Source organism: Crotalus tigris, unplaced genomic scaffold (assembly GCF_016545835.1).
Source record: "Crotalus tigris isolate CLP2741 ecotype Arizona unplaced genomic scaffold, ASM1654583v1 scf7180000018544.1747854, whole genome shotgun sequence".
Classification (NCBI taxonomy): Eukaryota; Metazoa; Chordata; class Lepidosauria; order Squamata; family Viperidae; genus Crotalus; species Crotalus tigris.
In genome coordinates this window covers 628,989-691,685 of record NW_024097068.1, presented here as the reverse complement: position 1 = coordinate 691,685, position 62,697 = coordinate 628,989, and the positions used below count along the sequence as shown (strand labels likewise).

The 62,697-nt window shown below is 37.7% G+C and overlaps 1 protein-coding gene across 1 annotated transcript; it reads left to right on the top strand.

Annotated features, from left to right (window-relative positions):
- The first annotated feature begins 11,349 nt into the window (after positions 1–11,349).
- Positions 11,350–59,316, top strand: SMARCE1 (SWI/SNF related, matrix associated, actin dependent regulator of chromatin, subfamily e, member 1). The gene is made up of 11 exons (XM_039353993.1): positions 11,350–11,455; positions 14,632–14,675; positions 16,821–16,864; positions 26,958–27,062; positions 32,043–32,123; positions 33,141–33,272; positions 33,920–34,091; positions 49,291–49,463; positions 51,279–51,380; positions 54,543–54,753; positions 57,755–59,316. The coding sequence occupies exons 2-11, from the start codon at positions 14,669–14,671 to the stop codon at positions 57,964–57,966; spliced, it is 1,239 nt and encodes a 412-aa protein (XP_039209927.1). The 5' UTR covers positions 11,350–11,455; positions 14,632–14,668; the 3' UTR covers positions 57,967–59,316.
- Positions 59,317–62,697: the final 3,381 nt, after the last annotated feature.

Here is a 62,697-nt window from a genome sequence, read left to right as displayed (position 1 = left end):
ATTTTTTATTTCAAAAATAATGAATCTGTTCCTAAACTGAAATTAATTCATATTATAACAATAAGAACATGTTACGGAAGAACAACATCACAAATAAAAACAATTTCATTGCTCTTAATTAAAGTATGTACAGTGGATTTGGCAAACCAAACAAATAGCTTACATTCAAGGAAAATGAATGCATAAACCCCATAATAAAATAGTTTATTTAGCTATATAAATCTCAAGTATGTATTTCATATTTTTCTTTCTTCAAGCCAAATATGTCAAAGAATGGCAACAGATTCTGTTCATCTGACTACATTTGTTCAAAGCTCCAATTGGTTCAAAATGCAGTGGCCCAAATGGTTTTGTTCAGACACAGGTGTGCACATGTGTCACTTCTCCTGCAGAAACTGCATTAGCTGCCAATTTGCTTCCAGGTGCAATTCAAGATGCAGCTCTACATGGCTTGGCACCAGGTTATCCGAAGGACCATCTCTCCTTGATTACATCCACCCACCCAGTAGATCAGGGAGGCAGGGAATGTTGCAAGTCCTGTCTCCTAGGGAAGTACATCTGACAGGATCCAGAAGGTCCTTCTCCGTGGTAGCTTCCACCCTTTGGAACACCATTCCCAAAGATTAGACTGGCCCCCACTTCGACAGTTTTTTGCAAGGCCCTGAAGATCTAGTTCTACCAATAGGCCTGCTGATCCCCAAATGGGATAGAGCCTATCGTGTGGCTAATCTGATTGCTTGTTCTCACCAAGGGGATATTGTTTTGCTCTTTTTATATTGATTGTTTTATTGTTTGTAGGCCACCCAGAATCACTGAATAAATAAACACAAATAATATAAAGCACCCAAGAAAACAGAAGCCTATTTGGTGTAGGGTTAAAGCATTAGGCTAGACCAGTGGTTATCAACCTGTGGGTCCCGACCCCATTTGGGGTTGAACGACCATTTCACGGGGGTCGCCAAACAATGCAGTCTGCCATTTTCCCCCCCTTTTCCTTAGCTGTGCTACTCCCTTTTATTCTATTGGCTTTGGAAAGCCAATAGAATAGACTCTCTTGAATAGAGTCTAATTCTATTGGCTTTCAAAAGCCAATAGGAATTGTCCAGGCTGTCTCTGCCTGCTGAGCCCGCCAAAAGTCCCATTCTGCAAACGGTGCTGCAAGTTGTCTGCAGCAAAGGCGAGCTGTCTGGAAGCTTCCACCCCTCCCTGCTGAGCAACTACTAAAAATGTAAGTAAAAGAGGGCCAGGGGTGGGAGGTGGGAGGCCGGCGGCTGCAGGGAGGGTTGCTGGTGCACGTGGGGCCTGGCGGGTGCCTTACCTCTCTTGGGCTGGGCCAGCTGGTGGCCCAGTCAGTGGTCGGCCTGCTCCGTCTCTGCCGATTGCCAGCTACGCCTCGGCCGGCACAGGGGGCGGCACCACGCATGCGCGGCACTCCCAGGCAGGGAAAGTCCTTGACTTACGACCGGTTGGATAGTCGTCGACTTACGACTGGTTGGGGGTCGCAGCATTAAAAAGGTTGAGAACCACTGGGCTAGAAAATGGGAATGCTGAGTTCTAGTTCAACTTTAGATACAGTGCCAGCTGCATGAACATTCTCAGCCTCAAGAAGGAGAAAATGGCAAACCATTTCACAAAAAAACTTACCAAGAAAACTGCAGAGACCAGTCCAGGCAGCATCAGGAATCAAGAACTGATTCTTGATTCACACACACATAAACACCAGGGAAAAGTCATCTTTTTATGGGCATGATAGACTTAAACACACTCTTACTCCCTATTTAAAATATTTTATATTTTTTTCTAAGACATTCATAATACGGGTAATCCTCATAACAACAATAATTGGGATTAGAATTTCCATCATTAACTAATGTCACATGACTACATAAGTTAGCAGCAGCAATCCCAGGAGTCCCCTTGCTGTCATGAACCAAAGATCGTGGGGTTTTAAGCAGGGACTCTATGTGACCAAAATTTGTGATATCCACCTGGCTTCCCACAAGCAAAACAAAGTACTACAGTATGAGGTGGTGTGGGGATGCTGCAGCAAGAGTGAATGAACTGGGGAGGCTTGCAATGGTACCATGGTGCGTGGGCTGGAAAAGTGTTGCTGCTATGCTGCATAAATGCAGGCAGGCAGGGGAGAGATGTTACAATACTATAGGAGTGCAGTTGGGAAGGAGGAGGTGCTGCAGCCACACATGTATGACTGGAGGGAAGGGGATGCTGTGAATCCTCAGGACAAAAGTGGCAGGAGTGATATGCAACCTTCCTGCCAATTTTCCCATTTTGCTTGTGGGAAGTTGGAAGAAAAGGTTGCAAATGGCAATCAGATGAGTGCAGGATGCTGCAATCTCCATAAGAGTGAACCAATTGCCAGGTGCCCAGATCACAAATCACGTGACCGTGGGGATGCTGTAATGGCTGCAAGTTCAAAGTACCATTTATTCAATGTCATTGCAGCTTGTAACCTAGATGATATAGCTTAGCATTGTATGTGAACTAAGGAAGTTATATTTTTTTCTACAACCCGTTGCTCAGTAGGATAAATAAAACCATAGTATGGCACAAAACCCAATGTTAACCATGATTCACTGAATATATCACGTTTGGCTAAAATTGCATAACACAGTAAACAATAGTTTGCAAAAAAAATCATCCACAACATACTGAACTAAAATGAAGCAAGCACATTTGATAAAATATGTGAATACAGCTTCTGCTCCTTAATAAAGACAACACTATCTTACACTTAAACATGTTGCTTTTGTATCCTGAAATTAGAATTCATCTTCTCCAACTATATTTTATGTTACATTTTCCTTCATTCCTTGTCCTCCCATCACCACTATTAGATTTATGAAAATGTTTTGTGTTATTTTGTTTTCTTAAATTAGCCTAAGCCTGACCCTCCATGACTCCATGGACCACAGCACGCTAAGCCCCCCTCCCCCGTCCTCCACTGTCTCCCAAATCCATGTCCATCAGGTTGATGACAGCATCTAATCATCTCATCCCCTGCTGTCCCCTTCTCCTTTTGCCTTCAATCTATCCCAACATCAGGTCTTTCTAATGAGCCCTCTCTTCTCACCTGGTGGCCAAAGTATTTGAGCTTCAGCTTTATTATCTGCCTTTCCAAACATCAGTCAGGGTTGATTTCATTTAAGATTGACTGATTTGATCTTCATGCAGTCTAAGAGACTCTCAAGAGTCTTCTCCAACACTAAAATTCAAAAGCATCAATTCTTCAGCACTCAGCCTTATGATCCAACTCTCACGTCCATATATCAAACCATAGTTTTGACCATACAGATCTTTGTCGGCAAGGTGATGTCTCTGCTCTTTAATATGCTGTCTAGGTTAGCCATAGCTTTCCTCCCTAGTAGCTAGCTTACTTTAATTTCATGGTGGCAGTCGCTATCTGCAGTATTTTTGGAGCCCAAGAAAATAAAGCTGTCATTGCTTCCATTTTTATTTGTCATGAAGTGATGGAATCGGATACCATGATCTTAAGTTTTTTAAATACTGAGTTTCAAACCAACTTTTGCACTCTCCTCTTTCACTCTGATCAAGAGGCTCCTGCTAGCTCCTCTACACTTTCTGCCATTAGAGTGGTATGATCTGAATATCTGAGGTTGTTGATATTTCTCCTGGCAAGCTTGTGATTCATCCAGCCTGGCATTTTGCATGATATTCTTGTGGAAAAATAAAGCCTTAAAAAAATAAGGGCTTTTACGAAATTCCGAAGGTGAAAGAGAGATTTTTATTTTTGCGCAAAAAGGTTCAGAAGTGACTTAACAATCAGCAAATTTCTGAACAAGGGGGAGGGTCTAAACTAAAGCTTTATAGGTTTCTTTTTCTCAGGAACAAAGGAAGCATAGATGGAATCTTACATTGTATGTGGAATCTACTTTGTGTAACATTCAGATAGTTTCTCACACGTTAGGTCCATTTCTCATGGGAATACAATGAAGGCAGTTTTTACTTTTATACAATGTTTCTAAATATGCATTAGGTCATTCACGTACTGTTAATACAGCTTTTGGCTAACACAGCTTTCTTTTCAGAGATTATGCAGATACATGATTTTTGCTTTTAGTGATTTTTCATTATTATTATTTTACTTTATTCTTCTTTATTCTATGTTATTCTATTTCTTTCCCACATTACTCCCCCCTTTTGGAAGTTTTCCAGCTTAAACTTCCATTATTCTACCTCTGATTCCGGATCTCCTGAAGGTACCATTTTATATTCCCATAAGGCTAACATTGTTTCATGTTTTGCTGTTAATTGGGCTGTACTTTCTGAGATTCTCCGAATCATGGCTATAAGACAGGGGATCAAGCAAGGAATTAAAATACACCCTAGAATTAACAAAACTTGCAGGCCTACAAACCTTCATAGTCATAGCAGCCTTGTTAATTCCAGGATCCATAGCAGTGGTCTCATTGGTTCCAGACCACCATTTACCATTTTCCCATGTCCCTGTGCATAGGAGGTCACCTACTGCTACACAAGATTCTGTTTTGTTTCTTGAGTAACATACATGTCCTACCAAGTTGGAAGTGAGACCCCAATCACCATCTTTCCCACTTGTATAGGTTAAATTATTATTTTTAATACCATTATGGGCTATACCTTGGCATGCGATAGAGGGGATAAAAAGAGGTGTCAAAATGGATATGGTGTCTTATACACAGTTACTTAGATGGGATGGACGAAATTGGCAGTTAAAATTATTGGAAGAGCTAGCACATGAAAATATCATTTATTCTTGGTTTCAATATAGGCAATTAGTAGACAGATGGAAGATGGATCGTAAGGTGGGTTTTCTCAGAGAAGATGAAAATTTTATTAAGCAAGTGAAGGATCAAAGACAAACTCATATTAAGAGAATTTATGGGGTTCTAGTGGAATTGGATTCAGAAACAGAATTAATTAAGGATTGTATGATTAAATGGGCGCAGAATTTTGGTGAACCAGTTCTACTGGATACCTGGGAAACTATCTGGGTGAGAAATGTTAAATTTACACAAGCACAGAATTTAAGGGAGAATTTTTATAAAATGTTTTATAGATGGCACCTTGATCCACAAAAATTGTCTTTTATGTACCCTGACCTACAGCCTAAATGTTGGAGATGTGGTTGTTTGGATGCCACCTATTATCATATCTGGTGGTCGTGCAGAAATATAAAAGCTTTTTGGATTAAGATATGGTGGAATATTCAGAGAATTTTTAGAAGGAGGGTAAAATTTACTCCACAATTATTTTTATTAGGTATAGTTACTGATTGTGATACAAAGGAGGTTATATTTATGTTGAACTTGATCATAGCCGCAAGGCTGTTAGTAGGACAATATTGGAAGAAGGAATCTTTGCCTACTTTGCAGGAATGGTTTCTTAAAGTGTCTTATTTGGCGGAAATGGCAAAGATTTTGGCTTTCTTAAAAGAACAATCGCAAGAGAAATTTCTTGCTGTTTGGGATAAATGGATAAAGTTTATACAATTTAAATTGGATATAAAAAAATATCATCTAGCTTTTTTATAACTTTTATTTTTATATATATACATATATTTTAGTGTTATATTCTTTTTTTTTCATATAATTTTTTTAACTTTTTTTAATTAAACCTATATTCTGCTCTGGGAAGCTCCGGGGGGGGAGGGAGTGGGGGTTTTGGGGAGGGTTGGGGAAGGGTTGTTTTGTTTTGTTTTGCTTTGTTTTGTTTTGCTTTGTTTTTGTATTGTATTGTTTTTTTTTGTCTTTTTGTAAAAATTTATAAAAATTTTTAATAAAAAAAATATATATTATTTTTAGACATTTCCAGTACCTTGGTATAATTTAACTCTTGTGCTTGCCACGGCCACCTTTCTCCCATGTTTGTTCCACCACACACAAAACAGTTAGACACGCCTAAAGTATGGGCAATGTCTTCTGCTAACTTAACAAAGGTATTGGTTACATGTCTAGATACTTCAGGAATATATAGGTTCTCCATTTCCTCATAATATGACCAAAATAATGATTTTTGTTCTGGTCTTTTGGTTGCAGTTATAATTTTGACTTCTATTTCTGACATTGGGTCATAGCCATTTCTATCTATTCCTATCCCAAACATCCATTTCTTACCTTCCCATCTATTTTGTTCTAGGAACCAACTGCCATTCTTGACTGTGAGAGTCACCAAATTACAGTTATCCATTCCACAAACAATTTGCTTTTGTTTCCTTCTTTTCAAACAAGATGTGGTCTATCTCTTTTGGGTCTTGGGTATGCCACTTAATACATGACCACCACTTACATTTGACCACACATCCATCTGGTGGGCACAAGTACTTATGTTTTGGGATAAAGTTGTGAATATTACCAATCCCTCCGCAACCATATGTTGGAGTCCAATAATTAGCTGATTTGCAAACATCAAAGGTGACGCTAAAACTGGAGTGTGGATTGGATTTCCATTGGGAGATCCCTAAGAGTGCCTGGTCCTTATAGCTAGTTCTTGTTCTATGTGTTTTGATTTGTAAGGCCCAACGATCAGGATCAGACTTCGGGTTATAACACTGATATTGGACACCTTTTCTACAAAATTTATATGTAGTTCTATTGTATGTACAAGAGTCAGGAGAACTATCTTGACATCCTTCTGGTTTAACTGTATGGTAAATCAAAGTCTTGGTTATCTGGTTTCGTTGTTTTGTAGTTTTGATACAGTTTTGACAACCTTGGTTTCCCTGTGTTTCTGCTCTTTCTTGGTGTGTGCTACTCAATAATTCTTTATTAGAGGGTTTCTGCATTATGACCTCTCGTGTAGCCATTGTACTGATTTGTGTAGGAATGTGTGTGCATATTAAATAATTAACAAATATTATGAGCTGTAGAATCCTCATATCTTCCACCGTGCATAGAGAGACAGCTTCCTGGGGTGTCTCAGCAAGGTTGTTGATCACACCATGTCTTGGGAACCCGTTGCTGTATTTCTTGTAAATTTCAACACCAAAGGCTTGTCAGTCTTGTCCACCTTGTAGGTCACCGGATCTGCAGGTGCAGCTGCTTTCACTCTACTCCAATGGATCCAAGATTTTCCTTCCAGGGTTTTCACTGCCAAAGGAGAACACATGACAACAGTATACGGTCCTTTCCATCTTGGGCTCAAGGGATCTGATTTCCAGTGCTTTACCCACACTCTATCTCCTGGCTTGACTAGGCAACTGTGCTGACTCAACAGTAGAAGTTTGAGAAACTATTGCGTAACCAGAGTATCTACATCCTTTATCCATAAAGCTAGAACCATCAGTAAACCATTGATAGTCTGGATTATGCAAGGGTTGGTCTGTAAGGTCAGGTCTGCAAGAATATTGTAGTTCTATTGTTTGCATGCAGTCATGAACAGGTTTGGTTGAATCAGGAATTGGCATTAGAGTTGCTGGGTTTAAAGTTGAGCATTGTTGCAGTGTAACTTGTGGATTTTCTAATAAAAGAGCCTGTATTTTATGCATTCGTTGATTACTTATCCATAAATGTCCTTTATTGTCAATGATTGTCTGCAAGGCATGACTAGTATAAACAGTCACTGGAGCTGAAAAGGTTAACTTGTTTGCCTCCTGCAGTAATAGCATAACTGCTGCTAGAATTTTTAAACATTGGGGCCAGCCTTGTGAAGAAATGTCCAGGTGTTTTGACAGATAAGCGACAGGGCGGTTCCAACTTCCCTGTTTTTGGGTAAGGACCCCTAAAGCTACATTTTGTCTTACATCCACATAAAGTGAAAATGGCTTAGATATATCAGGTAGTCCTAGGGCAGGGGCTGTGGTGAGAGCCTGTTGCAATTGTCTCATTGCTTGGGTTTGTTCCTCTTGCCACAACAGAGGTTCTTTTTCTGGTCCCCTTAAAGCTTGGTACAATGGTTTAGCTGTGAGAGCGAAGTTAGGAATCCAAATTCTACAGAAGCCTGTAATTCCCAAAAAGGCTCTAACTTCCTGTTTTGTTTCTGGGATGGGAATCTGTAACACAGCTTGCTTTCTCTGGGGGCCCAAAGTTCTTTGTCCTTGTGAAAGTTCATAGCCTAAATACATTACAGTCTCTTGAACTAATTGTGCTTTCTTTTTGGATGCGCTATAACCACAGTCTTGTAACAATTGGAGCAGTCTGGACGTGTTTTCAAAGCAATCCTCCCTGCTTTGGCCAGTTACTAAGACATCATCGACATATTGAAGGCAACAATCCTCTTGTCTGAATAACTTCAGATAAGCAAGATCTTGGGCTAGGGCTTGACTAAAGCACATTGGCGAATTTTTAAATATACGGCTACCACAAGGATTTGATTGCTTGCCAATAGATTTATTTAGGACAGATCTGGTGGCTCCCGTGTCAACTAGCATCGGGACAACCTGTCCTCCCACCCGTATTTTAACAATGGGCTCTGGGGGTGGGGCGATAGAACCCTGTCCTCTTCAGTCTTCCCATTCCATGTCAGCTAAGCCGATCATGTTTTCTTCTCTTTCCTCTGTCTGATTGGGATAAACTGGATGCCCTCTTCCTTTGAAGCTCTTTCTGAAGCCTCTCTGGAAAGTCCCTCTAAATCCTCTTCCTCTTCCTCTTCCATACTGGCGAGATTGTCCCCTGGGTTGGCCATTCCTCTGGGGGCACTCCCTTTGCCAGTGTCCTTCTTGTTTACAGATGGCACACTGATTGGGTCCTAGGCATGTTCCTCCCAATGCCACGGCTAACATTTCAACTTTCTTTTTTTCTTTTTGATCTGATTTGCATTCCTCCTCCCTGTCACGGTTACAGAACATATTGTAGCATTGAAATATTAGTGTTATCTGGTCCAGGAACCAACACCTCTCTTAGAGGGGCTATATTTTCTTCTGTTTTTATTTCTAATTTGCTCCTGGTGCGGCTAGAAACTGAGGTTTCACTTTCAAAGTTATTCAAGCTTTTATCTGTTTCTTGAAGGGATCCAGCTGTTGCTAATTTTCCTTCCTCACCGGCTTCTGGCTGAAATTGGGCTTCTCTTTCAGGCAGAGGGAGTGGAATTTGCTGATTTATTCTCCCTTCTTCTCTTCTAGGAATGTAGGGGGGTGGTCTGGCAATTTCCTCCCTATCTTCCTGGCTGAAAATCTTAGCTTTTGTTTGAGGCTTGGCTTTTTGGCTTGCCAAATATATCTTTGCATACTCTATCTGACATTTTGCTAACCATCTCGGTTTTTCTGCAATGTTGATTTTCCATTGGTCAATATAGGGATACTGGTCCCAATAACCATTTCCAGTCACAATTTGATGAACCCGTGCAATGAGTTCGGGATTCGCCGATCCCATTTTTGGCCACCCTACGCCCAGGGCAGTCCACTCAGATTCACAGAATCTTTTTAACATGGCTGGATTTGGTTTTGGATTTCCATAATCCCTAGAAAAACCCTTTTTGACATTCTTTAATATGCACTGGAGTGGCGTCTGGTCAACGCTCTCCTTTGACTTTTTCCCACCCATCTCTCTAATACACTACCATTGATCACTCAGCATGAGCTACAATGGTTTAACCTCCCACACAATCCTGCCTATTGAAGGCTTAAGGACGCCACCTTTGCCTTCTAGGGGGTGATCAGTCCCCTCTTCCGATCCAAAAGGGATCAGGTTTCCCCTGTTTTTACAATACTTGCCTGCAGTGTTTTCCAGACTCCTTTGTTGATTTAAGATCTGTCTGTCACCCTCATGGATCCTCAGACTGGAATGCTTCCTGATGGGTTAATTCCCTTTCCTCCCGTCAAAGTCTCCTCATAGTCAAGAGCTACAAAGCCAGCTTTGGAGCTGTCGTCGTTTAGGAGAGGGGGGGGCCCACCAGGGCAATCCGTCTTGGAAGGTTAAATCCTTTTTCTTAAAAGCCCTTAAAAATGTCCCGGCGGAGAAGTCGCCATAAATCTTGTGGAAAAATAAAGCCTTAAAAAAATAAAGGGCTTTTACGAAATTCCGAAGGTGAAAGAGAGATTTTATTTTTGCGCAAAAAGGTTCAGAAGTGACTTAACAATCAGCAAATTTCTGAACAAGGGGGAGGGTCTAAACTAAAGCTTTATAGGTTTCTTTTTCTCAGGAACAAAGGAAGCATAGATGGAATCTTACATTGTATATGGAATCTACTTTGTGTAACATTCAGATAGTTTCTCACACGTTAGGTCCATTTCTCATGGGAATACAATGAAGGCAGTTTTTACTTTTATACAATGTTTCTAAATATGCATTAGGTCATTCACGTACTGTTAATACAGCTTTTGGCTAACACAGCTTTCTTTTCAGAGATTATGCAGACACATGATTTTTGCTTTTAGTGATTTTTCATTATTATTATTATTTTACTTTATTCTTCTTTATTCTGTTATTCTATTTCTTTCCCACATTACTATGTTAAGGAAGGTGACAATATATAATCTTGTAGTACTCCTTTTCCTATTTTGAACCAATCAATTGTTCCACGTCTAGTTCTAACTGTTGCTTCTTGACCCATATATAAGTTTCTCAGGAGATGGGTAAGGTGTGTGGTATTCCCATCTCTTCAAGAACTTGTCAGTTTGTTGTGATCCACACAATCAAAAGCTTTAGCATAAACAATGGAGCAGAAGTAGATCTATTTTGGAACTTCCCTTGAATTCTCCATAATCCAGCAAATGTTGGCAATTTGATCTGTAGTTCCTCTGCTTCTTTGAAATCCAGGTTACTTATTGTAAATATTGCAAACCAGAAAGGGAACTAGGACTAAACTAGGACAAAACTTTCCATATCCAGTCCAGAAAAACTAATTCTGCTTCATGGAGGGGGCAGGTATTTTACAGATGCTGTTCTTCATGGATGCATCCACAATGTGAAACAGGCTACTCCGCATATTGAGATTACTTCTGTAACCTTCTGTGACCTTCTTACCATTTTTAAGATTTATGCTATAAATGTTGTATTGTATCTTTGCGGTAACTTAGTTTTTGTTGATTACTGTATAGCCGCCCTTAACTATGGAGAATCTGGGTAACAATAGATATAAATCAAATAAACAGACTTCCGGAGGTTTAAATTTTTCATAAACGTCTTCTCGCATCCACGTGAACTAACGCGCAAACGCATTCCCTGTCCCACCCCCCTTTTTTTTCCAGCAAAGACGTTCCTGCCTTGCAGAGAGAGATGTCATATGAATTCGCAGTTTCGCAACAATCGAACCCAGACCCTTTAAGGGGAGAAAAGGGGAGGGAGGAAAATTACATAAAAAATCCAATTCTTTTTACCGGGACGGAAAAAGAACACATTTTTTAAAAAAATTAGTTTGAAGGTTTGTTGCAATCTGCAAATTTGAAGAATTGTTTGGAATATGCCGAAGCGGAAACGGAAGCTACGATCTGTATCTACCTGGTTCCTTTCGGGTCTGAGAGAAAGGAGACAGAGAGGCCTGGGGGTCTGATGCGAAGCTGGTGAGTCCGCGGAGCCCGGACCTGATCTCTCTTAAAGAGACGGTGTGAGACGGAAATCTTCCCACTTACGGCGGGCTTTCCCACCGCAGTAATTGTTGGAAGATTTTTCTTCTTACTTTTTAACTTCCTTCTGTCAGCCGAGATGAAGAACAAATGCAAGGCCCGCGGAGCGGGGGGAGGGGTGGATTTTGTTGTTTTCTGTAAAAGCGATGGGTAGAGCTGTTAACTTCAGAGTACTTGCTTTTAAAGATTGAGATATAAGCTTAATACTTTTTGCCCTACCTTTTGTTTTTGCTTCTTACGGAATTGATTCAGATCAGATGTCATAAGCGGGTAGTGGACTGTGAACGATTCTCTCTCGTTCCTGGTTGACAGTATAATGTTTTAGTTATAGGTATTGTAAAGATTACTAGTAAAATGAAGCAAATGTATCTTGGGTACTTTTAAGTCCTTTTAAAAAGCTGAGAATTACTTGTTTTATCCTATGCCAGAAAGCCAAAGAAATTGGGATACACATGGAAGTTTCAGCTAGTAGCATCTATGAAGAATAAAAACACTGAAAATGAAATGCACTGAAGTCCATCAAATCTTATTTCTGCTACTTACCTTTTACTTTTGATGGTACTTTAAACTATAAAGTTTATAAAAATATATGATGTATCACCTAAGTCAAAATGTAGTTGGCTTGGTTGTGATCTAATGTAGTCTGTGTCTAGATATTACAATGTGTAAATATAGGTACGTTTATTCAGTGGCATATTTTTAAAAAAGGAGGTTTGGTGTATCACATTAATGAAGTTTTTGTGTCATCCAAGTGTATTATGACTTGTGAAATATAAAAGGCCAGATCCTTGTCATGAGAAGCATGTAAATATCAAAAAAGCAGAGAAGAAAGTAAAAAAAGCAATGAATAAGCATTTATGCTAGTCTTAAGACTAACCATGGAATTGGAGGGAAATACTATATACCCAAATCATGCCGTTTCTTTCAGCCAAAACAGCATTATGCAAAAAGCAGAAAAAATGTTAAAATAATAAACTGAAAATGAAACATTGCTAAAACTAGTTTACATTAACCATCTCCTATTCCACTATGCCAGTATATACAACTTTATGCACAATCTTTTGTTTTTCAAGCTTATCACTTCCCTCTCTTTGAAAATCTTATCAAGTTCAATCACAACTTTCCTGATCTTCCCTTTCCTCATGACATATTTACTCTGCTTTCTTTTGTTTGTGTGTGTATGTTATTTTTTTCTAAAGAACGAAACCATCTTATATACTCTTTCTACCTGTCATTCACAGCCCTCCTTCATTCAGCACTCATGCATTCCTTATATCAGGGGTCTTCAAACTTGGCCCTTTTATGACTTGTGGACTTTAACTCCCAGAATTCCTCAGCCAGTGTGCCTGGCTGAGGAATTCTGGGACTTGAAGTCCACAAGTCATAAAAGGGCCAAGGTTGAAGACCCCTGCCTTATATTATGTCCTCTTCCTCTATCTTAAGTACCCCACATTTCCACTGTACTTAATTTCTCCTTATATGTCTAACTCTCACTTCTGTAAAACAAAAAGAGTAAAAGCACAGTCATATACACAACCATAACATGTATTACTCTCCATGTTTCTATATTTTGCACATCTTAAAATTTCTCCCTGCATTTTCCCATCTTTAGAAAATATTGAAAATATACAAATGCATCTAGATTTTTACCATTTACATATAACTTGCAGTTGTTCACTTCGTTTTCCTGGTTAAACGCAACATTGTTTTGCCTTTGATAGATTAACTAGACAATCCGTGGCAGATGACAACGACAAAACTTTTAATAGATTTCTTTCAGTGGAAAAGTTGGAATACATCCAGAGATACATCTGCCATAAAAATAGTCCATGTTGAACTGTATAGCACAGTAAATATTTTATGACACGTTATGTCATATGTTTTATGATAATTTTCATGTCATAAAAGTTTCACAAAATTTGCCAAATTTTAATTCTATGGGAATCATAGGTTCCACATTTTGGACATTTTCTGTTATTAGTTCATTTAAAATATCTAGATTCAAAAATTGTTGGCTATGCTGTACTGTTTTGCCAGTTAAGATAAGAGCAAGAGTTTTAGTAGAATATAGATTTTCATACTTGTGTTCCTTAAATTTTTTTGCTGCAGTTTATAGAAAAGTATATACACATTTGTGCTTATGTCCAATAGAGTTGGTTAGAATTGGGCAGCATTCAAATTAAATAAATAATAAAACTTCTAATATCATCATAAGCATTATTATATCCATAAACATATTAAACAAGCAAGAAGACATCACAAATCCTTTCTCTCTGTTTAGTGTTGTACAATTTGCTATCCATTTCTGTCACATTCAACAACCAACCTTCAAATCTATTAATGAAAACTGGACATTATTCCATAATTCAAATGTATTTACTTTATCATATACTTTTTTAAAAAAATTGCAAGCATATGCTCCTTTCTGACATTGATACCTGCTGTCACCAAATGTCACCAAATGAATTCTGACAATCTACCCAGGCATATTCATCAAAGTATTAACATTAGATTTCATATTTATTCTTGTTATCATTTCATTCTTCCCATAATCAGATATTAATGCAGTCTTTACAAAGTTTCTAAAGAAGTTGCACAAGTATGAAGTATGGATAATTATAACTGTAAAATATAACAATTGATTTTGCCCCTTGTTGCTACTTGTATATTTTCATATCTCCATCTCTTGATATATACAAAATGACTAAAAATACCTAATAGAATAATACTTCTGTGGTCCAAATAGGTCATATCACACTAGTAATAAAAAAATTGAATTGTAGACTACAAGCAGGACTTGAACATCAATAATAGTGTCTCACCATATTAATTTTTATAAGATGCTTCTAATTTTTCTAAGAAATAGGATTTTTATATATTTCTTTAATAATAACTCTTGGTTGTAAATTATTCATATACTTCAGAGCTCAGGAACTACAAATAAGTTTATCATTGTTTAAAAATATAACTCACTAAGGAGTATTTGTGTCTTTATATATTCTCTTCCATTTGTATGTTTTAACTATAGGAGTTATTAATGAACTGCACTGGACCAGCCAGTATAACAGACGAAGATAGACTTTATTTTACAGCATTTTGTTATTGTTTTTCAGATCTAATTTCCTCTGGTTGAAACTTTTATCTATCAAAATGTCAAGTAAGTTAAGTTGTATTTTGTTCTTAATTTAATCTACATAGAAGTTATTATTTGGTAGGTCAGCATAGGTCAGGGGTATCAAACTGCCGGCCTGCGGGCCAGATGCATCATAGCGAAACTGCACCTACCCCATTGCCATCAATGGCAAAAAAGTCATGATACGTCACAACACATCACTTGACATTGCAAGTTTGACACCCCTAGCATAGCTTATACCTGTGGACAAACTTGGTTGAGAACAAGCTCCATTTAACACATATGTGTTCAAATATCACAATACACTGTAATATGGCTTCTTTGGTTTTGTATTAGTAAAGGTAATTCTTAACTTACAACCATTCATTTAGTGACTGTTCAAAGTTAACAACAGCACTGAAAAAAGCAATTTATGATCATTTTTCACATGACCATTGCAGCATTCCCATGGTCATGTGATAAAAATTCAAACATTTGGCAACTAGTGTATATTTATCATGGTAGCAGTGTTCTGGGATCACAAGATTCCCTTCTGACTAGTCAAGTCAATGGGGAAGCCAGATTCATTTAACAACTGCAATGATTTACTTAACTTTGGCAAGAAAGGTCATAAAATGGGGCAAAATCCACTTAACAATTGTATTATTTAACAATGGAATTTTTGGGTTTAATTATGGTTGAAAGTCAAGGACTACCTATATATTCTGGGACATCAAGAATTATATTTTGGGACTATTTTTATTTTTATCGAACTTGTATGCCACCCATCTTGCCAATGGTAATTAGTATTGAAATTATTTTTTATGGACTATTCAGCAAACCAAGTTTCAATAAGCCATTGTTTAAGGCTATACAAGTAGTCGTCAACTTATAATAGTTCATTTAGTGACTTTTCAAAGTTACAACTGAACTGAAAAAAAATGAATTAGGAGCATTTTTCACACTGATGATCATTGCAGCATCCCCATGGTCATGTGGTCAAAATTTGGATGCTTGGCAACAGTTCATATTTATGATAGTTGCTATGTCTCAGGCTCATGTGATCACCTTTTACAACCTTTCACAAGCAAAGTCAATGGGGAAGCCAGGTTTACATAACAACTGGGTTACTAATTTAACAACTGTGGCAAGAAAAGTCACAAAATGGGTGGGGCAAAACTCACTTAATAAATGTTTCACTTAACAACATAAATTTTGGACTCAGTCATGGTCATAAGTTGAGGACTACCTGAACCTATTATTTCTAAATAAGATAAATGTATGTAGTTCAATCTTATATGTCAGATACAGAGTTCACTTTGTAATTCTCCACATGGATAAGGAAGGTCATAATGCTGATGGCAAGTTTAGTAACTTTAAGAAAGTACAAAAAAATGAGCTGATTAATAATAATAAGTAACAGCAGTAAATAACTGTTAAGAAATCAAACATAAAATAATTATTTCAATCATTAATTTTCATTTGCTCTATTGTATGCATATTAAAGTCTGGATTCAACCCATTACAATGAGTTGACTCTTGACATTAAAATAGATCTCAGATTTAGTCATCTCTAAACATTGTTACATCCATGCTATCCTTTCTCTGCAATCCCTATATTGTATCAGGATCCCTTTATATGGACCTTGATGTTGACCACCATTGAATTAATCCTAGAATACTATGAGTACTTTTGCAAAATAAAAGTTCGGGCATTACTTTGGTTGCCGGGGATCGGCACTTATGCAAAAATCTTTTCACATTAAAATTTTGTTACCTGTTAAATGAAGAATAAGAATAGAGATTTAGAACTATTCTGTCTCATATGCATAGAATGTCCTTTACCAGGCAAAGCAAAATAATCATACCCCATGTCCAATTACTGAGAAAAGGAACAAGCGGATAAGTCTAGGGTCTAGCTAGGAGACTAATAGGACATAGAATAAGGGTCCTGTATTTTTTTTATATTCTTGAACTTGTTTATTTCATTCACTTCTCTTAACTTTCAAGAATTGTATATGAACTTGAAATCCACAGCTTGGGCATTCCTGTAACGTGTGAACTATGTTGTAGAGTTGCATAGTTTTTTTTTAATTCATTCATATTTTGATTTGCTGTTCAAAATTTAATTTGAAGTCCCTGTTTTACAGTACCTCTACATAGCCATTTTCCCCCTTCTTTTTAAAACAGAAAGGCCATCTTATGCTCCACCACCCACCCCAGCCCCCACAACCGTAAGTATGGAAGTATTTTTTTTTTTAATTTTGCAAACTTTGATCCCTGATTTCATTTTAGCCCCACAGAGACAATGCAAGGGACAAGTTTTATGTATCCTGTCACCCAGTAAACTCTGCCTGAAATCAACACCAAGATGTTTTTGGAATCCTGTCATTTGCAGGATTTATTTAAAAAATAAAGTTTTGAAGTTTCCATCTGTACAGAATTCAGTCTCTATCTTATGACATCATTCTATTTGATCTGACGATTAAAGTTTAATTTTAGAAATATTTTTATTTTTAGTGTTTACAAAGGTTACATTTCTAATTTATGTGAATTCAGTGTTAATATATCTCTAAAAAAAACCTTATATCTAAATATATTGTAAAAGGCTATGGCTACACATCATTAGAAACCAGAAAGCAGATATTGTCTTTATAATATTTTAAGCCAGCCATGTCAGGCTGCCGGCTCACGGGCCGGATGCATCATACCGAAACCGCGCTCACCCCATTGCCGACAATGGGGAAGAAGTTGCAATACATCGCACAACATCACGTGATGTCACAAGTTTGACATGCCTGTGCTAAGCGAAAACGTGTATTGTTAATAATGGGGTAGTTTTTTCTAATATGTTATTTTCATCTTGTATTTATTTTTAAAGGCTGAGAAGTAGAGGCTTTGTAAAGAAAAAATTGTTTTGTAACTATGAGATAAAAGCAAAAAAACCTGTACAAAATGGTATATAAAGTTTTCATCCTTAGTGAAATGTGACAGTTCTGTTCTAAACAATATAAGATAAAATTTTTGAGTAAAAATATTGAGATTTGTGGCGTACAGACTGAAGAATAAATGTTAAAAAAAATAACCTGGAAAATAAAAAGCTACAATTAAATCTAGGCTTTATTGTTCGTAACTATCTTTGGGATGGAGTAATTGTGAGATATATGTAAATGATGTTTGCAGATTTGATTTTCACCTGTATTTCTAAAGCAGTCTTGAGTAATGATTTATGCATTTGTCACATGATTGTTTTTCTGCATCATTATAGAATGGTTTAAAAAAACTCACTAGAACAGAAGCATATACTTGATACCAGATATTAGGACAAGAATCTTAAATTTGCCCATTTAAAAATATTTCACTTTGTCTTTACCCAAGAAATTTGTTTTTGAAATTAATGAAATTTGAAATATATTGAGATAAGATATATATCACTTCCCCATACTATAGATTATTTTTAAATTGTCAGTGATAATAATATTTTATGCAATGTATTCTTTCTGCTGCTTTGTTAAAACTATAGTTCATCTAAGTACAGGTAGTCCTCAACTCATAACAGTTCACTTAGTGATCATTTGAAGTCACAAAGGCACTGAAAAAAATGACATGCCCATTTTTCACCCTTACAACTATTGCATCATCCCCATGGTCACTTGATCAAAATTCAGATGCTTGGCATCTGACAGTGGCAATTCACTCATATTTATGACAGTGCCCCAGGGTCATGTGATCCCATTTTGTGACCTTTTACAAGCAAACTCAATGGGGAAGCCAGATTTACTTAACAACCGTGTTACTAATTTAGCAACTGCAGTGATTCACTTAACAACTTTGGCAAGAAAGGTCGTAAAATGGAGCAAAATTCACTTAACAAATGTCTCACTTAGCAGTATAAATTTTGGGCTCAATTGTGGTCATGAATTGAGGACTACCTGTATCATTTTACTAGTGCTGCAACCCCAGAAAATTTAGCATCTTGCTAATGGTTTATTATTCAAAATTTTCTATTGCTTGCATGATTCCATGCTTTGGATCAAGAATAGTGACCCAGTAGTCGAAATATTCTAATGCTGAAGATTCTAATCCTGTAACATTTGCAGACTTTAAGAATATCTCAGAAAAAGATCTCTGTGATCTTCCTCTTTCACTTTCTGTTTGGTTTTTTGAGAAGCACCCAGATTGATCTCTTTGATGGTCTTGAATTGTACAGGCACTCATGTAAAAGAGAGATTTTGATTTTATTTATTTTTAATAAGAAAATCTGCAGGTCCCATGTGATCTATCTGTCTCTAGAGATAAATTATCATAGAATTTTTTATTGGCCAAGTGTGATTGGACACAAGGAATTTGTCTCTGGTGCATAAGCTCACAGTCTACATATAAATAGCAAATAATAGGTCGTAGATCATAATAAACAACAATTGATTAGTCATAAGAAACCAGTGGGAGAGATATTATTTAAGAGGTATTAAAATATATAATTATTGCTGCCCCTATTGAATAGTTTAACAAACTAACCCACACAATATTTTTTTCTGGATATAGATTCTATTAGCTTGCTGTCTATTTGAGTTCTTACCATACTACTGTTACAAAAGTAGTAAGTTTTCTTTACAGATTCTTTACAGAATCTTTCCCAGATAAGCTTAACTAAATACTTTAGAGATTTTTACCAGCAAATAAATAAAATTAATTCTCCTTTGCCTTTTGCCTTATTTTGTTGCTCAGCTCAAATATTTTTCTATGCTGTGGGATTTTAATTTGGTTTCCACCCCAAATATAGAGAGACAATTGGAGGAGGAGGAGGAGGAGCTAAGATGGCGGAGAGGCAGCAACCCCTGTAAATAGCTCCTCCGGAAAAGTATTTCTTTATCACCGTATTTTTATTTCTTATCACTCTGTTTCATTTTATCATGGTATTTTAAAACTATTGTTTTAAATACCATCTTCCGTTGCCTTATTGGAAGCCTCAGAACTTAGAAAGAGCTGAGAAAGCTCCAGGACATTCCTAACCATCATGGGGAAAAGTAAGAAGAAACATCCTACACAAGCTGCGTACAAGCACAAAAAACAGAAAGCCAAAAAGAAAAGGAAGCCAACTCGTGTAAGTATTCTTACTCCCTCAAACCCCTCCATTGGATATGATGTTTTAGAGTGGGATTTACAAGCAGAGTTCGAAAGTCAACAGCTTAAAGATCTCTCCTCCTCAATGGAAATGAACTCTCCCCCCTCTGAACACATGCTGCAATCTGCTGTGCAGCTGCAGTTATTACAGGATGAGGGTGTGAATATTAACCTGATAAACTTAAATAATGAAAGGGTAATTAACTTTCTAAACAGAGAAAACAGTGCTTTCTGTCTCTGACTTGTTGCTCACAGTTAAAATCAAAGTGGACTCCTTAAAAGACATCTTTGTAAAACAACCCTGTTAAAGCACAGATTTTTCAGTCTCACTTGTGCCAAAAAGCAGCCAGCAGGGAAAACATGGGCAACCTTACTCCTACACCAAGGAAAAGAAAAAACAACTATCAGAGAGCTGATTACTCCTGTGGGAAAGAGTGAGAAACAAGTCTCCTGTGGGCATATAACTAAAAGAAAAATTTAAATTGTAATACCACCACAGCCTAAACAAATCACCTTACAAATATTAAATAATACAATAAAAAGTTTGATGGGGAACAAAGAGAGTAATTATCTTATCTTTAAGCCAGTTACATGCTGCGAAAAATAACTGATTGATTTATAGCAGGCTGAGGGGTTTCCATCTAGCAGAAGCTGAGAGCAAATTTTACTTACTTTTAAGCCAGTCACAATTTCCAATATGTTGTTTAAAATGAGGCCCTTTCTTCATGCTTTTTCAGTCTTTCTAAAACACGTGTTGTGCTCAAAGGAACCTGGCCACTCCTGAACCAATCTGTCTGAGGGAGTATTGCCACTTTAAAGAATAAATGCGACAACTCCACTTCAGATAACCTCAAGGACACTTTACCAGCTCTTCCCCCTCCTCTCCAAAAGAGATTACTCTATTCTACCTACAGCAAGACAGTGCGCAGATTATATTTGGGGGGGGGGGAATCTAATTAACTCTTTCACTTCTCTGACAAATTCAGAACAAGCTGATATTATTGAAGACTGGACAATTTGAGAGAACCTCTAGTAGCAACACATAAAATAACCAGATCTCTAATTGATTTTGTTCGGTCAGTAAATGATCTCTTTATTTGTGATATAAATCATTATCCCTCTCAGCAGTTCCTAGCATTGGTTGAGGGAGACATCATGTTGGCATGAACATCTATATTTCAACCACTCCAAATGCTAGGATTATGTCAATAGACCTATCTTACAACCGTATTCTTACAACAAACAACTATTCTCAACTTTACTGAAGAGAAATTGCTTCTCATTTTAACTTCTATATATTTCCCAACATCCCTTGATCATGCATTTTTGAAATTTGGGGAAAAGTGGAAAATTACAATAGGGATATTCAATTACACTTTTCCACTGCCCATATCATCATTTCAGAGGACTTCAATGACAGACTAGGCCCAAATGACAATTATTTGTTTGCCAAATTCTCCTAAATTCCACTTAATTTCCAGATCACCTCCCCCCCCCAGTCTAATTAAAGAATCCAAAAATTACAGCAAAGACTTCAGGGGTTTCCAGATACTGTAGACATTTTATAAGCTGTACCTGCAAATTTTGAATAGCGCTGTTACTGACTACTGGCAGAGCGCTTGCATTGGCAGGAACAAAGCCCTTGTTTGATTAAACTAATATCAAGAAATTGATCTTCCTCAATTCTCTTATTTCATATTGACAGCTGTCCTGAGTGAACATTGTCCCAGTATGTTGCTTCTAAAGCTCTTCGTTGCCCTCTTTCTGAATACTTATCCTATTCCGTCCAAAGATATCCCCAAAAGACAAAAGAAATTATTATTTGATCAATCTGATTTTATTTCCTTGATCTCAGCCATGTTCTGGTCTATAGTCTGCACAGTATCCATAGTATTAACTCTAACCCTTTTAAGATACTTTAAAATAAATATATTTTTCTTTTTATCATAATTGTAACTCTTGTGTTTTATTTGCAGGTCTATTACTGAATAAAGATTTGACTTTGTTGCTGTATTTTGTGTTTTAAAAAGGATAATATATGTCCTCAAAAGTTTGTTTAAAAGCATAAAATAGATATCAAACATGAAAAGTTGAAGAAATAAAATGAAAAATTCTTTGTGCTTAACCTCTTTATTTCTCATGACATATCACATTTTTAAATATGAGAACGCTCTCTGAGCATTTCAATCCTTTAGGTATGTGGATATGTGCTGTAGGGACTCTTGTACAGGAGTTCCTAGAAGTTACATTATAGATTTGAAATATATGGATCAAAGATTAAGTTTCATGATTTTCAAGTGTATTGAAAACATTTTCATTTGGATTAGCTGAAGATCTTCTAGGAGTTTAATAGATATGGCTTTAAGATTAGAGTAATAATTTTAATGTATTATATTACTAAATGTAAAATTTTCCACTCAGCCAGAGAGAAGGGCAGCCATTAGAGTAGTTGCTCATGAAACTTTATATGACCTAACACATTATTTGACTTACAGACAAAGTAATTTGGTATTCTTTGTTCCTTGGTATATTTCCTCCTATTCAATTGGGAGGAAAAAAATTTGTCCAAACCCGTGGGCTGTAAATCCAGCCTGTAGAAGGAAATTGTAGACACAAGAAAAAGCAGGTGATTCCAAGGTTATTAACTTATTTACCATAAAAACTGTTAGCTAACCACGCATTCATCTTTCCTGCAATGTTGTACTATGTACTGTATTGTTTTGTATTGTATTGTAAAGAAAACAAGCTATATTTGACCTGTATTTGAAACTGCCCCTACCTTCTGTCCTTTAGCTATTTTCATACATACATGCATGCATGCATGCATGCATGTATGTATATGTATACAAATATACACACACCTGCAAAATTCAGTATTTTTACTACATTGTATGTTTAATATCTACAAATTATTTCCATTTTTAACGAACATTGGATGTTACAGTATGATATAGCAATTAATATTTTAAATATAGGTGTATTTTATAGAGGGTTTTCTTTTTAATGTAGATATTCTTGAATTAGTTGAACTTTCTAAACCGGATAGCATGTTACACAGAGATCTGACCTGAACATAATATTGAACTATATCTTAGATCTGTGTGCTTCTACTGATTCCCTAGCCTGATCTTTGGAGAAAATCGAAGGTTTTTATTTTGACATTAATTAAATCTGAAACCAAACTAATCTTGGTTAGTCCTAACTGCTTATGAACAAATTAGCTTTAAATTGTCTTCCTTTTTTAAAGAAACTATTTATTTAGATTCAGTTATAGTAATAAATTATTAATTATTAAAAGCAAAGAGGAGAGAATGTTTATTGCCAAGACTCATTTTCGTGACCCCAAAACATAGATTAGTATTCTAAACCAAAATCTTCTTGATTTTGTCCTCTGTTTGACTCAGCTCTATTTTGTATAATTCCTATTTCCCATGCTTCTTTTTTTTTTTAATAAATATTGAGTTACGAGGCTTCAAATAACTTAGCTCAATAATGTGTTAACGAATTAGGTGGCCCTGAGAAAAAGCTCAGTATCAACGATTCTTTTTATAAATATTTTTCTCCTTGATCCAGTGAATCTTCATTCTCCTCTCTTTCTTTGCTCACATATCAGTACCATATTTGTATCAACTGATTGCTCTATTGTTAACAGTTTGCTATCCACATAGCATATGGGACTATTTACCCTTATTTGCGAATTCATAGCTTCTTTCATAGTTTTTACATATCTGGTTTAGGGCAAGGCAGGGTGGCATATATAAGGATAAAAAGCTGTAGCAGAATAGGAAATAATAAGAGGTGAAACTAAATATTTAGGTACGGAAACAAGCCTTAACCATAACTGCAGATTTTGGAACATTCAGTATTATGCTGATCACTACAAATATAAAATATAACCATTACAAAATAAAGGGAACAGGTAAAATACTCATGGCATAACTTTCAGTAATTATTTGTATTTTTTGGTAAATTTAAAAATGTGGCCTTTTTGATCTTGGTAATAATTGTGTTGTTCATATTTGTGGAATACAATACGGATGCCACAGGCTATATAGAAAGTCAAAAGGTCTGACTAAATGCAAAACAAATGGATTCAGTTTAAATAAACATAAATGCTAGGATGATTACAGAGATGTTTTGTCACCTGTGTTAGCAAAAAAATTGTTAAAAGTAGCTATATTTTTGCACTGTTCACATAGCTGCTTTGAAAGCTGTTCCTGGTTTTCTGTGCATGTTTTCTGTACATAGACAACATGCCCACTGGCACCATCAACAAAACAAAGTACCAGACATCTAGAATCAGGAGAATAAGTTTGATTATTCCATTTAATATATAATTAAATGAAGCTAAGTTCAAGAGGAGCCAGCCTCATATTTGTATGGCACCTTCATAGAATTCAAGAACAGAAATAATAGCCTTTTGCAGTGGAAATATTGATTCCTTGGACTATCATGGCCAAATGGTCTCAAAGTAAGCTACCACGTATACCAAATGGAAGATTCCTAGTTTTCAACAGTCAAAGATGATTGCTCAGCATCCCCATCTATAAATCCTAACATAAGGATTAGTAGAGCAGAAGAAACTGTTCAGGTTTGAGAGAGAGAGAGAGAGAGAGAGAGAGAGAGAGAGAGAGAGAGATCTTCCCAATTATATTTGACTAAAGCAAAAAAGACAGATATGTCTTTTTTGCTTTAGTCAAATATCAATTGGGAAGAATTTTTCATTAAGTATATATTAAATATTAAAGTTCATTGCTGAAATTTCCTTAACATAACAGAAAGAATCAGTGTGACATAGTGGTTAAGCTGCAGTGATGGTGAACCTTTTAGAGACCGAGTGCCCAAACTGCAACCCAAAACCCACTTATGTATTGTTGGGTGCCGGGTGGGCGTGGCCCATTGAGTGGGTGTGGCCCATTGGGTGGGTGTGGCTTTGGTGGTAATGGCAGACTGGATGGGACTAAAAAGTTCAATCAATCAATTCCAACTTTGTGAGATCTTTTTTTTTTCCCATGAGAAGTTGAAATTAATTGATTGAACCGTTGTTGTTTTTTTGCACACGGCGGTGGAGGCCTAAAGCGAAAAGGTTTTATAAAACCCAGCTAAAGGCTTAGAACTGGGGCGACGGCGCACGTGCCCACAGAGAGGGCTCTGTGTGACACCTGTGGCACGCGTGCCATAGGTTCGCCACCATGGGGTTAAGGTGTTGAACTGGTACTGGGGAGACCTGGTTTAAAGTCTACTCTCAACCATGGACATCACTCGTTGTTTATGGGGATTCTCAGTCATCTAAGTCATCCAGGTGCTTTTTTCAAATGGCAGCTGGATTTGTTTTTCCTTGAAGATATTTCACTTCTCATTCAAGAATCTTCTTCAGTTCTGAAGAACAGAACTGAAGAAGCTTCTTAGATCAGTGTTTCTCAACCTTGACAATTTTAAGGCATGTGGACTTCAACTCCCATAATTCCACAGCCAGAAATGCTGGCTGTGGAATTCTGGGAGTTGAAGTCCACATGCCTTGTCTTAGATGAAAAGTGAAATGTCTTCAAGGAAGAACAAAGTCCATTTGCTTTTTGAAAAAAAACACCTTTGCATTTCATCACTCATTGATTGGATCAGTCCCTCTCTCTCAGCCCAATCTACCTTACAGAGCTGTTGTGGGGAAAATAGGAGGAGAATGGAATGCAAATTAAGTGAGACATAATTCCTGTTATGAATATGAACCATTGAAAAGAACTATGTATGTTTTATGAAGGACATCTTTGAGAGGGGGAATACAACTGTGAAAATGGAGTGCATAACTAAGCAATCAAAGCCCCATTTTCACAGTTTACTCAGTTTAAAGGTTGTAGGCATTAAATTTTATAATGATGCTGAGTGTCCCATTACATATTCATCAATTCACAAGCTCCACTTTTATCTTTATTCCATTTTAAGGCTACAGGTTAATTTATAAATTTTGCCAACATTCGTAAAGAAGATATTTTTTAAAAAAATGTACCTCTGATGTTGTGATCTCCAGAGGTGTTCTACAAAACATGGGCACAAAGGTCCTGTGGGATGGGTGGTAAGTGGGAGAATTATAGTAAAGTTTTAAAGTCATCTTTGCCTACTTTCCTCTCTTGTAATGGCAAAAAGTATTGCCATTTAAGCATCTTTAATTTTGTTTTTCAGAATAAATGGGATTGCCGTTATTACAGTACGTGATAGGAAATTCCTTTCATTTAAGTTCTGAGAGTTTAGGATATTAAGAGACAATGCAATGTAGTCATGAACTTTTGAAATAGTAGAAACTGTAGACATACTTTTAGTTGTTAATGGGACTGGAACAATCCCTACTGTCATGAGCCTGATACACATGTAAATACCAATTTGGGCACAGATTCTCCATGAATGATCCACAAAACTTTACATTTCAAATTGACATTAATTTCCCATTGACAAAACTAGAACCCTGGTTAATTTTTTTTCTGAACATAGTCTTTGAAACTCCCTCATTGGACAGTTTTCTAACCCTGAGGCCAGTATCAAATATTGTTCTACATTGGCTTTTAGATGCAAGGGAAACTGAAATATTTACCTGCCTGTGTGCTATGTGATATTTGGTGGCACAGTATACTGCCTTAGAGATTTCATATACTAATTAATGTGTCTGTTGAAGTCATTGTCTGATTGATTATTCTATGTTAGATCTCTCCCTTTTTGAGATTTTTTTAAGATGAGTGTTCCTTTGATGAGACCCTTACTCTTAGAGGGAGAAAAACATATTCATGGAAAGAATTATTTTCTAACTACTGGGGAAGGGAACCTCCCATCTTCCTTCCTGCATAGTAAATGTTAAGATCATATTATTTGTAATTGTGTGTATGAGCTGAACAAACTAGCTTCCTCTAAAATTGGTTATACATTGTTTAACTTTTAATTGCTAGAGATAAAACACCATATTCGTGTTGGAAGCTTCAAAGTTATGACTCTAGAATCTGCAGTGGCAAGATATAAAGAGAAAAATTCCTATTTTTTCGGCAGGTTTCATGAAAATTTACTGTCTCTGAAGAGGGATCTAGTTGCTGCAACACCTCATTTTGCGTGTTTAAATTTCTGGTTGTTTTTGCATGCTGTATTGCAAACCATTTTCATTTTTCTGTGTTCTCCTCGTTGGGACTCATTTCTCATTCGTGTTTTTGTCTCATTTGTTTCCATCAGCAAATGCCCAGCACACCAGGGTTTGTGGGATACAATCCATACAGCCATCTGGCGTACAACAACTACAGGCTGGGAGGGAACCCGGGCACCAACAGCCGGGCCACGGTAGGAGAATCAACTATTACATCATCCGGCAAACAGCAGGAAGTGACCAGAAATGGCTTTAGAATTAGGTTCTTCTAAATCTTAGCTGCTGCTAACACTTTTTATTTAAAAAGTGAAAAAATAACTTGTGATTTCTTTCCATTTCTCCCCAATCTTTTTCTTTTCACTAACTTTTTGATAACAGCCTTTTTTATTAATCAGTTGGAATGGGCTTCGAGTCAGTTCACTTGCCAACAGGAATACAGACAACTTTTTTTTAAACTGTTTTCAGTGACCAGGTACCACTGACAAGAATTTTTCCCTCTGATCATGAAAGCAGCTTATGCACCAACCACTGAGTAATTAAATGGGGGGAGGGATAAGTAACATGATGTGAAGACCTGTGTAAATCTTTAGATGAAATAGGAGCTGTGTATATAAATATATAAGGAAAGCACACACAAAGATTAACGAAAGAAGCAAATCTAGAACTAAAGAGAAGCGTTCTTTCTCAATATTTAGAGGAAGAATTTTTGAAACTAGAATATTGCAAAATTTTGTCCAAGATTAAGTTTGCTGAAGTTGATGTCTTCCTTCTCCAAAGAGTGTGAAAGTTGACTGTGTTCTAGAATGGCCAGAGGGAAACCTTCTCCTTTTGGCATGAAAAATGAGTTGGGAGTTTTCCTGTTATCAGTTCAGTCAATACTGATAAGGTACTCTGCAATATGTCTTACTGATAGAGTGTTCTAAATTCATCGTAGTGTGATCCATTCTGCCAGGTATTCTGTGAAGTGTTTTAGCACTCAAACAATACTTGAAGCACATTACTACCTTTCCTTAGTTATTGCTTCAGTTTGAGACATAGTGGCTGGTTTAATTACTGGGTGCTTCCCACTGTAATTAATGTCTAGAAGGGTAGTTAGATTAGTGTTTTGCAAAAAAAAAAAAAGTATTGTTGCACTTCAGCAATTAACAAATTTATTATTGCATAAATCATTCCCCCTCCTTTTTATTGTTTTTGCAGCAAAACAATAAAATTACAAAATTTTACAAAAATACAAAAATAAAAACAAAATCAATTAAAGCAACAATTTAAATGGTAAAGACTTTTAATAAATGACAAAAATAACAAAAAATAGAAGAGGGGAAAACAAAATAAAATTGTGTAAACTTCTATGGATCAAAGTCCATTGCCAAATACATATAGATTGTTAATAAAATGAGCTGTGATTTATGACAGTAACAAAGGTACTAATCTTTAAGATGCTTCAGAACTCTTTATGGTGCTACCTATAGGCACCAAACACAGAAAATAGAATCTTCTTAACACCTGCATTCATGCAGTTACTACATACCTCCTCATGAAAATTTCTGTGTTTTCCGATGTATAAGATGACTCGGCGTATAAGACGACCCCCGACTTTGGAGCCAATTTGCATGCTTAGAAAGTCGTCTTACACACCAGAAACTACTGTAATTTCCAGTATATAAGACAACTGGGCGTATAAGACAACCCCCAACTTCGGAGCCGATTTGCATGCTTTAGAAAGTCGTCTTATACGCCGGAAAATACAGTATATGCATTTGGATTTAACTAAAAACTAGTAAGTATATTAAGTATGTCACTATGTTAGGTGCTTAGAGAAAAAAGTACATAGCTCTTGTTTTAGTCTGTGCCAATCTCCTTTATAATTTCAGGACGTTTATTTGATCATATAGTATTGATAGTATAATAGATTATAAGAAAGTTTTCACCTCATTCATTAGTTCTAGTTTGTACTAGGATAGAAAAGGTGTGGTCAAGATTGTTAGCATCTGTAGTAAAGTAACTTAGACATTATTTGGCTGTGTCCGTTGGAAAACGTCTACAAATCATTATTGATGCCATTATATATGTTATGTTCATTACCTGAGGTGAGACTTTAGCTCTAATTCTTATATTTTATCTGTAAAGGATAATACTTTCAAACGATTCCTGTCCAAAAATAATGAATTGTGATAGTCCATTAACCATTTTTCAAAATAAAAGACTCCACTTCAAATCTTAATAGCTCATTTTCAATAAATGAATGACAAAAAGATCCAGTTTAGACCTATAAGCCAGACCTTCTCTGGTAGGTATGTTTAAGGAAACAGAAAAACACACTAATTTGCTAATATGGAAGAGCCTTCTTTGTATTTTTCATGACCAGCAAAAAGACATTTATATTGCAAAGAAATAACAGATTGAGAAGTTACACATGATAATCATGAGTACTCACCCTTCATGTATTAACTGTAAACTCATATGTTTGTACCTAGTTCTTTACTTTAAATATGAATGAATCTGGATTTGAAATAAATTCTGATCCCCAATTATTTTTATATCAGATTCATATTGGAAGAAGTTTTAGTTTCTTTCACAAATTTCCATTGTATATACTTATAATAAACATTCTGAGCTTTCTCTACAATATGTGTTTCAATTTGGGTTTATACTTTATATATTCTTATTGGTGTTTAAGCATTAATTGATTTACTTGAATGCTTTCAAGTCCATCTTTATATATTTGTGTGTGTAACTGTACATTTGCTAATGCATACATCTCATAAACATTTTTGTATTTCATTATATATAATCTATGCACCACTGCTTAGTTCATGGCATTTCATAAATATGGCATGGAGAAAAGCTTGTCCTTTTATTTTAAAAATGAGTTTCTCAAATGTAGTAGGCCTGTTCATGCAAAATATTTTTATATATGTATTATCTCAATGGGGCCATAAAAGGACTACATTATTCAAAATCTGAGATCTATGCAGTGACCTCTGTCTGCGTGTTTAAATTGTGATCTTAATCTCTATAGCCTCCTCCCAAAATAGTTATGTTTTGGGGCACGGGTAGAATTTTTTGCATATATTTTACCTCATTAAATTCTACATGGAAGGTCACATTGAGTCTAAAAATGCAGACATGTATCTCTCTCCTTTATTAAACTGAATAAGAATCCTTGACTTATTTTACTGTTACTGATAAATGTTAGTGATTACATTCTCCAGAGTAGAGGTATTCCATAACTATCAAAAAAATTTGAAAAAGTGAACCCCAATCTCCTAGGGATCCATTCATCATTCCCATATATAAACAAATAATTGTATCACAACTAATGCCTGCAGATGCATTAATTTACATATTAGGTATGTGAGGTTTAATAAGTTCCATGAGAATAAAAGTTGGTCCTTCTAGTAAAGTTGATTCAAATGAAGGATGGGCACATATTTGAAAAAGATAAATTATGTATATATGAAAATGTATTTTGAACCCAGAATGTTTTTGTAGAAGAATAGGGACTTTACATGTTACCCAATAAGACATATTTCTTTTAGCTTACTAAGTACAGTGAAAAAGCTTGGTGTTTCTACAAATTTTTCAGGAAAACAAAAGTTGCTCCAGAAACTCACTCTGTAATTTCCACTTGGATAATATAATTTGGGCTAATAAGATATTCAAGGGAGCAAGCTTCGAGAAATATCTTGCTCTGCTAAATATTTTAAGGGTTTCTTCAGTAATAGAATAAGGATAATGGATTCTCCATAATGGAATAAGGATAATTGAGATTACCTTGGGTGAGAGAGTAGTGTGGGTAGTTCTCGACTTACAACTGTAATTGGGACCAGGACTTCTGTCAGTAAGCAATGCCATCATTAAATGAGTTTTATCATCTTTCTTGCCACGATTTAGCAAATCAGCATAGTTGTTAAGAGAATCTGACTTCCCCATTGATTTTGCTTTTTGAAAGCCCCCTGGCTTTAGGTTTTAGATGGCAATTATGAGATCTCAGTATGCTGAATCACTTTAAATCCACGCCAGTTGTCAAGTGCCCAAATTTTGATCATGTGACTGTGAGATGCTATGATGGTCGTAAGTGTGAGAACCAGTTGTAAATCACTTTTTTTCTGTGCCATTGTAACTGCAAACATTTGTTAAGTGAATTGGTATTCAGAAATACTAAGAATCATTAGGCATAGAGGGCCAAAATATTATTTAAGGCCTGGGAAGCAAGATAATATTCAGAAGAAGCTAAGGCAAACTTCTTCCAAATCCAGTGGGTTATATAATTAACAGAATTGTAAGATTCCTCCTTACTTCCCCTCCACTCTTCTTATGTCTATGTAAACCAGAAAGCATTTACTTGGTTTCCTTCCTGATATTATCTTCTTTCCCATAATGTAAAGAATATTTCAGTCCTCTAGATAGTAGTTCTTGCATATTTCTGTCAAGGACATTTCCCCTTAGTCTTTATAATTCCACTTCAGTCTGTTTTACTGTCCTTAATCTATCTATTTTCTTTACCCTGAGGTTGCATTCACCCATGACCTTTTATTGTGCTATCTTACCTATTCCAAAAAATACTTTTAATATTCTAAAATAAGAATGGCAACTTAGATGGCTTCAGGATGTTACAGGGCCACAGTAATTTCAATATCGAAAGCTGCTATGAGTTGTAGTTTAGCAACGTATGGAGGTCGTAGATTTCACACTGTACTCAAGATCTTTTTCTTTTCCTGTATTTACTGGAAAATCCGTACCATATTGTCTAGCAGCAGTTCCAGGTGTTTTCAGAAGGTGGAATAGAAGGGGCAAAATTTGACAAGTCGGAAATCCATATCAGTTGCAGCCATTTGCCAAGACAATAATGATTATCTGAAAAGCTCCTACTAGAAAATATGCTTACATTTTCTAGAGGGTTGCGGGATGTCTTTTTGTTTCATATCAGGAGACAGGGCCACAACAATTGAGCTTGGAATTGATTGGACATTGCTATGCATAGATGTATTGAAAATACAAAGAGAAATATTACATCATTTTTGAATATATGAAAATATACTTGTTCTCATGAGAGTTAGTAAATGTTAACCTGGACCCCTGCTATCAATATATTATATTAGTAAATGCCTCTTTTGCATTACTTAAATGTTTGAAATAATATAATCTGTGCATTTTATTTGGTTGTTCCTTAGGCATCATCGGGTATTACAATCCCCAAACCCCCAAAGCCTCCAGATAAGCCACTCATGCCTTACATGAGGTACAGCAGGAAGGTGGGTACAAAATACTTGGTCCTGTTTAAAGGTCTGCCTCATCTTAATTTATTTCATGGTTATTCTAGAATGTGTTTGATTTCAAAAAGCAAACCTGTTACTATAGTTTTGCTTATGTTTTTTTTCTCTCTCTCTTTAAGGAAAAATTAAAAAGTCAGTGGTTTCCTCCTTTCACAATGAAGGCAATAGTAAACTACCCAAATTTGGGGGGGGGGGAATAAGTTTCACCACAGAATGAAACATGGCCACCATACTGTCGGGGAGAAATGAAGACCCTTTTTATTGATTATTTTAAAATGCTTAAAGTGTACTACTGCTTCCTCTGCTAACAAGGATGCATCAGGTGCCTTACTGACAGAATTTTCTATATTAAAAGAATCCGCTTTCTGTGGCAAAGCAGGATTGGTGCAACTCCATAACTGGACTTCACAGTAGTGACAGTAGGATCTACTTTGCTTTTTAAAAGATATTTTTGTTTTGAAACTCTCTTCTCCTCTTACTTCACGGAGAGGGAATGAGGGTGTAGTGTCACACCCCTTTTTCCTTTTCTTGTTTTTAATTCACTGACTTTTTTTCTGATAAAATGAGAGCCGAGGTCTTATGGACAGCACTTCATTCAGTCCAGTGTCAAGGAGTGACTAAGTCAAAAGGAGGACTGTGGTGTTACCTGCTTTTCTATCTCTGATTCTTTTAAAAAAAAAAAAAAAGTTCCATCCATCGGCCTCTCTTAAGACAAAAGAGAAGAATCGTGCAGGATTTAAGGAAGAGGCTGCTATGAAAAGGATGCTGTGCAACTGACAATAAAACCAGGCAGTGGATAAACATACCTCTGTCTTCCCACCCCAGAGAAATAATCAGTGGATATAGCATAGCCCAAAATAACTGTCTTAGTGTAGCCTTGCTTTGTGGTGATAGTTCTCTGAAAGGACCAAAGTCTTGGTGGTAATATTAACAAAATATGTTTTATTTTGTAAGTATTTAGTTAGCTGGAGCTTTACTACAGATGTTTTTATTAAGGTCTGGGACCAAGTGAAGGCGTCCAACCCTGACTTGAAGTTATGGGAAATTGGGAAGATCATTGGAGGGATGTGGCGTGACCTCACTGATGAAGAGAAGCAAGAATACTTAAATGAATATGAAGCAGAAAAGGTACACAGAAGAAATCTCCCTCTCACTCCCAAATAATGCTGGAAGTCTGTCTTTCTCTTTCATACACACAAAGCTAAAGTAAAATAAAATTTAAAAAGACTGGTTCTGGAGAAGGTCACTTATGGGCTCATGTATAGGAGCATTATTGAGGAAAGAAAATCTGAATCAACTTTTGCTGTGCAAGGCCAGATGCACTAAAGAACTTTAAGGAGAGTATGATAGAAACACGATACCTTGGATGACTTGAAAAGAGCCCAGCTTGAGTCAAGGTTGCCTATCCTCCCTCTCTGCCCCCAACTAAACATCTAAGCATAAAGGCACCTGGAAACAAAGCACAGTTAATGAGTCTCCCCTCTTTCAGTTCCTCCCAACATCATATTTCCCTGTATTTCCCTTTCTTGTTCATTAAATATGGACACATTCCAAAATGTTTAAATGCAACCCTATCCTGCTTCTGGCTGTGAGACCCTTCCAGAAGAGCGCAATTGAGTATCAGTAATCAGCCCTGAGGTATCCGTTTCTTGCTTCATGTGAAGTCCTTGTGTACTGCAAGGATTTCTTAATTGGAAGAAATTCCTAAGGGTATGGAAGATGGGATTTCTTGTAATTTTTTTTTTGTTTAAAAAATTGTATCTATCAACCTGTAGATAGAGTACAACGAATCAATGAAGGCTTATCATAATTCACCTGCTTACCTTGCCTATATCAATGCCAAAAGTCGTGCTGAAGCTGCACTGGAGGAGGAAAGCCGGCAAAGGCAATCTCGAATGGAGAAAGGTGAACCTTATATGAGCATCCAGCCTGCTGAGGATCCAGACGGTAAGCAAGAGCAGAAGAAATAGTGTTGCTGGCAACAAAAAATGCCACAATGTTTTAGTTATAGCTTTTTTTACTTGACAGTGGAATTTTTCAGGATTCAGAAATCAATCTCTGATTATCTTCTTAAAACAGGGGTGTCAAACTGCCAGCCTGCGGGCCGCATGAATCATCCAAAAGCTGCACCCACCCAATTACCGGCAATGGCAAAACCGTTCTGATACGTTGTGTGATGTCACGTGACATCACGAGTTTGACATGTCTGTCTTAAAACAACTTGCTGGGGAACCCTTTGTGGTTTGGAAAAATTTCTATAAATGTTACAATTCTTAGCTTGGGATATGCACATAAATAGTATGAAGCTGCATAAAACAAAAGCAACAGTATTAAACTTCCATCAAGTATTGTTTATCAATATAACAGATTTATTTTTATCCCATCTTTATTATTGCTGTGAATAACTCAAGGCAGCTAAGGTTCATAAAACTATAGCCCACTTTCATGCCTAAGACAGGACCAGAATTCACAATCTGCTTTCTAACCTGGTACTATGAGACTAAATATTTCTTACATGAACTAGCACAGCTCTATCATCAAAGATAGAAAATTCAAGATGTCCTCTTGCATAAATAATTGCACTCAGTTGGGTTTAATTAATATATTGCTTAGAAAAATGCATTCTAGCATCTGCAGTTTTTTGCAGATTGGGTTTAGTTGTTCAGTTGATAGTTTTGAAAAATAAACCAGGTTTTTCACTGGCAGTTACTTGGATTGATACAAAGAAAGTTGCCTATTGGCCAGAGATCTGTAAAATTGTCTCAAGGGATTGTACAAGGTCTTATTTAAAGACCTTGAGTCTTTTTCACAGGAATATGAGAATTGAAAAGCACCACAGAAATTGCAAGATCAGATCAAGAAGTCAGAATATTCCAAGTAGGGAAAAAACAATTGAAATGTGAAGTATTTTTTTTATTAAATATTCCAGTCCTCTAGACTGCTTGCCCAAGTCAATTAAGGTCAGATGAATTATTAGAGAAACTTTAACCATTTTTATTTCCCTGTTTCAGATGGGGTGAAGGTTGAAACTGACACAGTATAGCTTACCTAAACCACCCACTGAGTTCTCACAGTTGACTGGCAAGCTTTTCAAATTACAGCTCTTACCCTAAATATGATGATATGGAAGTTCTTCACTTATATTTTAAGATATATTTGAAATAAGATACTCAGATTTATCCTGGATCAATCATCCAAAATATTTGAGTAGAATTGCTTTTTAAAGTTTGCTTTGGTAGATACAGCAGCTTCTGCTTATAGATGTCATTTTAGTAGCTTTTATCTCATCTTAATGTCTCACAAAAGGAAGTTGACTTATTTCTCCCAGAAGTCTTTGCTTAAAAAAACAACACCTGGCTGAAAGGGGAACTGTTCATCTGAAAATATATGAATCTTTACCCCACCTTTCCTTTTCTGTTAGACAAGGATAGGATCATTTTCTTCTTTTTTTAAGACAATCCAACCTCATTTTGGAATAAGTTCAAGGCTGAGGATAAAAAATCAGGGATACAGATGAGTCATATAATCATGGCATATTCCTTTCTAAAGTAGCAGATTCATCATAAAAATAAGCAACCATACATAATTTATGAGAGATATTATAAACAGTCATTCAGTAATACAATGATCATACATTTCCTTACATTTTCCAGTCTTTCATTGAGTCCATCTTATGCTGTGCATTACCAGATGTTCAAAGACTGCACATCTCTGCCCCAAGTATTTATTGTGTGACTCCCAGAAGCTGCTAGTTTTCAACATTTATTATGGTTAGTCACACAATCAGCCAGATGTTTAGATAGGATTTAGCACTTTTATACACATAAATTAACTACAAAATCAAGTACTTTCAAAAAACCCGGGTAAGCAAATACTGTTTTTAATAAAGATAACATCACAGATAAATATACATCTGTCAAAGTAAAGTTACCATTTGCAATTGACTGATGGTAATTTTGACAATGCTGATGGCGTTCATGCTCCAGCTGTTTTGGAATTGCACCCAAGGTGCCTATTGCTGTTGGTATTATCTTTGCTTTCTTTTACCAAAGTCATTCCATTTCTGTTTTCAGGTCTTTGTATTTTGCAATTTTCTCTAGTTCTTTCTCTTCTCTTCTGCTGTACTGCAACATCCACTATCCAGATTTTTTTGTCTTTGTTACCAACAATTTTTCTGTTTCAGATGTTGTGTAGCAGATATTTGTCTGTTTGATTATGTTGAATTCTAAAGCCCCAGAGCACTTTAGTTACTTTATTTTTTATTATTTTGTGATCAGTTCTTGCTTTCAGGCAAATGGTATTATTGCAAATATTCCAATACATTATTTTGGCTATTTGGTCATGCGATTGTAGTTAATATATGTGATTTTCTTGCAGCAGCTAACTAGATGGTCCAGTGTTTCTTCTGCTTCTTTGCAGAGGTGGCATTTGCTTTCTGTTTCTGTCTTCTGTATGTGTATGAATGTGTTCTAAAGGTGCGGTCTTGCATAACCAAGAATTAGCCCCTCTTTTCAATTTTATTTCTCTTAGTCATTACCAGGTCTTGTTGTTATCTTCTTTGCCTGTTTTCTTTAATGTATTGGCCATATTATACTTTGCTTAGCCATGTCCCTTTTTTATTTTCACTTAGTCTCTCTTGCAGCTTTGCTTGATAATAAGCCTTCTTAGTATACTAGCTTCGGTGCATCTTCATTATCCTTCAGATATTCTTTAAATGCCCTTTGTTTTTCAACTGGCTGATGTAGTTGCAATTTTCCATATCTACCTATTTTCCTTGGTAAGTAGAGTCTGTCAACATTGCTGCATGGATGAAGGACATGATTCATTGCAATTTTTTTTTCTAGTCTTCCTATCCAAAGTTTTAGTTCCGCTAGAATCCAGTCCACTATTCCAACTGTGCATCTAAATCAGGGCTTTTCAACTGGTGGTACGCATATCACTGGTGGCATGTCAGCACCTGGCAGGTGGTACGCATATAATGGGTTGAAAAGCACTGTAAAAAAAGTGTAAAAGTGGATGAGGTGAAGTGGTGGCAGCGCCACACAGGCTTGTAGGAAAGTCAGAAGGAGCTGCACAAGGTGTTGCTTGGGTCCCGCTGAGAGTTCAGGATCAGCATGTGTAGCTCCAGCTGATTGGTGACAGACTTGGGTGGCAGGCAGTCCCACAGAGTCTTCAAGCGGAGATTCAACTGGAGCTGCGCGAGGCACTGCCTGGGTCCTGCTGAGAGCCCAGGATCAGCGCACACAGCTGCAGCTGATTGGTGGCAGCCTCATGCAGCCTTCAGGCAGAGATTCAGCTGCAGCTGTGCAAAGAGTTGCCTGGGTCCTGCTGAAAATCCAGGATCAGCATGCACAGTTCCAGCTGACTGGCGGCAGCCTTGGAGGTGGCAGGCAGTCCCATGCAGTCTTCAGGCAGAGATTCAGCTGGAGCTGCACGATGCATTGTCAGCTGAGAGCTCAGCATCAGTACACACAGTTATAGCTGATCGGCACTTCCAGGCATCCAGGAAAGAAAAGGAGGCGGGAAAGAAAGAGGAGAGGCTGTAAAAGGAGGTTTTGGCGGGAGAGGGAGACGACGGACCGGGGGGGGGGAGAAGGGAAGGCAATGGCGAAAGAGAGACAGAGAGGAGAACAATCAGTTGGAGGTGCACCTAAGAGAAAAGGGGGGAGGAAAGGAGAAGATATAAAAGAAGGGGTGAAGATAAGAGAGAATATAAAAGGGAAAGAAGAGGATATCAAGGGAGAGAGAAGAGGATATAAAAGGGGAGAGAAGAGGATATAAAGGGGAGAGAAGAGATTATATAAAGGGGAGAGAAGAGGTTATAAAAGGGAGAAAAGAGGATATAAAGGGAGAGAGAAGAGAGGATATAAAAAGGAGGGAGAGAAGAGGATATAAAAGAAATTAGTTAAATGGGTTTTGCCTCATTTTATGACTTTTCTTGCCACATTTGTTAAGTGAATCACTGCAGTTGTTAAATTAGTAACATGGTTGTTAAGTAAATCTGGTTTTCCCATTGCTTGTCAGAAGGTTGCAAAAGGGGATCACATGACCCTGGGACAATGTGACCATGATAAATATCAATTGGTTGCCAAGCATCTGAATGTAAATCACATGACCCTGGGGATGCTGCAACAGTCATAAGTGTGAAAAATGGTCATAAGTCACTTTTTTCAGTGCCATTGTAACTTTGAACAGTCACTAAGCAAAGTCCTTGTAAGTCAAGGACTACCTGTACTTTATCGCTTTTTTTTGTCATCAAGTTTTTGACACCTTGCTAGGCGACTGTTGGTACTGTTGCCATATTCTAAAAGTGGTACAGTCAGTGAAAAGGTTGAAAAGCCCTGATCTAAATGACTGGAATTGCCTAGGTGTGAATTGCCTTGATGGTATTTCTTCCCCTGAGTTTGGACTTAGAATCTTCACTCTTCTGATGTTTTCAATACTAACCTTCTTCTTGACTATTATGCTTGATGTTATCAGCGTGAGGGATGCCCAGATATTTGTAGTGATCATTTTCATCCAGACTTTTGATGTTATTTCGGTAGGGCATCTTGATTCCTTCAGTTTTCTGTAGTGTTCCCCTGTTGATGGTAAGAGTGGCACATTTGCCCAGTCCAAACTCCACTGGAATATCCTGGCTTGGAATGGGTTGAGAGCAATTCCATTTCAGGTGTGTTTTTTCATATAACTTCAGATTGTCCATGTAAACTAGTGGAATAGCCTAGCAGATGTTTTTGGTATTTGATAGTCATGGCCTGACTTGTTCTGTATTATTGACAGAGGAATCAGTACAATGACCAACAGAAATGATTCGCTTGAAAGATTCATCTCTTAACGTTAATTTCTCCTAATCTTTAATTATTGATCAGCAACTGTGTCTTTCATTGAGCCATTGAGCTTTATTATTATTACTATGAATAGGCCTACTTGCTTTCACCATTGAATTAGTGGAGCTGCTTGGTATCTTTTCTTAAAGCTCTTCCCCTGTATATTTCATTAGGCTTTTACTATCAGTAGAAGGGGCGTTGTCTTACCTGAACGCCTTTTCTCAGCACGGAAATGGAGAATCCACCAATGGCTTTAGACTGTGTTCCTGCCCAATCAGATCAAGTCAGCCAAAGTTGCCACGCCCGTCCTGGATCATAGAGATCCCAGTCTTTGACGCGAGTGTAGCCATTGACTGACAGCAAGACATTGTGGTTCACAAAAATTAACTGACTAACCCTAGGTCTGAGAACCTACAAGGGTGGGAGTGGATTCTCCATCTCCGTGCTGAGAAAAGGCATTCAGGTAAGACAGTGCCCCTTCTCCAGCACTGGAGAAGGAGAATCCACCAATGGGACATACCAAAGCCTACTGGTCCGGTGTGGCACTTTGATGTAAAACTTGTTGGAGAACTCTCCTACCGAAGAGTTCTCCAGCCAAGGCAAACCGATCGATTTTGTAGTGTTGTATAAATGGAGATGGCGAGGTCCATATAGCCGCCCTGCAGACGTCCTCAATGGACGCCTGGGTGGCCCATGCTGCAGAAGTGGCCGCACTCTGTGTAGAGTGGGCCGTGACCCCTCGTGGAGCCGGCAATGACTCAGCTTGATATGCCTCCGCAATGCACTCCCTGATCCACCTGCCAATCGTGGAAGAGGAAACCTTCCACCCCCGGAGGAAGAATGGAAGGATACAAAGAGAGCTTCCTATTTGCAGAATGTTGCTGTCCGTGAAATATAGTACTTAAGTGCCCTGCGGACATCCAGGCAATGCCACTGCCATTCCAGCTCATGCGATGGGTTGGGGCAGAAATCTGGCAGCACTATTTCCTGGGACCTATGGAACAGAGAGTTAACCTTTGGGATGAAAGTAGGATCGAGTCGAAGGACCACCCTATCCTGGTGAAACATGCACAGGTCGTCCCTTTTAGAAAGTGCTGCCAATTCTGAAATACGGCGTGCCGACGTGATTGCCACCAGGAATGCCACCTTGTGGGACAGGTATCGGACGTCGCACGTCCTCAGGGGCTCAAAGGGGAGCTTGGTAAGGGCTCTAAGGACCCGTGGCAGTTCCCATGAAGGGTACCTTTGTACCGTAGGAGGCCTGAAATTGGAAGCCCTTTAAGGAAGGAGCGGATTAAGGGATGATATCCCAAGGACACCCCCCCCCCGAGTCACAGATGTGGACCGTGGAAAGAGCAGCGACCTGTCTGCGCAGCGTGTTTGTGGCCAGGCCCTTCTCTAGGCCCTGTAACAGATAGTCCAGAATATGCGGAACCGTGAGTTCCGAGAGTGATAAGTGACGGCCAGAGCACCATGATTGGAAATTCTTCCACGTGGCCTCGTATATCCAGTTTGTGGAAGGACAACGGGAAGCCTGGATGACAATAATGACCCCTGGCGAGCAGAGCTCCTACGTTAAGAGCGAACGCTCAAGTGCCAGACAGCTAACTGGAGCCATTGGGGTCCGGATGAAGGATGGTCTTTTGACTGAGGGAGACCCGTTCCGGAGGAATCCGCCAAGGGTCTGCCAGGGAGAGATTCATCAGATTGGCGAACTAATGCCTCCTTGGCCAATAAGGGGCCACTAGGAGTATCTCCGCTCTCTCCCAAAGAAGCTTGCGGATTACTGTCGGTATAAGAGGTAGAGGAGCGAATGCATAAGCAGACCCTGAGGCCAAGGGCTCCGAAAAGAATCCGTCTGCTCTGCCCCTGGAGACGGGAACCGGGAGAAGAACCGAGCCAGCTGAGCATTGCTGAGAGGTCCACAAGTGAAAGGCCGAAACGATGACAGATCTCTCTGAAGAGTCTCGGGTGAAGGCACCACTCCGAGTGATCCACCATGGCTCTGCTCAGGAGGTCGGCCTGAGTGTTCGCCTCCCCTGAAATGTGATCAGCCCTGATGGAGGCCAGATTGTGTTCTGCCCAAGAACCCAGTAAGAGCGACTCGGTCAGTAAGATCCAAGATTTGGTGCCCCCTTGGCAGTTCACATGGGCCTTGGCGGCCATATCCGTGAGGACCAGTACATGGCGCCCTTTCACCAGACTGTGGAAGTGGCGTAGGGCTAGATGTATAGCATTTAGTTCCAGCCAATTTATGTTGTGGCGCAGGTCTGAGCAAGACCAGCGGCCCTGAGCCCACTGCGAGCGCAGGTGTGCTCCCCAGCCGAATAGACTGGCATCTGTAGTTATCACTATCCGATCTGGTTCCCTGAAACCTAACCCTCTGAGCATGGTGGTTGATCCTCACCACCTGAAAGAACGCACCACCTATGGTGGGAGACTTGTCCATCGTTGGGAGGAACTGAGGTTCTGTCTCTGAAATGGGAGCATGAACCACTGTAGTTCCCTGGAGTGAAGCCTGGACCAGGGGACAATTGCTCTGGTCGAGATCATTTTGCCTAACAGTTGGGAAAGACTGACCAATGTTACTGACCTCCCCCCGTGTAATTTCAGGATGGAATCTCTTATGCTATTCCGGCGTTCCTGAGACAAGTACACCTGACACTCCACTGTGTCTATGATGGCCCCGAGATGCAACAGTCTGTTTGTGGGGACCATGTGACTTTTTGGAAAATTTATGGAGAACCCATGGTCTTAGAGTAGTGTTACCACCAGTTTGAGGTCCGCCTTTGCTGACTGGATGGACGATGACTGGGTTAATATGTCGTCCAAGTAACACTGCACTCTGACTGGTATCATTCGTAAATGAGCTGCTAGTACCGCCAGGATCTTGGTAAAGACCCTGGGAGCCGAAGAGAGGCCATATGGGAGCGCCCTGTATTGGAAATGGCGCCCCTTGTATGCAAACCTTAGAAACCTGCGGTGGGCGAGAGAGATGGGAATATGAAGATAGGCTTCCGTAAGGTTGATAGATGTTCTCAAGCATTTTCTCATGCTTCCCAAGATGGAGCGGAGTGTTTGCATTTTGAATTTACAGTAAGCCAGATGAAAATTCAGACCTTTGAGATGTAAAATGGCTCTCCATCCCCCTGACGCCTTTTGAACGACAAAGAGGATAGAGTAAAATCCCCGGTACCGGTTCTATGGCCCGTATGTTTAACAGATGTTGAATGGCCTCCCTCATTAGTTTCTTTTTTGTTCGGTTTCACGGGTAGGGGGAAGAGAGAAAACGAGCTGGAGGGTTGGAAATGAATTCTAGGAACAGACCGTGACGTATGGTGTTTAGTACCCACGTGTCTGTGTTGATGGCCTCCCACTGGTGGGCGAAGAGGGAGAGTCTGCCCCCTATGGGAGGACTTGCCAGAGAGTCACCTGGATGGGTGAAAAGGTCGGCTGTTCCCGCAAAAGGGCCACTTGCCCTGAGATTGCTGTCTAGGCCTGGTTGTCAGGTTGTCTCTCCTGTCTATCCTGTCTGGGCGGAAAGGAATGCATAGGTTGGGAGTAACCATACCTAGCTCCTGCGCAAAATGACTGTTGCCTTTTGTAATAATTTTGCCGCTTGTCTGGTCTCTTGATGAGGTGATTAAGGACCTTGCGCTTATCCTTGTTCTCAGTTAAGTAAGGATTTAACGCATCCCCAAACAACTTACCCCCTTGATATGGAGTAGCCGAGAGGCGCCATTTAGACTTGGCAACTGTCTGCCAGTGCTTCAGCCACAGCATCCGGCGACCAGTCACGTTAGACACCATAGCTCTGAAAGAAAACCTGGCAGCCTGGAGGGTGGCATCTGACGCATACTCTGTGGCAGCCACCAGTTTGCTGAGATCCTTATGTGTATGGATATCCTCCGCTGGTACGCGGGCCTGAAGTTGCCTGAGCCAGCGGAGAGCAGATCTATTGAAAAAAGATGCTGAGGTGGCTGCCCTAACAGCCCATGCAGCAGTCTGATGCGTTCTGCGATAAGTTAGTTCGCACTTACGGTCTTCTGCTTTGAGGGCTTCAGAGACATCCCCGGGAATTGCAGTGGGGGATACAAGGGGACCGAATGGATTGTCCACCACAGGCACTTCCAGTGCCTCCTCCAATTCCTTAGCCACATTATATAACTTTTTATCAGTATTACCTGGAAGAGAGAAGGAGGCGGGAGATGTCCATTGTTTCTTTATTGCAGTCAAGAACATGGAGGGACAAAGGATGCAGTGCTGGACAGCCACCAGTTCAATGAAATTTGGATCCGCCTCTGATTCTGAGAAAACGGTGGTAGTCAATGTGGAAGGCTCAGGGCCTAGGTGGGCTGTGGATGTGACCTTGCAAAGCAAGGTGACAAAGAAAGAAGTATTGAAGAGACCACTGAACAAGGGGGCTTCTGGGGTAGGATCCCCCTCCTCAGACATTGGAATCCCCTGTTCAGTGTCATGTGCCTGCAGGGAAGAAACCTCAGAGCAGGTAGACTCAGATGGGGAAGATGGGGCATAATAGGTCTGAGGGACCGAGTGATGTGTAGTAGGAGGAGGACAGTACCTGAACCAGAAGCTTGCGCCCTGGCATCAAGAGCGTGGTCTACCGCTTGTGCTATCAATGCAGCGAGATGGTCCTCCGTAGGGAGGAGAACGGGCTCGTTTGGCCGGAGACCGGCCGCAGTAGGAGTGTATGTCGCCTTTGGGATTCCGTGAGGAGCCCATGAAGCCGTGGTTTGGGAAACCGGCAGAATTCTGCCACTTCCACTCTGCACTGGGGAATGGAATGAATCCCCTGTTGACCATATGTCCGGGGGGGGGGGACCTAATGGTAGGTCCAAGGCTAACTCCTCCACCTGGGAGGCCTCTGTCCTGGCCCTCTTCTGTGCCTTGGAAAACTCTTTTTCCAGAGCTTGGTGTCTCCGGCTGGCCTGCTTTTCTGACCTCTTTGAAGCCTTGGTGGTAGTTTTGTCCTTGCTTTTAGCCGCAGGCTTATCAGCACTCACCAGGCCAGTAGGATTAGGATTTAAAGGAGTCACTGAGGATGGTAAAGTGCCCTTTGTGGTTGATATAGACTCCTCCATTCTCTGATACTGCAAGGACATGATAGGGGGCCCCTGAGATGCAGAGAGAATTAAACACCGGATAAGGACAGGCGCACTAATGGGGATGCCTGGAATCCAGGTAAGTCAGCAGCGTGGATAAGAACAGGCGCACGATAGGGGATGCTATATCTGTGCACAGATAAGAACAGACTTACGATGGGGGACACTTGGGATCCGGGAAAGGCTGTTGTGGGTAAGAACAGGCACACGATGGGGTACGCCTGGAACCCAAGAAAAACTTGTTAGTGAATTAGATATTACAAATCCAATAGGTCAGTGCTAACAGAATAGAGCCGGGAGACACCAAGTGTGCAAAAAGCTAATAGAGGTAGTGAACCAAGGAATGAATCTGGGTTGTTGTAGATTCTCTATAACAACAACCTATTAGATCTTAAAAGCAAGCAATTGTAATGGAAATCAATTAGAGCTCAACAGCATAAACAAGATGGCCGTCCCCCTAAATGACTGCCTGCTTAGTGACAGTGGATCTGCAGTACGTCCTAGAAGACTGCCCATCCAATTTCTCCTGTCCTGAGATAGTCCCCTTCTTGGGAAGTAGACAATGTGTTGAGGAGGAAGGAGCCCCTTCCTCCAAACACAGTAAATGGAACTTTCCGAAGTCTGGGACCACGTGGTCCAAGATGACGGCCGCCGCGAAAACGAAAGCTGCCTCTGCCTTGTTTCAAGGGGCTCCGAGAGAGAAGATTGCTGAAAAAGCTCCCTTTTGCTTTAAATCTGTCTCCTGAATTACAAAAAACCTCAGCCAAGTGTTTTAAATTTCCCCCTCCTATGCCGCCTATCAGCTGATCGGCGGTAGCGATTTAGCGCACAAGCGCGCCTACCGCCTGGAAACCAGTGGAGCAAGCCTGAGCTCTAAAGGCAAACAGAGGGGAAAAACCAGCAGAAGGAATCTTCGGAGTTGCAGCCGCAACCTCCCAAAATTTGTAAAGGTTTCCAACCGCGTCGGAAGAAACGAGGAGTCTCCCCCCCACCTACTGGTCGACGAATCACCGGAGCTGCAGCCGCAAACTCCGAAAAAGAGGAACACTGAGCTGAGACCGGTTGGGAAAATAGCAGCCGTTATTTTACCTGTGTCTCAATTAATCTAGGGACTCTGGTGAGGGAAATTAAAGGGTTGGAAGCAGAGGAGAAAGAAAATATGGAGATCTCTCCTATACTTTCAGTTTCTCTTCCCCCCCCCCTTTTTTTTTAAGTAATTTGTTGGAAATTTGGAATTTTATGATGATTCTGAATGGATTAAATTTATAATAGGGAAGCCAAATTCTATTACTGATCAAAACACAGTTCAGCAACTGGTAAAAAAAAATCCACCAATGGAGATTGTACCTGCCTAAGAGCCAAACTTGCACGTCTGTCCTGGGCGAGATCAAGTCAAAGACTGGGATCTCTATGGTCCAGAACGGACGTGGCAACTTTGGCTGACTTGATCTGATTGGGCAGGAATACAGTCTAAACCCATTGATGGATTCTCCATCTCCAGTGCTGGAGAATAATACTATATTCTGACCCTACCAAGAGTTCATTATAGCCTCCATGAAAAATCCTTTTTATTGAAGATTTTTAAATCATGCATTTTGTTCCAGTTACTGCTTCAAATCTTGTCTTAGAAATAAATTATTATTTTGAGAAAGAACCACTCCACCTTCCAATTTATGATATGCTTCATGGATATCTTAATTCTAAAACCTATAACCTTGCTTTCATGATTCAGAACTCCAGCACATGGACGAGAGAATCTCTGAATTGTATGTTCACTTGAAATTATTAGGATGGGTTGTGAGGGTATATAAATATGATTTGAACTCCCATCTATCATTTTAAAAATTACTTAAGTAAAATATAATATGGATGAACAGACCTATTGGCCCCATATATAAATACCTCTAGCATAGTTAGCTTTTCAATCCTTTTTTAAAAAACATGGGATTCATTGGTTGGAGGGGATAAACTAGAAATTCAAGATTGCTGCTTTGAAGCACTTTTCCAAAAATAGTTTTGGAAAAGACCAAGCCCATATCTACTATTCGTCATTCTGCCTTTTGAAAAGCACTTTGGAGAGATTCTCTGACTTGACTCTGATCTTCTGGTTTTGATAGGAGGAAAATGGGTGGCTATGAATTCACAATTGTTCATTAAGTAGCTATTTTCAGAGAGACTGATGTCAAAGAAAGAGTGAGAACTTGTTGTGTTGGATTCCTTTAACCTGCTCTGTTTATCTTTAAAATGGTGACTGATCTTTTTTCTGTTTAAAATATCAAATCAAAATATTAATTATATAAGGAACTTGTGTATATAGTAAATAGTTCACAAAATATATTTTGTTTTATATAAAATATAGTTCATTTCTCCCAGTGCTCATTTTTGCAAATTTCTAATATTGCAATAAATCATCTTTACCGTATATGCCGGCGTATTAGGCGACCCGGCGTATAAGACGACCCCCGAGTTCGACGCCGGGTCGCAAGACGATCGACGCCGAGTCGCATATAAGACGACTTTCTAGGCATGCGACTCGGCGTCGATCATCTTATACACCGGAAATGACGTCATTTCCGGCGTATAAGATGACTTTCTAGGCATGCGACTCGGTGTCGATCATCTTATACGCCGGAAATAACGTCATTTCCGGCGTATAAGATGATCGACACCGAGTCGCATGCCTAGAAAGTCATCTTATACGCCGGAAATAAACGTAGTTTATAACGTTATTTCCGGCGTATAAGATGACTTTCTAGGCATGCGACTCGGTGTCGATCATCTTATACACCGGAAATGACGTCATTTCCGGCGTATAAGATGATCGACACCGAGTCGTATGCCTAGAACGTCATCTTATACGCCGGAAATAATAAATAAATAAATAAACGTTATGACTCGGCGTATAAGACGACCCCCGAGTTCGGAGGCTGTTTCATCGCTCTCAAAAGTCGTCTTATACGCCGGAATATATGGTAATTTAAAATTACCTTGCAACTGATAATAGCAAGTTATTATAAGTAAGCAAATGGGCTGATGAAGAGAAAGAAAAACCTGTTGAGCATCACATAGAAATTTTTTTTTTTTAATCAGACTTGGTGAGGATGTATATATATATATTGGCTGGATTGTACATTTTCTAAACTTATATACCAGGCCAAACTGCGTGCTAACCCAGGAATAGACTTCAATGAACAGAGAAGAGTTTGCTTCCAAATTAAACTTATATGAGATGCATTTCATCTAATTAAAAAGCATCTATCATTACATATGAAAAAGACAGTTGTGTATAATGATAATTATAATTCTTAATTATAATTAGGAATAAGAAATATTAGATTTAAAACTTAGTATAATTGTGACTGTCCCTTTTTGATGCAATATGTTTTGGACTATCATTTTCACAGTCTTCACTATGGTTCATGCTGGTCAAGGCTAATACAAATACAAATTCAAAACTTCTATTATCTATGCTTAGCACCTGAGAAATAAGTTTGATCGTTTGCCTCCATGTCCCAACTATTGTATGAATTTGCTGGATAGATTCAATCTAAGATTAGAAACTTATAAGTTGCTAAGACTGGAGTCCCTTTTTGCAGATTTTTTTCATCCATTATGCCACAAAATATGTGTTTGAATAGTAGTAATTATTTCCTGATAATTTTTTATTGAAAATAATTCTAATAATGGAGTTGCCTATCTCAATTGCATTCACTAACCCAGGACTATCTTTAATTGAATTTACACTTTCATTTCTCCACATTATGTTCATCAGTCCCACTGAATCAGATTATCCTCATTCCGATCTATTATATCTCTTCTTTCTTTTGTTTGCATAAACAGCTAATATATATTTCATTTGTTTGCTTCATTTGGTAATTCATATTCTTTTTCATGTATTTATCTTACATACCAAATTGCAATCTTCCATTTGGTAGGGTCATTATCAAATAATCCCATATATTGATCTTCACTATTCATCATCTCTTTGGTCAATCAAGATTTTGACCAAATATTGCTGTTTTTAATAAAATGTAGAAGTCTAGACCAGGTTATTCACCCTTGGTCGTTTTTATGCTGATTAAAGCATTGCTTGATAATAGTATGGATTATATTATACAGTTTTAGTTAAAATTGCACAGTTTAATTTATATGTGTAGCCAAAGCCTGGTTTTACTCCAGGTATACTTATGCTATCCTATACTATTTCTAATTAAACATTACTTTGCAAACCAACATATTAATGTCTGCAAGCCTTCAGCATATGAAATAATAATATAAAAATAATAAATGTAGAAATATACATTCGGGATGCATCCTTAACCTAGCAAAGGTATTCACTTGACTCCTCTATTACATGAAAACCAACTACTTTACCTTTGCAGGACTAAATCATTCTTTGCTAAGGAAAATTAAATTTCATAATCACAATTTAGTAACTTATGTGAGTATATTTTACCTTGTTTCCCAGAAAGTATGACCTACCCTGAAAATAAGCCCTAGCTTGATTTTTGGGAGTGGACCTAATATAAGCCCTACCCCCCCCCAAAAAAAAGTAATCCCTAGTTCTGGGGTGAGGCGCATGTCTAAAAATCAAGCTAGGGCACGGGTGGAGGAGGTGGAGCTTACCATTGCAGCCAGCCCTCCCATAAATCAACACTTGCCTGGCCGGAAGGAGCAGCATCATTCTGTAGCTGAGAATGGAGCTCGGCCTATATTTCATACTCAGAGCCCTTTCTGGAAGGCCTGTGTAACTGAGAACCGAGCTATGGATTGAATCCATAGCTCACTTCTCAGCTGCAGATGTCTTCTGGAAAGATCTCTGACTGCGAAATGCAGGCCAACTCTATTCTCAGCTGCAGAATGAAGCTGCTCCTTCAGCTGCAGAAGAAGTGGGCCGGCTGGGTGGGGCTGTCAGTGCCGCTGCTGCGAGGTGAGTGGAAAAGACACACACACCCAAAAATAAGACCTGGTGCCTCTTTTGGAAGCAAAAAATAAAAAATAAAATAAAACCGGGTCTTATTTTCAAGAAAACACAGTACATGTATTTTTAGTTTGCATATGTCAGCTTTTGAGCCATCAAGCATTCAGGAAAAAAAACTGAAATGTTTTTATCAAGGATATTAAATTGATAGAAAGGAATAAGAGAGTAGAATAAAGTTTATGCCAGGGATATCACTGTGCATGATTTTGTTTCAGATTATGATGATGGATTTTCTATGAAACATACTGCTACTGCCCGTTTCCAGAGAAACCATCGCTTAATTAGTGAGATCCTGAGTGAAAGTGTAGTTCCTGATGTTAGATCTGTGGTTACTACAGCAAGAATGCAAGTCCTCAAACGCCAAGTCCAGTCATTAATGGTTCATCAGGTAAAGTATGAACCCAAATGGGTGGGATAAGGTGAGGTGGGGTTTAGGAAGAGTTTATTTAAGGCAGTGGATCCAGAATTATAAATGCTCATATGGTAGTTCATCTATTGTGTGATAATAACTGCAAGACCATTGGATAGATCTCCATGATTGATTTTAACTAAGTTCAGATTTTTTTTATAATTTCTTCCTCCAACCTTTGAAACTTTTAGCTCTGTAGGCCTTTTACTTGAGAAATCTCACTGCTTTGCTATTCCAAATTTGCTTTACTGTAAATGTTGCAGTTACATAAACCAGATTTGTAATTGATCTGCGGTATTGTACATAGATTTAACAAGAACCGAAAGAACGTTTAGTCATCATTATGAGACAAAATATTTTTTTCAGCAATATCTTTGCTGCTGCTTCTTAATCAGCCTGATGTACAAATTGAGAGCTGGTAAACCACAAAAATGCTTATGGAGAGGTAACTCAAGCCAGTATGAATTCAACATAAGTAACTTTCCAACTGAAATTGATTATTATATCCAATAGATATATGTATGCAATAGCACTTCCTCCCATCTTTTATAAAAATTCAATCTGTTACTTTGATAGTATGGTCAGGGATCATACTATGCAAGCTGAAGAAGCAGCAGACCTCTTTTCCTTCTTAGAAAATAACTAGGGAGTTCCTGGGGGGGGGAGGATGTTCATTAATAATTTGTTTCAAATTTTCTTTATCCTCAGCATAAAAGATTGTACCTCTTGCCCAGGATTAACATTTTTATATTGTCCTATTCTTTTCAAATAGGCAAGATTCTATCAGTGTGAGTGTGGTTTTAATGAAGCAGATTTGAATTATCCTTCAAATTATTTCTTATATCTGAAAACACGTGCTAAGATCATGAATATTTCTGCTCATAGAGCTTACCTCTCTTACTTGCCTTTAGGAGAGATAAAGAATGAGATCTAACCTAAGTACCTTAAATAGGGGGTCCTCAACCCCTAGGCCATGCCCTTTACTGTCTGTGGCCTATTAGGAATTGGGCCCACAAGCGTCAGGTGAGCGAGCAAAGCTTCATTTGCACATGTGCAGGATCTAGGTTGCATGCAAAACCATCCCCCTCCCCCTGTCTACAGAAAACAATTTTTCTTCTGAAACCAGTGCCTGGTGCCAGAAAAATTGGGGCCACTGTTTTAGATGATAACTTTTGGAAAATGAGGTATAACAAACAAAAAGGTGTGGATTATTCAAACATTTCTGTACATACTGTGCTCTATCACAAAAATGCAACTATTGAATTAAATGAAACAAGAAGCTATTGCTTTTAAAGATACTGTCAGACTTTTTCATTAACATGGAAAGAGCAGAACCTAGTTTCCTACATATGTGTTAAATTTCAGATATTGATAGATTTTTTGGTTTAATGTTCTAGCTGCTAATGTTTAGAACAGAAAGCAGGTGTCTTATTCTGAATTGTCTACTCTTGAAACTCTTATTCTACAATGCTGAAACCTACACCAGATAAATAAATATATACTTGCACAGTTCTTATAAAAGCCCATAAGGACATTTTGAGCACTTTTTTGTAGACTTCAGATAAATTCGGATTAATCATAAAACAACTAATTTGTGAGAAAGTAGGATTTCTCAATGCAGGGCAGGTTTTGGCATAAGAGAGATATGCCATTTGCCACATGTTTTAGAAAGATGTGAAAAGGATGATTCAAGTGTTCATATAATCAGGCATGGATATTTGCCTTCTTCTGAAGTACATTTCAAATGTGTATTTGTTTTTTCCACTGAATACTTTCATTTTCCCATCTACACAGCGTAAACTTGAAGCTGAACTCCTTCAAATAGAAGAACGTCATCAAGAAAAGAAGAGGAAGTTTTTGGAAAGCACGGAATCCTTTAACAGTGAGCTTAAACGGGTAGGGTCCTCTAGAACATCTCTGTTTCACTAAACATATGTAGAAATCCCTGGTCTTTTTTCAGTTCAAATGGAAAGAAGATATGCATGTTAAATCTAATATTGTGTGCCCCAAACCTGTAAGTTGCCTAGGGGCAAAATAATACTTTCACTTTTTAATGTGTTTTGTGCTTGGATCCTTATGCCTAATGTTTTATTGGACATCAGTACAAATGAAGCCTGAGTTCAAAAAAATTTATACATGATAACCTGGATCTACCTGCATCTAGGATTAGTTTTATTTGAAGAGGATTCCTGATGCCTTTTGTAAACATTTTTCCTATGTCCTATTGGATAATTTGGGGGGGGGATGCAAAAATGCCACCGTCTGCACCAATGCTAATTTCAAAATAAAAGAAATATAGAGCAAAAAGTTCACAGCTTTTCTAACCAAAGCATTAAGTTGGAAGTAGATGGCTTTCCAGATTTTTGAACTAGAATTCCTTGCCTAAGGAAGAAATTTAAAAATCTGAAAATGCACTACATTTTCACTATACTTTATATTTGGGTATAACTATTTCACCTGCTGTCTGACTAGCAAATTCAAATGATTGAATATACCTTCAAGTAGAAAATTATCAGGAAAACAATTTCAAATTAACTTTCTGGTCTCATTTAATAGTTTATATTTTCTTTCTCTTTACCCGCCTCTTCCCTTCAGTAGGGTAATATTGCATTCTGTGTATTTACATCCTTCATCTGAGACCTGGATACAGTTTATGTATTAAGTGATACATGACCAAAGATAGTTCATTTATTATACTTGGTGAAGTTTCCTGTGGATACTCTTATAAATATGTATTTTAGCCTATTTTTAGAACACTGTGATACTTCCAGTTAGACATGTCTGAGATTACATTGTAAGCAAACTGTTGAATTCTCCTTAGATTTCCTACTTGTAAAGTTGCTCATTTTTCCTTCAAAGAAAGATCTTCGCAAAGTGATGATAAAAAGTTTATCTGTAGATATTATAACATTGTATAAACTGTCAAAAACAGGTCTAAATTGTTAGTGAATTGAATAGGTCAATTCATTGCACTCAGTAAAGCTATATAAGTGCAAAACCTATTGTAAAATGAATAGTGTTGACAAGGAATTACAGATTACCTTCAGATTTTTTTATTATTTATTTATTTTTTATTAAAAGTTTTTAAAATTTTACAATAAAAACCCCTTCCCCAATCCCTCCCAACCCACCCCAAAACCCTCCCCCCGTTCTTCCCAGAGCTGAATACAGGCTTAACTAGATCTTAAAAGAAAAAAAGTTTTAAACCCAAATAAACCTTAAGCAAATATAATTTACACTCAATAAACAAATTGTAAAATACTTTAACTCCATCATATGTAAAAAACAAAAAGAGAGAAAATAAAAAAGAAATAATAAAAAAATTAAAGAATAATAACAATTACACTTCTGAATAATATCTTAAACTTATATAAATTATTCAAAAGCTAGATAATATTTTCTTATATCATACTTATATTGTATAAAATTTATCCATCTTTTCCACACCAAAAGATACTTCTCTTGCGATTGATCTTTCAAGAAAGCCGAAATTTTTGCCATTTACGCTAAATAAGAAACTTTAAAAAACCATTCTTGCAAAGTAGGCAAAAATTCCTTCTTCCAATATTGCCCTATTAACAACCTAGCCGCAGTAATTAAATTTAACATTAAAATAATCTCTTTTTCATCACAATCAGAAACAATACCCAACAAAAACAATTGTGGAGTAAATTTTATCCTTCTTTTTAAAATTCTTTGAATATTCCACCATATCTTAATCCAAAAAGCTTTAATACTTTTACATGACCACCAAATAGATTACCTTCAGATTTATAACTGAATCACTACAGAATTTTTCAGCAGGTTTAGACCTGTCTGGTTAGAAATTTCACTATTGCCAAATAGGTTTCTTCATTGTCTGGCATGTGGATTAGCCTCCTTTGTTCCTTCTCCAAATTCTGTGTTCTTTTGGTACTTGGCTTTTCCATTTTGCCATGATATATTTGGCACAGTTGTATTGCTTATAATAAAAATGATGCATTTGTTGTTTTGGAATTACAATATATTGGACAGTAAATGTTATAGAGAGTCAGGCTAGAAACTTATACTTGTGTTTTCAACCTCTTCTGGGATTTTAGTATAGGGTACTATAATATCATTTTCTAATGAACTTGTTTTTCTTGAGTTAATAGGAGTTTAAACCCAGCTTATGCAAGAAGTATTTTATTGGCAAAGTTGCCATACTGCCTATGGCAGTGGTTCTCAACCTTTTTAATGCCGCGACCCCCAACCGGTCGTAAGTCGAGGACTACTCAACTGGTGAAGCACCGTTTGCAGAATGGGACTTTTGGCAGGCTCAGCAGGGCAGAGACAGCCTGGACAATTCCTATTGGCTTTTGAAAGCCAATAGAATTAGACTCTATTCAAGAGAGTCTATTCTATTGGCTTTCAAAAGCCAATAGAATAAAAGGGAGTAGCACAGCTAAGGAAAAGGGGGAAAAAATGGCGGACTGTGTTGTTTGGTGACTCCCGTGAAATGGTCGTTTGACCCCAAATGGGGTCCCGACCCACAGGTTGAGAACCACTGGCCTATGGAGTAGATGGGTTGTTATAAAGCCACTTTGTGAAGTTTTGGTAGAATACATTTTGAATAGTAGTCTTGGTAGTCCACAACTTAAAACCATTCACCATTCACTGTTCGAAATTACAGCGGCACTGAAAAAGTGACTTATGACTGTTTTTCACATAATTATAGCAGTGTTCACATGGTCATGTGATTAAAATTCAAACACTTGGCAACTGGCATGTGTTTATGACAGTTGCAGAGTTCCGGGGTCATGTGATCACCTTTTGCGACCTTCTGACAAGCAACGTCAATAGGGAAGCTAGATTCATTTAACAACCATATTAGTAACTTAACAACTGCAGTGGTTCACTTAACTGTGGCAAGAAAGGTAAAATGGGGCAAAATTCCTTTAACAGCCGTCTTGCTTAGCAACAGACATTTTGGACTCCATTGCAGTCGTAAATTGAGGACTGCCTGTAGTAGGATAGGAAAATATTCTGATAGGAGCCCTGGACTGAAAACTGTCTTGTTTCTTTCCCTTCTCTTGCTAGCTGTGCAGTCTGAAGGTAGAAGTGGACATGGAGAAAATTGCAGCAGAAATTGCACAGGCTGAAGAACAAGCCCGTAAGCGGCAGGAAGAAAGAGAGAAAGAGGCTGCAGAGCAAGCTGAACGCAGTCAGACCAGCATGGGCACTGAGGAGGAGCAGGCACCCAGCAAGACAGAGGAGAAAAAAGAAGAGGGAACTCCTCCCATGGAAACAGGTGATTGGAGTGGAGGGTGACCATCAATCACATATCAGAGATGAAGAGAAAATAGTGCTTTTAAAAATGATCTTTGAGGAAAATTAATTTAATAGAGGACTAGTTTATAAAGTAGACTCATTTTTCAGCCATGTGCAGAAATTGTTCTCTTCCTTCCATAGATATCAAATAATTGTGCTAATCTTTTTCAGAGATGATACTTTTTAAAACCTTTATAATGTATTTTCAATAAAAGTAGACAATTTATGAAGCGTTCCCTGACATCATAGTCCTCTCTCAATGCCTAGGAAGCCAGAAGTTCATTTCCGGAAAATGAAATCATAGGTCATGCATTTCCAAGATGGAGGATTATATTTATTTTAAGTACTGAAGGTGGAATTTGTCTTAATTCAGATGGGCAATTTGGGACAAGGGAGAAAACCACTCTTCATGAATGGGTGTGTCTTGTATCTGCTTAACATCTCATTCATATCTCTGATCTCTCCAGTTAGAGCTCTTTTCAATTTACCATATCATTGAATTTGACTGTATTTTAGTATGCAGGTAGTCCTCAACTTACAACCATTCATTTAGCAACCATTCGAAGTTACAACAGCACTGGAAAAAGTCCTCACGCTTACAGTCATCACTACATCCCCAAAGTCACATAATCAAAATTCAGGTGCTTGGCAACCAGCATATGTGTGCAATGATTGCAGTGTCCCTGGATGATGTGATTGCCATTTGCTGTCTTCTCAGCCCACAGGCAAAGTCAAGGGGAAAGGTGGATCCATTTAACAACAACATGATTAACTTAACAACTGCAGTGATTTGTTTAACAACTATGACAAAAAGGGTCATAAAATTGTCTCACTTAACAACCATCTTGGTTAACAAGGGAAATTCTGGTTCCAAATGTGGTTGTAAGTTGAGGACTCTGTGTGTGTGTGTGTGTGTGTGTGTGTGTGTTTAAGAGGAACAGAATGGTCTGCAAAACAAGAATGTTAACATAAAAAAGGGTACAAAACAAGAGTGTCCATTATCTCCATTGCTATTTATATTAACTTTGGAAGTGTTGAATAGAAATATTAGACAAGACCCAGAAATCAAGGGAATGGGGATAAAAAATGAACAATATAAACTACAAACATTTGTGGACGACTTGGTAGTCATACTTGTAGAGCCCTTGGAGACAAGCTCTAAATTACTGAAAAAGATAGAAGAATTTGGAGAAGTAGCAGGACTGAAAATAAATAGAGAAAAGACCAAGGTTATAGTTAAGAACTTCACAGATAAACAGAAAAGTCAATTGTCAGGAAAAATAGATCTCCAGATAGTCAAGAAAGTTAAATACTTGGGAATATATCTAACAGCAATAAAAGAAGACAGTTATACAAAATTATTAAAACAAATAAAACTAGACCTGGAAAAATAAAAAATTACAATTGTCAGTCTTAAGAAGAATAGCTACGGTCAAGATGAATATCTTAGCCAAATATTGTTTCTGTTTCAAACAATACCTATAAAATTAGAGAGAAAAAAATTATTTGATGAGTTAAACACATTGACTTTGAAATTCGTCTGGCAAAGGAAAAAAGCTAGAATCAGATTGAAATTGTTACAAGAATCTAAAGAAAATGGAGGCTTTGGATTCCCGGACTGGACTTTATACTACCAAGCATGTGCCAAGCATGGTTAAAGGAATGGATTATTCTTGGACACAAAAGACTACTATACTTAGAAGGACATGATTTGCAGTTGTGATGGCATGCCTTTTTATAGATACTTTCATGCTTTTTCATAGATACTTTCAAAACCACTATGTAAGAAATGCTTTATTTTTAACATGGGAAAAGATAAAAGTGAAAATATATATGAAAATTCCAGGGTGGTTTTCAACAATGGAAGCGTTCACGCACCCTAATTTAATTAATCCTGAGAAAACCTTAACGTACAAATATATTTTGAATATTGAAGGGAACCAAACAAGAGCTGGAAAAACAGGGCATCAACTTATCATGGTGGCCTCATTTATAAATATAAACAAGATATGAGAAAGATAAAATATATGGTTTCTATAAAGAGCAGACAATGTTTGAACAGGTACTATTAACATCAGGCAAAAAACTGATTAAGAAATTATATAAATTTTTGTTAAACTTAAAGATGGAAGATGAACAAGTAAAAGAAATGATAACACGGGCTAAAAACTTTATAGAGTTAGAAAACTGGCAAAATGTTTGGGAAAGAAATTATAAAATAACAATGGCAGCTGCATATAAAGAAAATCTGTACAAAATGTTTTATAGATGGCACCTACCATCGGCCAGACTAGCAAAAATATTTAAAAATATGTCTAGCAATTGTTGGAAATGTAGGCAAAAACCAGGCACGTACTATCATCTTTGGTGGACGTGCCCTAAAGCAAAAAAATTTGGACAAAAACTCATACTTGGTTGAAAAAATGTTAAGAAAGCATATAGATTTTAAACCAGAATTAGGTATAATTACAGGAAAATATGAGAAAGAAAATGTATATTTAATGGTACATGTACTAACAGTAGCAAGAATTGTTTATGCGCAGAATTGGAAAAATGAAGAAATGTCTTCTGAAGATGATATAATCAAGAAAATACTGCAGTGTGCAGAAATGGACAGGCTCATATTGAAGATTAAAGAAAAAGAAGATACAGAGTATTTTCAAATATGGGATGTATTTTATTAATGGCTGGAAAGATAGGGTGGAGATCAGGATTTTACTACATGTTATTAAGATAAGACCCAGACAGCGCATTGTTTATGAGGTACTTATAAAGTGTAAATTGATTTTAAAAAATGAATAATTTGTTTTTTTTTTTTAAAAAAAGAATATTCTGCAAAACATTGATCATTGAGCTAACAATATGTATACCTTTTTTTCTCTGCCTACTAGTTATTTATTTGCTTGTTCTCTTGTTGTTGAAAAATATTTTAGTAATTCAAATTAAGAATATCACTGCTTTTGTGTGTGTGTGTATGACAGAAGAACCTCCTGCAGAAGAAGCTATTGAGAATCAGCAGAATGGCGAAGGGACGTCCACTCCTGAAGACAAAGAGAGTGGGCAAGAAGGTGTTGAAAGCATGGCAGAGGAAGGAACAAGTGATAGCAATACTGGTTCAGAAAGCAATAGTGCCCTAGCTGAAGAACCCCCAGCTGATCCAGCAATTTCAGAAGATGGTGAAAAGAAAGAGTAAACAAAAACAAAATCACTTCCTTCCATATATGTCTTCACTTTTTAAAAAGATTCGTGAGTTGTAGTGGAGTTGATATGTAAACTGTCATTAGTATTGTTGTAGGATGTTTGTTTCACAATATAGTCCATGCATTTTTTAATCTATATGCTATGATAAAAACTGAATAGTTGCCCAACAATATGATTTACAAGAACAGCATCATATTTCTTAAGAAAACAATTTAGCTTTGATTGATTTTGTTATTTTCCTATATCTAAGCCTTTGAAAAGTTACTTTGTTCTCAGTTAGAAGTGGACTGCTTAGGGTGAGATTTAACTAGTCCAAATTATAGCTGCTTTCGGACCTGATCAAGATTCTTACTTATGGAAACTGTAGAATTTAAATAACTTGCTCATTTTCAACAAAAATCTCCCATTTCTGTTACATACAAAACAAATGCTATATTGCACCATGCAGTTCATTCAAAATCAGATTTTTCTGGCTCTCCGTATATTTTTAAAATACTAATTTTAAATCTATAATAAAAATAGTATATGCAACTTCACAAAAGAAAAAATGCATCAAGACAAGTACATAAAAATCATACGATGCCTTATTCTCCTGATAGTTGCTTGTTTTGGGATCTATAAAAGAAAAACACCTGCACTATTGCATATGCTAAAGACTTTCAGCACTAAAAGCCAACATTGATAAAATAATACCTCTAATTTCTATACTTCTACACCCCAAAGGCTTTCATCTGTCTTTCACTGCATACCTTGCTTGTTTGCTTTATATTATTTTTTCTCCCTTGTAGCAATATAGTTTCTTGTGCAAGCAGAACACATATTCTCTCAAGGCACATCACTCTTTAGCCATTCTTGTCCAAAATATGATTGCATTATTCACTTTCATTATGTTCAGAGTAATGTGGGATTCTTTTTGGAGGGCTCTCTTCCACTTTCCCAACAATACTCTTTGATGCCTGGGTTGACAATGATTTGATGCAAGGGTGTGGTAGAACATAATTCCTGGGAGTTGCTTAAAGCTTATCACGTTTTCACATCTGTACTATAGATGTTAGTTTTCACCAAACAATTCTCTGACAATTGAAGCCTGAAATATTTCTTGCATCTTCATGTAGTTTTGGGGGTTTTTTTTAAGCATGAGCCATTAAAGTTTTGATTTAGGGTTAAAATCTCCAAGGAATTTAAGTAAAAGATGGTAACTTTAACTAAAGAAAGGCACTAGGTTCCTAATCCATTGTTGGTTTATAGATTTGTAGTGGCTTTTGTTTAGATTCTTTCTTTTTTACTCTGTTTACTCTGTTTTTTGATATAATAAACCAATACTTGTTTTAAGACAGTGAAATAACTGTAGTAGTCTGTTCTTGTCTTGGATCTGCTGATAGTAAAGTGCTGTTTTCTTGCAAAGAGAGAAGTAACACCAAACTAGAGAGATTTAAAAAAACAGAACTCCTTGCAGTAAACCAACTTTCATTGATGCCAGTCCAGTCTTGGGACATAATGGTAGGGGAGAATATATTTAAAATATGTCCATTCAGTTCAGTGAGAAACTACTGAGTCTCATAGTTGTGGTTGAGCCAGAACTATTCACAATATTTGAAATATTTTCAATATTTCTAACAAGTACATGCCTTTCTCCTTATTTGTTTTGCATTTTTAAAAAGTTGTTCCTTGCAGAAAAAGGCTTGTATATATTTCCATAATTTTCTCTCACATCTGTTCCCAGCTGATTTGCTGTTGAGGATACTGTCAGCCAAATCTGATGTGCTCAGCAAAAACAACTTCTTTTATCCCAATTACTGAGTGGTCCTGAGTTGTCTAGTAAGTGGTTTCCCTGTGTCCATAATATGTGTCAGAAACCCCTTCAAACTTTCTTTTCGGGGCTCTGCCATTCTAGCGGGAGGGAAGAGATTTGTCTCTGCTGGGAGGGGGGCTTGGGGCTGTTAAAAAAAAACACTAAGCAAAACTCTAAATATTCTCAAAGGAAAATGTTAGGATCATATTTGTGCCCATATTATACTCCCCAGATCAAAACAATATATTTTTGATGTCAAGACAACCATTTAGACCAGCAAAAACCTGCATCAGTGTATAAAATAAATTTGTTGGATTGAGGTATTAAAATAAGCACCTTGGATGCAAATGCTTCCTAACTTTGACACAGTGTCTTGGCAATAAGATATATGGCTTGGAAGAAGTATGGATTGGATTTGCGTAACACACTTCAAATGATTATTAATGTGCCCATTTTCTTGGTTTGCACAACATATTGAATCATAACCAAACAGACCAACAGGTCAAATCACAAAAGAACCTGATTACAATTAAGACTGAGAAAGCTTATACTGTTTTTTGAATGTATTCACTACAGCTAAATGCTGAGTAAAGGAATGTGAAACTACTTACAGAATGAGCACAGAGGACAATAGTAACTCTAAACCTGCAAATGAGGGCTTTGATCTTACAGTTGAATTCTGTATCATGGAGGCAGGATTCATTCACATTTCTAAAATTCTCATTAAAGATCTTGTGTATCTTTACTCTTAAATTCTTCAAGTGGCAGGCAAACCCCCTTGGTGCAGTAACCCTGAAAAGCTTGAGACTCTCAGCTGCAAGATACATATTTTTTAATGATGACTTCAATTTGTTTAGTAAAAGATTGTGTCATGATGCCCAACCCAGATTACATTCCTTTTTGACTTACCAAAAACAAGTACCAGGGTAATTTGTGTCCCTCCACCTACACTAACTTTCTTGCCTCACTTCTTTTCCCAAGAACCTCAAGGCAATGTACACAGTTTCTTCACTTCTAAACAATTGTGTAAAGTAGGTTAAGACTGTGAGAAAGAATAAATAACTTGGCCCAAGATCACTCAGTAACTTTCATGGTTGATTAAGAATCTAAAATTTTGTCACCCATAGTCATAGCTTGATACAATAACTCAGTCTTCCTTAAACAAAATTCTTCCAAATGTTTTGGTCTGTAACTCCTATCATTGGTCATCATGGCTGCTGATGATGGAAACTTTAGCCCAAAATAATTGGAGGGATGCAGATCAGTGAAAGATACTGTAATCATTGCATCATGCTATTCTCCCAATTCTGATATAGATTTATTTTTGGAGATATTTATAATACTTTCTGTTCTGTAAGAGCCTATGAAGTAGTTGTATCATTTTTTTATAATTGCTCCTTGAAACCTGGGTGTGGAGTAAATGGTTTTTTGTAAGCACCTGAGGCAACTTTCAGAGTGTATGTGTTCTTATGTAAAACCCCAGGAGGAATTGGCTCCTGAAGACAGTTTAAATCCATGCTATCAAAATTTCATTAACATTCTCTCCACCCAAAGCTCTGGTAGTCTCGTTCCAGCATGTTCCTGTTTTATCTTGACTTCACCAACTTCAGGTATACTCAACATGGGTTTCTGTTCCTGCTTCTCTCCTCCCCTCCTCCCCCTCCCTGCCACCCACTGTCATATAGGAGCCAGATGAAGTTTTGTAGTAACATCAAACTAGTCTGGAGTATCAAATTGTATAGAAGGAATTAAGAACAAATGATAAAATTAAGAGTAATTTAGGACATTTGTGGTTTTGCTGTAAGGGTTGAAACTGGTTATGTTAAATTGTCCAAGATCAAAGTGAAGATTTACATGGGAAGCTCTGTGGAATCTTATATACGTAAATGTAAATGACAATGGGAAATGGTTGTAATCCATTGATTTTCTTCCTGTGCTTAATGTTCAGAATTAAATATGCTTATCAAATTAGTAACTTTATGATGACCTAGAATTTCCTTGACATTATTTAGGAGATTTAGATTGTAGAAGAACAAGATCAAGGGAATGGATAAATGGTCAGTATGAAGCTTTTGATAGTTTCAAAACAGGGTGTTAATTTTTCCTTTGCATGTATCAATATACCTATTTTTGAAAGTGCATCCTCCATTGAATACAAACAGGTATCCGTGATTCTTGCATGGCTTTCCGCTTCTATAGGTTTCCAAATAATTCTGGAATGCAAGAATAAATCTTGCTTATTTAAAGCTGATTTTTCCCTCTTCATGCCAAAGTAATATGGCTGTTTTAGAGAAATGCTGTTTTTTATGCCTAGGTTGACTTAGTTGCTTGGCTCAATAATTTATGTCTTGAGCCAGTTTTATATTGTGGAACCATTTGCCATCATCTTCATGATAGGCAACCTACTGCACTCAAGAATTTTTGATATTTCCCTCAAAAGCCAATTGTGATTCTCAATGTTTAAATTAAAAAAAAAATCATTTTCTTTTGAGATTAATTGTTGAAAGAGGAAGAGAGAATTCAATATATGAGGCTTAGGGAAAAAAATCATGAAATACCCTTTTTTTTTGCTTTAACTGTTTTCTTTCCCATTGATTCTGTTATGACATAACTTACATGGAATACTCAGCCAAATATACAATTAATACTTTTGGACAAGGGCAAGAACTAGAAACTTGAAAACCTCAAAAGTTATTGTACTCACCTAAGCATACTTTTACCACCAGCAATAGCTTGATTGCAAAAGAAATCAGACAGAGGACCAAAAAGGTTATGGTTTCTTAAATTTACTCTGTTTTCAGATTTAGAAAATTCTGTCTTTTAAGTAAATAAACATTGAAAGTGCAAATTTCAAACTTAAGAGTAAAAGCTGCTAAATCTTTACAGTATAGCTGGTTACAAAAAAGCTCCATAGTTAATAAATCAGTTAAT

Excerpts from the sequence above, each read along its gene's own strand:
- SMARCE1 (XM_039353993.1), top strand. Across the intron at positions 34,092-49,290 it reads GCCTGCTGAGGATCCAGACG|ATTATGATGATGGATTTTCT; the intron begins GTAAGCAAGAGC and ends ATTTTGTTTCAG. Across the intron at positions 49,464-51,278 it reads AGTCATTAATGGTTCATCAG|CGTAAACTTGAAGCTGAACT; the intron begins GTAAAGTATGAA and ends CCATCTACACAG.